The sequence below is a fragment of the Equus quagga genome, chromosome 7, assembly GCF_021613505.1.
Source record: "Equus quagga isolate Etosha38 chromosome 7, UCLA_HA_Equagga_1.0, whole genome shotgun sequence".
Lineage (NCBI taxonomy): Eukaryota > Metazoa > Chordata > Mammalia > Perissodactyla > Equidae > Equus > Equus quagga.
In genome coordinates, this window is record NC_060273.1 from 82,127,794 (window position 1) to 82,199,659 (window position 71,866).

The 71,866-nt window shown below is 47.7% G+C and overlaps 2 long non-coding RNA genes across 2 annotated transcripts; both read right to left on the bottom strand.

The window, feature by feature from the left end:
* Positions 1-22,114: 22,114 nt before the first annotated feature.
* LOC124242796 (uncharacterized) lies at positions 22,115-23,378 on the bottom strand. Its single transcript, XR_006889504.1, has 3 exons — positions 23,160-23,378; positions 22,400-22,503; positions 22,115-22,231 (listed from the first exon to the last, which is right to left on the bottom strand). It is a non-coding gene; the product is annotated as an uncharacterized LOC124242796 (long non-coding RNA).
* Positions 23,379-38,643: 15,265 nt separating this feature from the next.
* On the bottom strand, positions 38,644-46,873 carry LOC124241749 (uncharacterized). The gene is made up of 4 exons (XR_006889314.1): positions 46,778-46,873; positions 40,801-40,857; positions 40,469-40,554; positions 38,644-38,777 (listed from the first exon to the last, which is right to left on the bottom strand). It is a non-coding gene; the product is annotated as an uncharacterized LOC124241749 (long non-coding RNA).
* Between the last annotated feature and the right edge of the window lie 24,993 nt (positions 46,874-71,866).

A 71,866-nucleotide genomic window follows, 5' to 3' on the forward strand; every position in this document is an offset into this window, starting at 1 on the left:
CCGCATTCTAGCAATTGCACCTCTGCTACTTCTTTCAGGCCTGACCCTGTCTCCGTCCCAGGTCAGCCCTCACCTCCTCTCATCTGCCCTGCTGCACTGGCATCCTTGGAGCCTCCAGGCCCTTGTCAGTCCAATGGGGTCTCCGGGATGCCACCTCTTCCCTCCCTGAATGGCTAGTCAGATCCTTACTCTCTTCAGTGACTCCCACTCAGCAGTGTGTGACATTGAACCATTGTTGACCATTTTGTGCTTCTTTGGCTTCCCTGTAAAATGAAGATAATAACAGGGCCTTCCGATCTCCTAGGCTTGGGGTGGGGATTGAACGATTTACTGCAGGTAGAGCGTTTGGAAGTGCGCCTGATGTAGGAGGTGTTCAAAGAGTCCTAACGACCACTAGCGTTATTACCTTCGCCCAGGTGCTTTTTGAAGCCAGGACACCTAAGCCAAAGTGTGCAGGGAAGATGATACCCTAACCTCATTGGTGTTGGCCATGGAGGCCTGAGATGGCGGGTGGACCTGCCAGTCTGTGGACAAGCTGAAGGGATTGCAGGAAGGCACAAGAAGATGGGCCTCCGCTGTGGGAAATGGTGGAGGGAGACGTCTGCCTCCCTGCTCCTTCCCTGCCAGTGCATCCCTATTCTGAGGCCCAGGATTGGGCCTGGAGGAATGTTGGAACAGTAAAGGCCTCATCAGCTTCTATTCTTTGCAGTGATCCTCGAGGGAGGCTTGGCGCATTCCTGCGGTCCGGGGTTTCCGCGCTCAGATCCCCAGTCCTCCTGATTACTTGCTCTGCCCACGGGCCTCACTGCAGCTCCTGCAGCTCTTCTGTGAATATGTGCCTCTGCACTCAGCCACACCTAACCTAACTGGCTCCAGGTGGATGGCCAGAGCCCAGTGCCTTCAGGGAAGGGGCGCCCCAGGGAAATGATTCCAGCTTAACAAGCTTCACAAAGGAAAACCGTGCTTAATAAGCCTCACCATCACGCCTGTTGGAGCCTTCATGGCCACTTCCTCTCTCTTGGTCCTGGGGAGGTGGGGCTGTGGGGGAGAGCAGCAGGTGTTCCCATCTCTGGGAACAGCTCCTGGCATGGTTTTCCACTGCTGGCCACCGGGGCTCTGAGGAGGGGGGTGCCCCGTGGACAGAGGCCTGCAGCAGCTTACCAGGATGGAGACTCTGGTGGGCTGTGCAGAATGCCACGGAGGTCTCTCCACCCCCAGAGCAGGAAGGTCATTGCACACAGGGCCTCGTTGTAGAATTCGCTATCAGACTCCATAGCTATGACGGAGGGGACCACACAAATCTCTCTGATCAAAAAGCCTGCAGTCACTTGGAGATGGGAGGTTAGAAGCCTAGTGATGGAATTTCAGTTCTGACGCTTATAAACTAAACTAGAGCAAGTCTTGACCCATTTGAGCCTTAGTTTCCTCATGTGCAGAGTGGAAGTAATGTCTGCTGTCCTGTCTCCCTCAGGGGTCTCTCCATTGATGGGTTTGTTTGGGTGTTAATTAACCTATGGTCAAATGCCAGGCCTGAGCCGAAACCCGCTGGGCCCTGGTGCCCCCAGGAACTCAGTCTAGCTGCTCTGGTAACCACATAAATTCCTCTTTGTGAAAAAGCCTTGTAAAAGCCTGAAATGCCAAACCATTGCCATCATTAACATGAACTGTCTCGCACTAAAAGTAATTATCTGCTGAAAACAGCATAATGTCTATTAGGTGAGTGCCTCTCAGATTACTTATGCTTTAGAATCACCTGGGGATCTTGTTAAATTGATGCTGATTTGTTAGGTCTGGGGTGGGCCTGAGCTTCTGCATTTCTGACAAGCTCTCAGGGGCTGCTGCTGCTGCTGGTCTGCGGGCCACATCTTGAATAGCAAGATATTAGGTTAATGCTGAGTGATTACTATTCATTAAACATAAAATATCACTCGGTTTATCAGATCAGCTAATCGCAGGATTTGGTGGGAGGGAAGCATAGGATGGATACATTTTGCTGGGGGTGCCTGAGACTGGGCAGGTTCTAGAATATGGGACCTCCCCGAATGGTGGCCACTGAGGATGGTGTATGCATCTCCAGGGCAGAATGAGACACGGGCATTTGAGGGAGGTGGGATCTGGAGAAGGAGACAGGTGAACACACTTCACGTGCTCCTCAGTGTTGTGCAGAATGCTTTGTAGAAAGGCAGGTCGCCCCGGATGCAAGGAGTCAGCGTGGTGTGAACACAGAGCTTGGGCAGCTCTTCCGGGGTACCCTCTTCTCCCTACAAGTGTTCAAGGGGAGGAAGCTCGTCTTTGGGTGGGTCTCACTTGAGACTGTTTGGATTCAATCTGACTTAAGCCAGAAAGTATGCTCAGGACACAGCATCAACTGGCTGAGCCTGCAGCAGGGGAGCGCAGCCAGACCTCAGGAGGAGTGGGATGGAGGATGGCCTCTGCAAAGGCCCTCTCTTTCTTCTCTTGCCTTTGTTCCTCTCCTTGTGTTTCCCAAAGTGTCTCCTGTCAGGCTGCAGAAGGGGCCCAAGGAAGTCAATAGAAAGGGGGTGAATAAGTACTGGGGTCATAAATTTGCCCTTGGAACAAGTAGCCCACTCAGACATACTCTTTCCAGTAAGAGTGGAGTTGGGGCACCTGGAAAATTCTGTTCTTTCCTTAAACTCTTTGCTCCAAAAATAAAGCCCATAAACTTGTTCAACAGCTGGAATTTTCCCTCTGAAGAGAGTACCTCGTCTGGCAGTTGACTTAAGCAGTTATTTGCAGCCTATAATTTTCACAAAAACAGTAGGGTGTGCCTGGCGGGAGATGTTTTCTACAATCCCATGGAAAGAAAACAATGAGAAAACTTTGGAACAAAGGACGCTCTGATTCCATCAGAAAATCATCGACAATTCGGGGTCAAGGCCAACAAAGACGTGGAAAGTTTTCCAGCAGACTTGTGAGGAGTCGGGAGCGCTATGCTTCAGAGGGATTGTAAAGAACTCAGCCTGCAGGATCCCCGGGTGGGAGGGGGATGCTGGAGGCAGGGGCCAGTGAGGAAGTGGCTGCAGCAAACCAGGAGAGGAAGCTCGACCCCCAGAGGTAGCAGCCAGGAAAGTTGGGCAGAGGGCCCCAGGTGGAGGCTGCATAGGGAGAGGCAACAGGGCTTGGCCCTGAATACACTGGAAAGGAGTGGGGTCCCGGAGACGACGGCAGTCTTCAGGTACCAAACTCCAAGTAACTGAAGACTATGGTCCAGGCTCTGAGGAGGGGGCACACAGGAATGGATGGATTTTAAAGAACTTGGAAGAGTCTTGTGGGTTCAGGAGCAATTTGAAAGCAGAATTCTGTTTTTCAAGTTTAAGCAGGTCCTGTATGGTCCCCAGGCCTACAGCAAGGGAGACAGTGAAAATGAACGAAGAGGACTGGTGAGAGAAAGAAGATGGTGGGGACTCTGCTTCTTAGGGACACTTTTGCAAGTGACCCTTAGCTCCGAAGCTCTCCTTCCCTCCAAATAACATGAAAATTGGAGATCACAAGGCGCTCCTGAGGCCCCACGAGCATAGTTAGTTCACGCCCACATGTAAAGCCAAAAGTAACCTGGGAGGCAGACCCTGGAGAGGTTTACAATTCTCCCACAGGCTCGGGACACTAATTAATGCACAAAGAGCTGAAGATCATCAACTTTGTGTGAGCCTCTTGTCTGCCACCTTAGTTCCCTTGGAGTGAAGAGTGGGAGGGCCACAGGACAATGGACTGAACCTTGCTCTTTATTCGAAACTAGCTTATGTGCCTGATGTGGCTTGGGAGAAACATTAACTGGACTCAAATAAATTTCTGGACATTGACACATAGAGCTGTCGATGTGCAAAGCACACGGCAAGCCATCTGCAATGTAGAACTTGCATCTTTCAAGGTGGCATTGTTTTGGAATCCACTAGTTTTCTCTGTCCAGGTCTTCTTACTGCTGCTCTATGTCTGGGACAATGGCAGTAACAGGGGAGCTCGTCTTGCACCTCAGTTTAACTGCTCTGGAATATAACTGACCATGTCTTTGAATGGTTCCCAGGCTTATACGTTTCGCTTATACAAGTATATATCAGTCAGGGTTGGCTGATGCTAGTTGCTGTAATGACCTATCTCAAATCTCAATGGCTTAGCACAGAAAAGATTTATTTTTCACTCACCAAAAGTTCACAGTGGAGATTCCTGGTCGGGCAGCTCTCCTGGATAGCTCTCCTTGAGTGGGAGCTCAGGCATTCAGGGTCCTTCCATTGGCGGGCTCTGCCATCTTTGAGCCTTTCATGTTTTATTGCCAGGTCTCTAAGTGGCATGTAACCATTTAACTTATATTTTAAATCAAAGCATCCCAAATATATCCTCCCAACTCGGCCACAAAAAAATCTATACAGCATCTTTCACACGATGGGTTTATAGGAAAAAATTTAATATTTCTTTGTGTAGAAAAGATCACTTTGAGAAGGAAATGAAACATTTGAAACTTGCCAGTATGAAAACTTTCTACCCTTCTCCTACACAAGTGAGGCTGGATTCTCAGTGAGCTTCTAATCTCCTGGAAAAGGGGTAGCCTCAGAAAAGATGCTTGGACAGCACCTTCCTCCTGAGAAGAGTCCTAATTTAGCTCCCATTCGCGGAGCCACTTTTCTTTGCCAGGCCCTATACCAGGCACACAGCCTATGTGGCATCTACTTCTCACAACACTCTGCAATGCATTCATGAATACACCCACTTTACAGAGGAGCAAACTGAGCAGCAGAGAGGTTGGCTAACTTGCCTGAGGTCTCACAATTGTTACATGGCAGTACTGGGATTGGATCGCAGACAGTCTGGCTCCAAGACCCACACTTGTTTCATGATAAGCCTGTCTTTCTCAGTGATCAAACCAAAACAAACCAGAACCAGCAAAGGAGACAGCAGTGCCTTCAGAGGCCTCATACCCTTTCATGTGGTCCATGGCAAATGGTAAATATTAGCGTGTTGGAGCCATCTCTGCTCTTTGATAATCATTTCTGCTCTGGATTCCCAATGACAGTAATTTGAGGCTACACTTCTCATTTCCTGCGTTAGCTATGAGTACAAACAGAGAGCAAAACTGCAAAAACCAGCTGCCCCTTGCAGCAGGAGGTACCAATTACATCAGCCCCTGCTCGCAGCCCTTTGCATTTACCAGCTCCAGCTGAGGCAACAACAATACACCCGGATCTCACAGTGAGGAGGGACCTATTGGTGATGCGCTGGAGCCAGCTCGTCCCAGCACATCCTAACCAGCTGTGCACATCTCTTTCCAAGTCCACGTTCAACGTCATCACGTTAGGAGCTTTAAGTTGGCCATAGTGGGAATATTTACACCATAGGAATTGGTAAATCCTTCAAATTAGGGCTTTTTCCCTCCAAAAAGATCCAGTTGATAATGTTTTGGGGAAAAGTGTGTTGAGGGAGGGAGCAGAGGTGCAGTTGAGGAGCGGTGGGAAATAATAGTCACGATAGCAGTCAGCGTGAACTCAGCTCTGATAATGTGCCTCGCGTTGTGCTGAGCTCTGAAGGCAGGATCTTATAGAACCCATAGGAACCGTATGATGTAGATACAGTTATTATCTCCACTTCAGAAGGAGAAAACTAAAGTGCAGACAGGTTAAGTTACATAGTCAGTAAGCCAAGATTCAAACTCAGGATTTCCAACCCCAACAACCCTACCCTTGAACCACCACCCTGTACCTGTCAGCATAGTGGTGCCCCTGGAATGTGGTCCAGGGCCCCCTGCTTCAAGAGCACCTGTGCTGGCTTATTAAAATGCAGATTCCAGGACCCTGTCTCTTCTGTAGGAGTCACAACCTCTGGGGCGGCCCCGGGACTCTGGATTTGTATCCAGCTCTCTGGCAATTCCTTTGCTCACTAAAGATTGCCACTGAGAACCTATGGGTTAAGAACTGGCCTCCAGCTGGGGTCTTCCCATAGCTTCCCACAAATTTCAGTGGGAAACCTGGCCAGAGTGTTGGTCTTGGACTTGGGCGGGGCCAAGAGCCCATGGCTGGGGAGTCCAGACTCAAATTCCAGCTCCTTCCCCAGAAGAAGGCGAGTTCTCAGGCTCCACAGGCTCAGCGGGCAGCAGGGCAAGGGCAGTGCTGGCAGCCAGTGTGGGCCTGGGGACTGGGGCACCCGAGGAAGTGACAAGGATCTTTATTTTACTGTAATGAAAAGAGTTGTTGGTTGCGATCCCAACTTTGTGGAGCAAAATCTGCTTTGTATTATGTTCTTCTCCAAAACGGAGTTTTCTACGTTTTATAGTAGCAAGATCACCTTGGCAGGACAGTCATGCAACCTAAATGAAAACACTAACCAATGAAATAGCATTTTACCAACTTTAAGCAAAGCAAATGTCAAATTCTAGAAGGAAAGGGAAAGCAGGTTGGTGCGTGGGCCCATCTGGGCCTGGCTGTTACTGAGGCCAGCCCAGATCTCAAATGCAACGCCTGCGCACCCCACCAGGCTGGGATTCACAGCTTGCTTCCTCTCTTATTCTCTCTCTCACTCATTCATTCATTCATTCTCTCTTCTCTCTCTGAAATGCGTTTTTCCACCAGAAGTCATAAAGAATGATTTTGGAGACACTTGGGTTCTCCCCAGCCCCAGTTCAGGTCTGGACTGGCTCACAGCAAACACCCCTTCCGGTGCCCTTAGCCCACTCCCTGCAGGTGACTGACCTGAGAGGATGGAAGCAGCAGTGTTACAGCCTCTAAAACCAGCCGTGGTCTGGGGTTGCCCTGGGATGACTTGGTCATCTCTGCCTGGCTGGGGGCGGGGGTGGGGAGCTGACACCCCACTATTAAAATATGGAATTTGGATGAAAGCACCAGCCGCATGACCACGCAAATCTCAGTCATTTATACCTTCATGCGAACACGTTTGGCAGATCCCTTCCTGAGAGCTAGTCTGACTGGGGAGCAGACAGCGCTGAGGACTCGGAATGCTTGGAGGAGGGAGAGAAGGAGGACGCTTGCCAGGAAGTATTTCTAAGCTCTCTACACAAACCCAGGGCCCATGAATTTGCTTTAGAGTAACCCTTAGGAGTGGGGTGGGGGTAGGATAGACGAAACAAGATTGGCCAGGAGTTGTTTTGAAGCTGAGTAATGAGTACACAGTATGGATTATCCTATTCTTCCTATCTTTGCAGATGTTTGAAAGTTTCTAAAACAAAAAGTTAAAAAACAAAAAAGATGCCCAAACAAAAACAATAAAGGAGTATAGAATCTGTACACCTACCCCCAGTCCTTGCCCCTGGGAAGCTGGAGGGTCCACGTCCCAGCAGCATGGAACCAACAGGGAAAGGATGTCCCAGCTAAGTCCCAACTGGTGAGAAGTGACACCAGAGAGAGAGGGGAGTCCCATCCTCACCCCTTTCCCCATGCTCAGCCCCAACCACTGAGGCCCCAACAGCCTGCACCATCCATCCATCACTCAACACATATTGACTGTCCTCCTACTATGAAGCCGGCTCTGTGCCAGGCACGGCAGTCTGGCGATCAACAAGAGGGACATGGTCCCTGCCCTCATGAGCTTGCAGGCTAGCTGGGGGAAACAGACAAGAACCATGTGAACAAATACGTGAGATCCTTTCAGACTGATCAGGGCTATAAGATAATAAAACAGGATGATGGGAAAGAGAGGCTGCTTTAGCTAAGGGAGTCATGGGAGGCCTCTTGGAAGAAGTGACATTGGAGCAGGGACCTGAGTGAAGGGAAGCAGTGAACCCTGAGGGTATCACAGGGAAGTGTTCCAGGCAGAGGGAAGAGCAAGTGCAAAGGCCCTGAGGCAGGAGAGTGCTTGGGAGTATGTGAGAAATAACAAGGAGGCCAAAGTGGCTAAAGTGCAATGAGCAGGAGAGAGGAATGGGAAGCGAGATCCAGGAGGTTAGCCAGGCGGGAAAATCACGCAGGTCCCTGCAGGCCTCCTAGGGTGCTTGGATTTTACTCTACATGGAGAGAGAGGAATGTCACAAACACTCCAGTTTTCAGGGAGGAGAAGAGATATTAGGGAACAAGAGTGGTGGCTGGGGATCAGATTGCAGACCACTGTAGTTTCTGAGGCAAGAGGTGAGGACAGCTTGAGAGAGAGAGAGAGGTGGTCAGACTCAGGATGCTTTTGGAGGCAGAGGACGTACTGATGCATTGGATGGAGGGGGAAGGGGAAGAGGAGAATCATGAAGAATGCCTGGGTTGAGGTCTGAGCAACTGGGTGAAGAGAGATGCTAAGTGCCCAGAAGGAAAAACGCAGGCAAGGAGCCATGGAGGAAAAGCAGTGGCTTGGTGATTGGAGAGGTCAGCAGAAGCCAAGCTCCACCCCTCCACACCCCCCTCCCCCCACCTCCCAGGCCTCCTCTCTGGGCTGCAGAGCTGGCCAATCAGATGCGGTCAGGCCCCAGGGACCTCCCCTCCTCCATAGTCCCTGGGCTGTGGGTTCAGAGTCTCCAAACACAGCACTGTGCCATGAATAAAGGATCCCAGGAGATTCCCAGCCAGATTCCCACCCCACTGCTCCAAGGGCCTCTGGGGCCCCTGCCTCCCAACCCTCAGCCCTGGCCCTTCACGTCCCACCGGAAGGACCCCAGCCCAGAGCCCGCTCACCATACACTCCGACTCACCCCTCCAGCATTCTCCACATTTTCTTTGTGCTTTCCTCTACTCGGTCTACATGTTCAAAAGCAACTAAAGTAGAATCCATCACACATTTCACTTCTCCCATGAAGTTTTTCTTGATCCTTGGAGCCAAAAAGGGCTGCTGCCCTCGCCCACCACTGCCCTGCAGTGTCCCCTCAGCTCTTTCATGGCCCTTGTCACGGCCTACCTGTTGTCTACGGGAGATGACACTCGGCCGCGCATCAGCAGCTTGAGGGAAGGGACTGAGCCCCTTACCCCTCATCCTCCTGGGAGCTCCTCCTCCTTCAAGCCTCATGCCAGGTGGCACCTTCTGGATGTCCAGGCGGTCCTAGGGCCCCTTCTCCAGCGTTCCCACTGCGTCCAGCACTTGCTTGCCCTAGAGCGCTGGTCCCACCACCCCGGGATTGTCCCTGCTTGTCCATCTCCTTACAAGCCAGGAGAAGAGCCCAGAAGAGCAACACACTGATGATGGCTGATAAACTTCGAGTGTTCACTATGTACTGGGCCCTGTGCTGCGTGCATGTGATGCCCCCATCCATCCTCTGAGGTGGGTAGTACTGTTATCCCAGCTCACAGATGGGGAACTGAGGCTGGGAGAACGCAAGTGTCCTGTCCAACCTCACACACTAGGGTAGCTGTTCCAGGACTTGAATCGAGGTTTGTCTGACTACAGAGATCCTGTTCTTTCCCTGTTGTCCTGCCATCCTCAACCCCAGGGAGAGAAGGTCTCAAACCCCAGTGCTCAGCACAGGTCACCAGGGGCCCAGGAGGCCCATGACGCATGTCTCCCTCCTGGCTGCCCAGCCCAGAGCCAGGCCCTGTCCTGGGCAAGCAACCAGCAGAAAGCCATATTTACCCAGGTGCCAGGTGCAACGGACAGGGAGATCCGGCCCAGAGGCCGGGCACTCTCTCACAGACAGGAGGCTCTCTTTGAAAAGAAAGGGCTGGACTGGTGGCCGATGAGCAGCTGGGAAGAGACAGCTGAGTTCAAAGACAGCGGCTACAGGGTGGATGACTCCTGAGAACAAAGGTGGGGCAGGAGCTGCACAAACCCATCTGTGCTCCAGCCGGGCCAGCTCATCCTTGAGAACAGCCTCTGTCATCTTGTCCATTCAGCTGGGATGTGAGACTGCCGTGAGGACCAGTCACCCGTCAGGAGCTGCTGACATCTCTGTGCCCTGGGAAGCTCCATCTCCAGGGAATGCAGGTCCAGTCCTCGTGGTGCAGAAGAACTTTCTTCTGAATGGATGGGCTCAGAGAGGCTAAGTAACTACCTCAAACTCACACAGTTTGTAGGAGACAGAGGCCAGATACAAACTGTAAGGATGACCAAGCCCACTTCACATCCAGGCAGTTTTGTCTTGTTGTCTGTTCTTCCAAGCACTAAATGATGTTCGTGCATGGTCTGGCATGGATTGGGATCTGCTGCGTACACACCCCATGCCTTGTCATGGTTGCCATCATCATCGCCATCACATCATTTTCAAAGCTAATAGGTGTGGAATAATTTCTGTGTGTTAATTGCCTTGCATATATTACCTCACTGACTCCTCACAATGACTCATAAGATAAATGTTAATATTCTCACTTTATGGATGAAGAAATTGAAAAGCTGCAGAACATGCCCAAGGTCCCCGCTGCCAGGTGGTGGAATCAGCCTTCTCGGTGAGCAACAGCAGCAGCAACGTTGGGACTGGCACAAAGGCAGCCTCTGGCCCTGCAGGGGCTGCTGCTCTCTGAGTTAGATCTAGAAAATACAGGCCCCAAACTGGATGCAGGAGCTCTGAATCAAGGGGGCAAGGCCCGAGGGCCTGAGCGCAGGCCTGCAGGGAGGACCATGCTCATGTCAACAGGAAGGAATTCCAGAGCCTAACCAGGGGCAGACAGGGCCCAAGAGACAATGGCCAATTCTTCCCAGGTCCAGGTCATCTTTGCTAGGCCAAAAGTGCTCCTGGCAGCCCCTAGCTCCCCGTTAGCCATCCCAGCCATGTCCATGGGCATCCCAGTCATGCCCACCCATATCAGAGGGCACCCTCAGCAGTCGTCCCAGCCCGCAGCACCTGATGGCAGTCAGGGACACTGTGAGTTTGCGTCGTCAACCCAGACCACAAACTGCAGTCTGCCTAACACCAGGGAACTGTCTAGATGTTGGAAAGCTGCCGAGAGACTCAGGTAAGAGCATGGCTTTGCCATCAGTCAGAACTGGGTTTGAATCCTGCCTCTCCCATTTATCAGCCATGTTATACTGGTCAAGTTATTTCACCTCTCTGCTCCCCGGTTTTCTTGTCTACAAAATTGGGACAATAACAATACCTGAAAGGATTAGCAGGGAGATTAAATGAGATAACGCACATAAAGCTCCTAACGTACTTCCCAGAACACAGTAAATACTAAACAAACAAAGAAACCAAAAACTAGTTAATTTTGATCCAACTTGACCCTTACGTGTGTCCCCTAAAGTAAATGGCCAAATAACACTGGCATGGACGTCAGAAGTCCTGAGTTTGTGAATTTAGCCAAATGATCACACATCTCTGAGCCTCAGTTTTCTTTAAAATCAAGATGTTGCCACTGTCCTTCTTAATATCTGACAAATGTTGCCAGTACGTGAGGATCTTTGGACTCGTTATAGGTTGCCTTGTCCTTTAGACAGCTAATCCAGAATCTTCCTGCTCGGGTTAGAGGCAAGCCTGGGGTTGGGGATCTGATGTAACTGAGAAGCTGAGCTGGTTAAGAAAACAGCCTTGTTTTTCACCTGATTTGCCACCAACACACTCATTCAGAGAATGTGCTCCCCAGCAAGGAGACCTCCCACTGGACCTCCGCATCTACAGCAGAGGCTGCTCTCCTCCCCTGAGCCTCCTCAGCCCGGAGCGGTGCACAGACCCATACCTGAACCCTTGGCCTTCTTCAGGATGTCAAGCCAGGTCCAAAATGGATGTGACAGCTGGAACACTAAATGAACAGTGCAAACTGACACAGACGTTTGCCGCATCTCAGGATGGAAATCTGCAAGAGTGTCAGGCTGCTGTCCACTGATTGCAGCCCTGTGTAACCATCACCAGAAGGGCACTTGCTCGTGGTGCTGGTGACTCTGCAGCCATTTCCCTCCAGAGCTGGGTGCCTGGTACATAGAGAAAGGATGCTGACTGGTGTAGCAGTGGAGATAGAGGGAGCTCCCAGAGAAGAGGGCAGGCAGTCATTCACCAGCTATGTCCTGGGTACTCTCTTGGGCCAGACCCTGTGCTGGGTGCTGGGGACACAGCAGTGACTATTACCATTCCATCCTCATGGAGCCCACGGTCTTTCAGAGACAGTCACGGAGCATGTCATCCGTGTGGTGCCAGAGCCCCAAAGGAGGTTGTTTAAGGTGCTTGGGGAGACTAAAGTAGGGAGACTCCGTAGGCCGGAGAGTCATGGACTGCTTCCTGGAGGAAGCTACTTTTCTGCCGAGAAGTTAGCCAGGCAGGAATGGGTGGTGGGGAAGACTATGGGCAGCAGGATGTCAGGTGTATTACTTGACCTTGCTTTAAAAATGCCCGCCCGTTTAGAACACAGTGGGGTCTGGGGCGGAAACAGCTCCTTGCAGATTAAGCCAGTGTGTGGCTCCTCCATCCCTTGGCCTTGGCATCTGCAGCCCCGGACGGTGAGAAACTGCTGCTCCTCGCCCTGTGTCTGCTGGGCGGCCCTGTGCACTTATCTCCGAGACATTCTTGGCTCAGAGATGGAGGCACGCTGAAGCATCCCTGAGCCATGATTGAAGTTTTCAGGTTTGCCTTTGGGGAAATTCCTCTGCAGAAGCGAGTGCATAGTTCCCACAGAGCTGCTCCAGATCTCAGACTTCTTGTCTTTTCACACTTTCGACGCAGCAACACAAGCCTGCGCATCTGCCTCTGCTGTTTTTGCCTGTGGGTCCCTGTCTGGTATGAAATATTACCATCTTGTTCACTGCTCACTGTGAATGGCATTTTCATAGCTGTTCCTATAATAATTAAATTTCTCAAAGTCTTTTTTTTTTTCAGAGTGCTGATAAGAGGGGCCAGGGGCTGTCAGAAGTGATGAAAAACTCAAGCAAGCAGGTTCGATCCAGAAGAAGGTGTTTTCCTGAAGAGGGCCCTGCATGTGGCTTTGTTTATAGCCCTGAGGTACCTAGGAAGGTGGCCTGTTTGGCATTTCACAGTGTTTCTCAAAGTGTGCTCCTTGGAGCCCCAGCTTTGCAACATGCTAAAAAGTGTTCTGTGAGAAAGGGGTCCCGAGGTCAAGTTTGTTTGGGAAATGCTTGATTAAATAGTGTTGAACAGGTTTCCTGGTTTGGGGACTTCTCAGAGCCGTTCGCACGCAGACATACGTTGAAAATCTCCAGGAGGAGAATACGGCACCCAGCGTGGCCCAGACTCGCCCCGCAGTAAGAATAAGTGGTGTGTTGGTTTCCTAGGGCTGCGCAACAAAATGCCATAGACCGGGTGGCTTAAAGCAACAGAAATTTGTTCCCTCACGGTTCTGGAGGCTAGAAGTCCCAAATCAAGGTGTTGGCAGGGCTGTGCTCCCTCTAGAGATTCTAGGGGAATAAGCCAGTCTTGCCTCTTCCCAGCTTCTTGTGGCTGCCAGCAGTCCTCGGCATTCCTGGGTTTCTAGACACATCACTCTGATTTCTGCCTCCGTCATCATATGGTGTTCTCCTGCATGTCTCTGTGTCTTCATATGACCTTCTTAAGAGGACCCCAGTCATTGGATTTAGGGCCCACCCTAATTCAGTTTGACATCATCTTAACTCGGTCCCAACTACAAGGACCCTATTTCCAAATAAGGTCACATTCACAGATGCCCAGGTTTAAGATTCGGGTATATCTTTTGGGGGAGATGCTAATTAACCCACTTCAGATGCCTTAGAAGGAAAACAATTGAAAAAGCAGGAAGCACTGCATGGGGTGGCTCAGTGCACAGACTTTGTGGCCAGATCTGGAACCAGGTTCCAATCCCCTCAGTTGCTGACTGTGAGCCGCGGGCAGGTCAGTAAGCGTGGTGCCTCCAGGCTCACCTTCCTCATCTGTGTGCACAAGTCCTGACGCCCATCTCACAGCACTGTGGTGAGGATTAAAGAGTTAAACACATAAAGCGTGGTGCCTGCTACACAACGAGGGCTTTAAGCAGGAGAGGGACACAGTCAGATTAGTTTTTTGGAAGAAAACAAACACCTGGTTTCTGTGTGGAGGACGAGCCGGCAGGCGCCAGACTTCTGTCTTGATTGTGCCGAGCCTCGTCATGGGCGCATCTGGGGAGACACCCCATACAGCCCATCTGGCCACAGTAAGAAATGTGTGTGAGGAATGGCTGGATCTGGACCGTGTGAGGCTCTGCTCAGGGAACATGGAGTCAGAGCCGTCTGTCTGTCCTGCTGTCTGTCAGCTCAGACACCACCACATGGGCCAACCTACCAAAAGTTTGGGGGCCTGTTTCCTCTTCTAAACAGTGAGAGTGAGAGGTCCTTGCTGTGTCCCTTACAGGATGACATGGGGATTGAATGACAAAATGCACAGCCAAGAGCTCTGTAATATGCCAGTTAGTGCTCAAGATGTGCGTGTGGTAGTGGTGGTGATAGGGTTCACGCCCCTCAAAATACTGCTCCCAGCAGGTCATCAAGTACCCCCTCAGGCAGTCTGGCTTGCTGTGGTCCCAAGGTTCATGAGAACAGGGTGGAGGCAATTATCAGGAAAAAATCCCCTAAGATGTGAAGGTGTTGAACATCAGCGTGCGACCCCAGATGAGGCCATCCTCAGCCATGTCACTGAGGCTGTTGATTGCTAGTGACCAGAGACAGTGCAGGGAAAGCAGGGTGATGCACAGCCTGGGCCGAGTGGACTAGGGCAAGCAGCAGGGGATCAGTCACTGGGGCATCTTGACAGGGGGCTCCATGGCCCAAACTCCCAGGCAGATGGTCATGACTCTGCCCACCACTGCTGGGGCTGGTGGCTGGGAATGTGCTGGGAAAAGGGAGAGCTGTGCGCCTCCAGGTGACTCTGTGCACACGACAGAGAAGAATGAAGAGAGAGAAGGATGCCCATCCCCAGATCTGCAGGCAGGCCAGGGCCCAGTAGAGCTGCCTGTTGATTCCAAGGCAGGAAAGCAAGCTCCCTAAGGCCCAGGCCCCCTCTGATTTATGGGGCCATGATGTCTCAACCTGCACCAAACCTGTCTTTAGAAACTGGAAGCAGGGGCAGGCCTGGCCCCAAGGTCTCAGTGCACGTGCACAAGCGGCATCCACTGTGAAGCTTCTGACAGGAGCATCCCCCAGAGCCCCTGAGATGGGGAGGCCACGCAGAGGCCCAGGTGTGCACCTGGAGCCCGAGGGGCCTTCAGAACTCTCCCTCTGACAAGGAGCCTGTGCTTTGACCTGCTTCTGGAAGCAGCACCTGGTTCCATAAAGGGTACCTGCCACCTTTATGAAGATACAAGGGCACCTACACCATCAAGGGAAGCATTTCCAACCACGGCCCCCTCTGGAACCAGGTGGAGCCTTGGGAGGCAAAGAAAATAAAACCTAAGGCTGGACCTAGAGACCGTCAGTGGGAAGCGCTGGAGTAGCAAACACCCAGGGAGCCCAGGTCTCCAGGCGGCGGGCTCCGAGGGGGCGCCCCTCTGTTCACTGCTTCTCCTCAGCCCCAGCAGGGAGCCCGAGGTTCAGCACGCATTCGCTCGACATCTGACAATGCCTGGAACTTACCTTTTCAGTCCAATGCTATTTTCTAAGTGCCTACAACGCTATGTGATAAATGCTATTGGGGACCCAAACAACACGGGAACCAGAGAGATAATTAGAATAGATAAGACCTCAGGCCACAAAATTTAGGTTCTATCTCCACCAATTAATGGCTCTGCAGCCACTCAGATAAAAAGGGTGGCCGTGATGGGTCCCACCCCTCTGCGTGGCTGTGAGCATCGTTGAGACCATCGATAGGCAGTCTGTCACCACGCTGCACAGAGTCCGTGTTCAATACACGCTGGCTCTTGATATTGTTTTTTTAATTGAGACATAAAATATATAAAATTTTATATAAAATAGAATACACAGATCTTAAGTGTTCCACTTGATGAGTTTTGGCAGCTATATATACCTGTGTAACCATCATCTGAGACGAGACATAGAGAAGCTATAAACATTTCCCATCACTGGGAAAGTTCCCTTCTACCCCTTTCCCATCAATCTCTGCCTCACTGCTCCCAGAGGCAACCATTGTCTGATTCCCATCACCATAGTTGAGCTTTGCCCATTTGAGAACTTAAAATAAATGGAATCATAAAGTATATTCCCTGGCCTCATTCTTCTATGTCTGGCTTTTTTTGCTCAGTGTAATGTTTTTGAGGCTCATCCATGTTGTTGCAGGTGTTAGTAGTTTGTTATTTTTCATTGGTACGTAGTATTCCACAGTATGACTATATCACCTTTTAAAACATCTATTCTGCTGTTGATGAATATTTGGTTTGTTTCCAGGTTGGGGCTCTTATTAAAAAGTCCCTTCTAAACATTCCTGTACAAATCTCTGTATGAACATATGTTTTCATTTCTCTTGGGTAAATAATTAAGAATAGAATCACTGGGTCATAGAATAGATACATGTTTATAAGAAACTGCTAAACCGTTTTCCAAAATGGTTGAACCATTTTACATTCTCAGCAGGAATGGGTGAGAGGCCCAGTTGCTCCATATCCTCACTAGCACTTTTTATTTTTTTATTTTAGCCATTCTATTGGGTGAGAAGTAATATCTCACTGTGGTTTTAATTTACATTTGCCTGATAACTAATGACGTTGAGCATTTTCTCATGTATTTATTGGCCAGTCATGTATGTTACTATGTAAGATCTCTGTTCTCATATTTTAAATTGGCTTGTCTTTTTGTTTTGTAGAATTTCCTTATATATTCTAAATATAATTCCTTTATCAGATATATGTATTTCACATCTTTTCCCTTCTATGGCTTATCCATTCATTTTCTTCATAGTGTCTTTTAATGAGGAAAAGCAGAAGTGTTTACTTTTGGCAAACAATTCATTATTCTCTTCTTTTATGGTTAGTGCTTTTTATATACTGTCTAAGAAATTTTTGCTTACCCCAAGGCTGTGAAGATATTCTTCTATGTTTTTTTCTAGAAGATTTTGATTTTAGATTTTACATTTAGGTTTTTGATCCATCTCGAATTATTATTTTTTTAAATTGCAGTAGTTGATTAGAGCCATAAACACGAAGGAAACACTCAGGTTCTTTAGAAGATCAGACTTTACTTAAGCCTCAGGCTGAAGAGATAACATCAGTTCTAAGAAAGGGCCTCTGTTGGAGTCATGGCTGACTGACACACAGAGTCACCACTGACTGACCACAGGCCACAAACAGCTGGCTTAAGAACCACCAGCCAGAGAAAAAGCTACTTTGACTCTCCCTTGTCTAGCCAGGGGGCACTGGGCTTCTGGTACTAACTCAGACAAGCACAGTAGGAGCTTACAGCAGCCCTGGGAGCCACAGCAGGTCCCAGCCCAGGGACTCAGGATGACTACCAGGAGACGGCACTAAGGAGGCCTGCCCCCTTTGAGGCCATTTGGTTCTCAGGGGCCTCCCTCCACTGACTCCTTGGAGGATGTCATGATTTAAGCAGCTCCTCGTGGCTGGATGCAGACCGTCTCAAAGGTTGCAAGGCCTGCTGGCAGCAGACGTCAGAGCCTTCCACATGGCCCAGTGACAGCCTGGACAGTTGGGGCGGCAGGTCCAGGGCATAGTGATATGGGAGCCTGGGTCAGAGGTAGTGGGAGGTCGTGAGGGGATGGGCTCCTCATGCAGCAGGGAGGAGAGGCCCTCCAAGGTTGTGACCTTAGGAGCAAATGCCTGTAGCCCAGCCTTTTGGAGCTGCCCCTGGAAGCTCCCCTGGCAGCTTGGGCTGTGAGGTGTGTTCTTATCGCTCTGGGGATACACCAGGAGTGGCCATCTCTGAGGCCCTAGGAGAAGGTTACTGAGGGGTTCTGTCTCTCCTGGAGACTCTTACCACAACCTCAGTGCCCTGCTGCCTCTGCTGACACACCCATCGTACATCTTGTCTACCCTCCTGTTATGTTGGACTGGCGCTCTTCTCACGGTGCTGGCACACAGGACGAGAATGTGCAGCCAGGACTCATGGAAGAGTAGGGTCCAGCCTCTGGCGAAGGGGGCTTTCCAGTTGCCCACACTCCACTGGTCCAACCTCTCCAGAGACAGGAAGAGATGTGCCAAGGTCGCACAGCTGGTGAGTGATGGCAAAGGGCTTTGAGTCTGCGCATTCTGACTCCCAGTCATGTCATATCCTGAGGAAACCAGCAGACCAGCAGTTTCTGATTGCTCCTTGGTCTCCTGAGTGGCCTGGGGCAGAGCAGCTGCCTCAGCAGAACATAGCCAGTAGGGCTCTTGTTGACCACTGTTTGTGGGGACCCCTACCCACCAAGCCTGGCAAGGCTGGCAAGCCTGGACCTTGGAGGTCAATCTGAGCCAGCACTGCTGAGAGGGCAGCCTCTGTGTCACCTCCTTGCTGAGGAAGGAAGCATTACCTGAGGTGACCTGTGACACTCTGGGTTAATCCAGAAGTTAGAGTTTTTAAAAAGCGAACTTCTTTTCCTCTGCATCTCTTAAAAGAGACTCATTCCAGCATCATTTCTAACTCAAATAATTTTGGATGCCAATTGTATGTCTTTAATGGGTCCAGAAATTTTCATAATTATCCTTTCTTTTTCCAAAGCCATAATTATAGGCTTGAGTATATGCTACAGACAAGAAATTTAAACAGCGCTTTTTACATGCTTAGGCATTCTGGTTCTTTCTCCTTTCAAAAAAAATTTAAAGGACGCTTCCAATTATCCTTCTGTTACCTTTCTCTTCTCATTGAGGTAAACACTAGGAGATGAGAATGTGTCCAGTGCCGTGTCCCCAGGTGGCACATCCCAGCCCCATCTCCCTGCTCCTCCAGGGCATCGTTGCTGCTCCCGCACTGGCTCAGAGGGCAGGTCGACTATGAACAGGGACCAGCTCCCCATCACTCAGCACAATGACTGGCAGGAGGCAGGAAGGGTTGGCTAGAGCTGCTGGCCAGTATGGAATGCCCAGGATAGCCCTGAGCAAACCTGGAGACCTCCTACAGGTGTGCGGGGAGCTGCAGCCCCAATAGGTATGGGGACAGTCTAGCAGAATTCCCCAGATCAGTCTCCTTCTGTGTAAAAACCGGCTCCCAGTGGTACTCCAGGGCCTGCCCTAGTTCCACGGCATGGGTTTGACCTTGCGTGAAAGTGGTGGGGTCCAGCGGTGATAGGAGAGGGAGCTGGAGAGACTATGATTCTCGGTTCAATCAATCATTCATTTATTCGTCATTCATTGAGTGCTCCTGTCCTCCTGGAATTCACTGCCAAGCACTTCTCTCTCTTCACTCACACCTACTATATGCCTGGCACAGAATTCGTGACAGGGGGATGCAGGAACAGTGAGACTCTGATCCTTCTCACTCAGAGCTCCTGTACTTGCTGTCAGCACCACCACGTCTGGCATCACTCATGGCCCCACCTTGTCCTTGGCTGGGAACAAGAAGAAGGCTCTGTTGCACCCCTCTTTGGCTCATCCCCTGTCAGCCAAGCCAATCTGGCTCCTACCTAGTGGCCTTTCTGCTCTACATTTCCCTACTCCTCCCGGGCCTTCCCAGGTTTTTCTGTGCTGAGTTCATGCCGGGCACTTCCCATGCATGTGTTACATTCTTCCCTCTTCAAAATGGCCCTGCATCGATGTTACTGTTACATCCATTTTCTAATGAAGAAACTGAGGCTCAGAGAGTTCCCCCTTGCAGCAGGCCTCAGGGCTCTCACCCACGCTTCTCTTCCCTGGATTTGCTTCATGTCATGGCAGGTCAGAGAGCAAAGACTTGTGTCCTCTTGGGTTAGGATAGGCTGCCTTGGCTGGGAACGGACAGAGATCCTGCTCCTGGTGAGACTTCAGCATTTTCTCTCTTTCCAAATGTCTAACGCCAGACATCCTTGCATCTCAGAGCTGCTCAGAATTTGTTTACTTCTGAACCCAAGAGTCTGTGTCCTGGGGAGAAGCTTGGGGCAGGAGCAAAAACATGTGGCCAGCATCAGAGGAGAGACTCCTGGGAGCGTCTGTCCTGCGGCTGGGGTCCAAGAGGAAACACAGCCGCCTCTAGCACAGGCGGTGGGAGGAAGGTGCCAGCACAGCTGCCCCGAGCTGGGAGGCCTGCCAGAGAGAGGCCCCTGTGGGTGGAAGGCAGCTCTTTGTCAGCATCCAGCAGAGGATGAAGGGAAAGAAGTCACCCAGGCACACTGGCTTCAGGAGAGTCAGGCTGCTTCCATTCCGGCTCACCATCCTGCAAAGCCAGCTGGGAAAATCCAGGACAAAAATGATCCTCTGGCCTTAGGAGACCATTCATTGTCAAATATTGATTGAGAACATGCTTGGTGCTGAGTGCCGGTCTTACTCTCATTGATCTTATATTTTCGTAGGGAGAAACTGATAAGAAGAAAGGAAAAAAGTAAATAAACATGATAATTTCAGAGAGTGATGAGAGCTGTGAAGAAGACAGAACAGGATGATGTGCTTGAGTGACTTTGTGGGAAGGGAATGGTGCTACTTTGGACTGCGTGATCAGGGAAATCCTTTCTGTGGAGGGGACAATTGATTTGCCCCATAAGTGACAAGAAGCGGCCGGCCTTAAAAGTGTGGGGGAAGAGAGGTCCAGGCAGAGGGACCAACTATTGTAAATGCCCTGAGGCCCAGACGGGCCTGGTGCTTTTGAGAAGCAGGAAGACGCAATGCAAAAGCTGCAAGGCTGAGAGGAGAGTGGGGGTCGGGGCGTGGTGGGGGACGGGGGAGGTGGCAAGGAGACATCGCCTTCCGGCTGCCAGGTGGATAATGTGTTTCTGGAGAGCAAAAGTCAAAGCAAGGAGATAGGAGCTGACACAGTTCTAATTTTATTATAACTTTTCAGCCATTTCCTGGAGCCATTTCACATTCCTGAATACCTAAGTAGTGTCCTCCTAATACGGGCACTGGTTTCATCTTCATATACCTCAAGGTGAAGGCTGTTCAGATTGTTTTACCCTCTGCAGCCCTCCCGCCGTGAGGCCGGCGCCCAGGACTGGGCCTCTGGAACCCTGTGTGGGCGGGACACATCTGTGTGGCTGGTGCTTCAATAGAGTGAATGGAGCACACCGGCCACCCGTGGGACCGGCGTGTTTCATCCAGGGGCCAAGAGTCTCCTTCAAAGTCTCTGCCTGCCTCCGAGCTGACCCGCCATGGTCCTGCCCACTGTTGTGGCTGCCTGGCTTCCTGTGGGATGCTCTGCCCAGGAACGGATACCCTGGTAGGGCTGCCAAGATGAGCGGGTGGCCTGGAGCTCGTCAGCCACACCCTCTTCATGGCTTTTCAAGTGTGTCTCCTAAAGCATTTGGTGAGGAGATGCTCTTCCTCCAGAATGTCCCATCCCACCAACCCCAGAAGCCTGCAGGACAAAAGGTCCAGGAGGCTTCTCTGGGAGTAAGGAGGCCTGTCTCCCCACATGCAGCCCACAGGCTGTCATTTGGAGCAAGGCACGGGGAGAGGGGGAGGGCATTGGCGGCTTCATTCGGGCTGTGGCTGGAGTTGCACGCTGACAGTCTTCCCTTTTTTCCTTTTCTCTCAGACGCTTACTGTCTCACACGGCAGGCTCTCAGGGAGGATGCCGCACAGCCGGCTTGGTGGCTATGTTTCACTGAGTCTCCACTCCAATCAACTGGCAGTGGCTGCTTTGAGAACAGGGCTTCAGATCATGTCGTAGTTTAAGAGGAAAGACTGAAGTGATAGATGAGTGATGTCTGCCGCCCAGCACAGGAGAAGATGGTGGAGGCATATGTGCCTTTCATTTGTCAACTCTATCACAGGCTGGCAAGTGTGGGAATATTGGAAAGAGACCTAGCATGCAACTACATCTCCCTCATTGTGGCTGAGTGCCTCACTCGGCAGAACCAGTCCCAAGATTCCAATCAGCTCACTCAGTGTGGGGCTCACAGGACAGTCCCCACCAAGGAAAGATGCCCAGCACTACTCAGGCCTGGGCCATTCCTTCCCTTTCCTTGATTCTAAATTCCCTAATTATATAGCAACTAAAACAGATTTCAAACCCAGAATCCTCATGGGCAGGCATTCTCCAGAGTAGACCATGCAGATGTCTGCTAATATACCAAGCTAAATGGTAGGAGTTTTATTTAAATATAAATGTAAAGAAAGTTTAATATTAAAAACAGCTACGAAAATTTCAAATTCTTAAAATTCTGTTCATAAGACAAACGATAAAAAGTATGTTGAATGAAGGAACCAAGGAAAAACACGTGCCAAAGACAAACACTTGAAATTTAAGATGCCTTATTCAGTTTGAGCTTTTAATTTGATCTTAGCTGGTATTAAGGTCCATTTTCAAGAGAAGAAAATTTACAGGTGTTTAGAGGCACTTTCCTCCTTGGGCCTTATGTTCTACTCCAAATCTTCTGTCTTTAACCCCTGCCGCAGGCAGCCTGGATCTAATCCAGCTCCATCTGAAAACAAATACGCATGTCTTAGTTCAGTGGCAGATTTAATTAGCAGTCACATTTCATTTTAATTGCTAGATTATTAGCAAGGACAGCATCTCTGGGGATGAGTGCATTGCATGTAAATTTGGACTGAGATACTCTGCTATGTAACTTTTCCCAAAGAAATTATACCATGTACACGGGACTGGCTCCTCTCAGCTCTCAGAGGTGGTGGTGGCGGTCACTCCTTCCCCATAGCTTCTCCTCTGGGGCACATTTTAATGGCAAATAACCATCTGAAAGGACAAAGCAGGATAGAATTCTCAAACACTAAAAAGCCTCCTTAACGAATCCATCCAAGATTGTCTATGTCTCCACCTACATGACACAGACTATTCACAGTAGGGTCAATCAGAAAACCATAAAACCATTCTCAGGGCAGCTCGTCTGACTCTCTGTGGAGCACCAGCCCTCTTTGCTGGCTGCTCTGAATTGGGGCTCACTTTCAGACAAAGAACTAATATAAGCTGCTGTCCACCTCTTTTCTGAAGATAAGGTAGGTTGAATAACAGGATTTGAATAGCTCTTGGATAGGACTCAGGATTTCTCTGAGCCCTCCAGGCTGCTACCAACTGAAATGGAAGAGCCCCCTGAAGCAGCCACAGTGAGCAAGGGGGCAGATGATAGGGGGGCACCACAGCCGGGAGGCAACCTTGTCCAGGCCCCTGAGCCCTGCTCGGCACTCACCTGCCTGCTCTCAGCCAATCCTCACACCATCCCAGGTGGTGGGAATAGAGTGATTCCCAGTATACAGCTCTGGAGGTGGAGGCATGAAGTCTATCTCCAACACCTTGGGTGTTATAATTTTGTAAAATGGTTGGGCAGGAAAGAAGGACTCTTGCAAAAAGATCAGGGTCATTTCTAGGGTGACCAATTTGGTTAGCAAGTTTACCTGGGGTTTTCTAGTTGTAGCGCTGACCAAAGTCCTGCATCCCAGGAGCGCCCCTCGGTCCTGGGCAAACCGGGACGGTTGGTGAGCATATTTCTAAAGGGCCAAGGAGCACACACAAGATGCCTTGAGCAGCGCCCTCCACCTCCAAGGAAGCAACTGGAACAACACCGAGCTTCCCTGGAGACCCCAACTGGCTCCCACCTGCCCCTGCTGCGGCAGCAGGACAGCGCACAGGAAGGCCTCCTGGCAGGCAGGCATCCACGCCCTTCATCGCCCCGCCCTGAGCGAGGAGCCCTCCTGCCCGCACTCTGCTCTGCTTGAGCCACGGCCTCTGAAGAACAGGAATATTTGTGAGTAAAATTTACAATTTGTGTTTCCACTGGAGTCAACCTTTTAACCCTGAGAGTGCTTAATTGCCTCTTCCAGGCTTTGCTTTCATAACCAGCTTGACTCTTGCCAATTTTGACTGAATTGAGAAACACTGAACGTGTGACTGGAAACGGAAAGCTCATTACTTCATACTTGACACAGCTTGTGCCAAATCCTTAACTCATGAAATTCACTCATTGTGGCATCTTTTCCTAAATGATAGTCAGAAATTTCCTTCATATGTAAAAATTTCCCAACTCAGTGGGTATCCTCAAAGCTGAATTTTTATAAAAATGCCTTCCCCGAAGACACACTTAAGGGAACTCCTGACCATAAATTACAGGATGGCTTTGGAATTCCTGGTCTCTTGGTCTCTCCCAGAGGACCTCAGTCTTTCTATTGGGGCCTCCCGGGCCCCTCACTCCACCTTCCAAAGTAAGCACGGAGTAAGGTGTGGACATCTGGTTCCTGTTTCTGGATTCAAAATTGATCTGCTGGGTGATTCTTGGCAAGTCACTTAACCTCTCTGAGCTTAAGTTTCCCTAATCCTGGCTCACCAGACACCTCTCATGGGGAGGGGCGGGTGGCCAGTTAATGAGCAGGTGTTTTAAGGAGGGGGGGACTCAGCCTATGGCACAGCAGAAGCAAATCCCAAGGAAAAGAGTGGACAGGTGGGGGGCAGGGGATCGAGGGGGTTGAGAATCATAGCAGAGCAGTAGCTAAGTCCTGCAGAACACAAATGGCCTGAAGCAAAGAAGAAGTTATGTCTAGAATCACTCATATTTTATTCCAAGACAATCAAATCTCCTTGCGCAATTTCAGACCAAGTCTCCCTGGTTCTCTAAGGTCCCTCTGGAGCACACTTGCCTCCATATAGTCTTCCCCAATTCACTTTGGCTCATGCTGGCTTTGTCCTTTTCTGAATGTTCCATAGCTCCATGTGATTCTTGTCCTTCCTTGATGTCTTAAAGTATTCACGTACTGATGCTCCCACGTGCCACATGCTTTACGAATCTTATCACATTCAGTTCTCTCTGGCTTCAACTTTGAGAGTTTGGTGTTGTCTCCATTTTACAGATGAGGAAACTAAGGCACAAGGAGGTTTCGCAGCTTTTAGGGTGACCAATTTGTCCTGGTTTGTCCAGGTCTTTCCTGGCTTTAGCACTGAATGTCCCTTGTCTTGAGAAACCCCTCGGTCCCAGGCAAACAGAGACAGCTTGTCACCGTCATTTGAATGTAAACGCCTGGCTGGCCCAAATGAGAGCTCTCTCCGCGGTGGTCCTTGCTCCTCTCCCTCCCCCACCCTCAGCCCCAAGTCCCCAGGCAGACAGAAACTCCCTAAGGACAGTGGCCAGGTCCTAGACCTTCGTAGTCTAAGAGAACCCAGAATACAGCGGGACTCAGTTAATATTTACCAGTTTGAGTGAAATCACGCCCTCGCGTCCGTGCAGGAAGCTCGGTTTCCCTTCACTGCCACAGCTGGACTGTGCTTACGGGCTCTTGAGGAAAAGGCCTGCGCTCTTCAGCACTACAGAGAGCAGGCCCTTTGGAGCACATCTCTCCTCTGTTCTACCTGCAGGGAGAAGAGTCAGCACGGTGGAGTCTTACTAAGAGCCACCTGCCCTCCTGGGTCTGTGTAGATCCAAACGTGCTAATGCACACAGTGATCTCTGAGAAGGCACCTCTGTTGCCATGGGACTCTGGGATATAGAGTGTAAGCTCACACACTGAGGTCTCAAGGCCCTTTCTTTTAGTTTAGACACTTGTTCAACAATGTCGGTACATTGTCACTAGGTGCTAGTACTGCCTCACTTGGGACAATCCATATGAGCACAAACCTTGGTTGAACATTTCTCGGATTCCCTCCCATAACCGTGAGCAGCAGAGGAGCGTCTATCATATGGGGAGACACATGGCTGCCCTAGGTCTCAGGGGTTACAGGTAAGAAGGTGCCTGTAGATTCTCTCCCGACACTTGAGTTGGGCAAGAGGGGGCTGATGACAGATCTAGCAGGCTCTGGAGTATCCAGCTTCTTGCTGCCAGAGGCCAAAGGACTACCACTTGGCTTATCCCATCAGCTTAATGCAGACCACTGATCAGAGCCAGCAAAGCCTGGTGGGTTAGGTGCACAGACTCTGAAGTTAGACAAAATTACTAGTGCGTGGCCTTGATCCCTCTGAGTCTGTTTCCTCATCTATAAGGTAGTAATAATAATAGACCTTAAAAGACTATTGTAAGGATGCATTGAGAAGCGTGTGCAAAGTATTGAAACATATTAAACATTCAAAAAGCGATAGCTATTGTTATTTCATCATATGAGTAGCCATGGTCCCTTTGGCTTCCATTGACATTGACCCCAATGAGGGCTCAGCCAGGCTCAGGTCGGGGTGGCTGGTGGTGAGAACATCCACCCACAGTCCCATCCACCACTCACCTCACTGCACCAGTGGCAGACTCCCATCCGCCCACAGGGAGAGCCTACTCTCCCAAAGAAGCCTGGGGCATGGGATGAGGGTTTGCTCTCCATGCAGAGAGCTAGCATTTCAGCTCTGTTTTCATTATGTTTACAATAAGCCTGAACGTTAGAATCAATATTCCTTGGATAACAATCTCCATGTTCCCTCATGGAATCAGTCCTTGAGCAATTTCTTTCCATTGCTTTTTTTTTTTTTTAAAGCTGCAACAGATTGTTCCATGACAGGCTTCTTTGGTGTTGCTCAGCCTCTTCACAGACATCCCCGCAGCCCTAAGTAAACACAAGAACACTTTGGTTCCCAGTCTCCTGTGAGAATGTCTGGACTACATGGAGACAAGACCCCAGGAAGGTCAACCTTTCCACTAGCTCCAGAAAGCTATGAAAAAGGCCTCAGAGAAGTAAGTGGGTATCAGGTGGCCCACGCACAACGTGAGACACACTCAGAACAAAGGGAGACACACAAATGGGTATGGAATAAAAAGGGAAAGGAGAAGAACTGCTAGTCAAAGCAGAACAGTTAGAGTAATGAAAACATCACTGAATCCAAGAACCCGGGAAAATGCTTATTTATAATGATAACCCTGAGTCTTCATGAAATCAGTAACTTGTGTCTAAGGTGCTCTGTTTACTAAGTAGGGAAGGGAATATATCTTCATAAAAACAGTGACATTAAAAAAAAATGACTTGTCCTAAATTGACTAGAAGGAAATTAGAAAAGAAAGATTTCAAAAATGCTTTGAAATAACAGTTGTGTTGGAAAAATAAAATGAGTATTTAAAGACCAAGCCTCGGTTATACATAAATCTCACTCACCTGGAGCACCGTGTTCCTCAAGTTGGCAGGAAATGAAGACTTTCCCTGTATAAGTACTATAGCTCTGAGTGCTACTGTAAAACCTTTGAGGATTAATCTTTTGGTAGGTAATGACTGGCTTTTATAGAAAAGCATACCTAATGATTTTCAAAATATGTAGGTAGTAAATTGCTCACCTTTTCACTCAATCTGTAAATAAGTTTTCAGAAGAGTAAATAAGATTCTTTAATGTCAGTCATCCTCCCTGGCTCCCTGAGGGCTCTCTACTGACAGAGCAAGGACACTGAGCCTCAAAATAGCACACAGCTTCACCCGCTTTGGGTATGGAGAGCCTGGGTAAGCCAAGCCAATCAGCCATGCTTTCTTAGTGGATTAAAAAAAGGTATCAAGGCCTGAGTTCTGCTGAAAAGAGGCTGTTCTTGTCAGGTTTCGACTGCTCTGTGGAAAATCCTTTCTCCTTCTTTGAAATTAGCAAGTTAGAGCCTTCAGAAATCAATGAAGCCCTTCCCAGAGCATCAGATGACACCCCAGGCAGCTCATCTATCCATTCACCTATCCATCCACCCATCCAGCTACCCATCATCCAGCCATCATCGATCATCCATCTATTCACCACCACCTACCCATCTACCCATGTACACACCCATCTACCCATCCCTCCACCCATCCACCCAACCATCCATCATCCATCCATCTACCCACCCACCCATCTACCCATCCATCCATCTATCCATCCTCCCATCCCTCCATTTTTCCATTCAACTGTCCATCTAACTGATCCAGCTGTCCTCCTGTAAACCTTTGCTGAGTGCCTGCTGGATATATATGGGCCCAGAAGTGAGATCCAGTGGCCCTGTCCTCATGGTGCTCTCAGTCTAATGAGGGAAGACAGGTGGACAGGAAATGAGAAGTATGAGAAGTGCTATAATCCAGCATGCCAGAGTTGAATATGGAAGGGGCAACTATATCGGGGAGCAGGGGAGCCAGAAAGGCTTCCCTAAAGAGGAGACTACTCTGAAACTTGCAGGATAAATTGGCATTAGCATGAGCCTGGCTATCCAGGAACTGAAAGACACTCAGTGTGACTGGAGTGCAAGCAGCAAGGAGAAACTGGGCAGAGGGGAGGCTGAAGGGGTAAAGAGAGGCAGCTTGTATGCCAAATCGAGTAGTTTAGACATTATCACATCTAATCCTCTCAGTGACCCATAGAGATACCTATTATTTTCTCTACTGTATAGGTGAGAAATTTTACCTTAAAGAAGCTAAATAGCAAGACGACGTGGTTAAGTGACAAAGGGAAGATTTGAACCCAGGTCTGTCCAACTCCAACGCCTATGAAAATAAATAGAGCACTCCATAAGAAGCTCCGCCCAAGTTCAACTCGCTCTGTCCTCATAGGGACCAAGTCACAGAACGTGTTACAGCTCCAGGGGCAGTCACCCAAGAGACAGAAAGATGTGAGACAGGTGGGACCACTATGCTGGGACTGAACAGGGACTGTGGAGGCCACAGAGAAGCTTAGGATCACAGTAAACCAAGCCCAGTTTGAAAATTCCCAGGGAAACTGCAGAACTTATTGTGTTGCCAAAGTAGGACACGCCCCGCTGAGGGCTGATGAGCTGGGACTGGCTTCATCCTCAGCATGAAGATTCAGTAGTGGATGGAAAAACATAGGTCATGCACAGGACCCAGAGATGCCACAGAACCTACTCCTTAAAAGGTCCCTAAATACAGAACAGTGTTTTGTGTCTGCCAAAGTTAGTTAAAGGGTGAATTTGTCTATTTACATTACAAAGGTCTAATTTTCATGGTATATAAAGAGTTTCTACAAATCAACAAGAAAATGGCCAACAACTAAAAATAAATCAAAGGCTATAATCAAAAAAGGATGCAAATTACTTTTAAACATGACAAAAAGATACTTAATCTCAGTCATAAAAATAGAAATGCAAACTGAAACTACCATGAGATACCATTTTTAATCTTTCCGATTAGGAAAAATAAAAAAGTGGAATAACATAGTGTTGGCAAGAGTCGGGGAAACAGACAAGCTCATACATTGTTGGTGGGAGTGTAAACACATGTAGCCTGACTGGATGGCACTAGATAGTATCGTCCAAAATTAAAAGTGCACATATTCTTGGACCCTGCAATTTGACTATAAGATATACTTGCAAGTGTGTGAAGAGACAAATCTACACTAAGGAATTGGATGTAATTGCAAAAGACTGCTAACAAACTAAATGTCCATCCAGAGGGAACCAAGTAACTTATGCTATCCTCACACAATGGAACGCTCTGCAGCCACTAAAAATTGAAGAAGGAAGTTATTCACGTACCGATGTGGAACAATCTTCAAGATCTACTGTAAAGTGAAAAAATGCATGTATAGAGCAATGTGCGTCATATGCTGCTGGAGTGGATGCTGTGCCAGCTCCATCCAGATCCCCTGGCTGCCGACAGTGTTGGAGTGTCCCCAAGTCCCTCTCCAGGGGCTGCCCAGGGCTGAAGAGAGCTGCCTCACCAAAGATTACGCCCACATACAATGATGGATCAGAGGCCTGCTCCCCTTAGCCCAAGTTGGGGCAACTCTGAAGGGCATCCCAGCTCCTGAGCTCCCCGTGGGGCTGGCTGAGGCCTCAGTTGTATTGCATCCCAGTTTAACTCCTCCCTCTGCGCAGTCCTGCTTCCCTCTCCCCCTCACAGATGTTGGCCCCAGCGCACTCCCCAGTTAACTTCCTGCCCTGAGATCTCCATCTCAGAGTCTGTTTCCGTAGAACCAGCCTGCTACCGCTACTGTTTTGGGCAGAGCAGGGAGGTAAACAAAAGGATTATCTATTTACATATTTGCTCAATTGTGCAAAAAACACCTCTAGAAGGACATGCAAGAATCTGAAATATCGGTTAACTCTGGGAAGGAGAACTGGGGGAGAGGGGGTCAGGAGAAGAAGGAAGAATTCCCGTGGTTTTCCCTTTCGGTGTTTTTGAAATTTGTATCATGAGCATATGTTACCTATTGGCAAAATAAATAAAGTAACAATGCCCTTAAAAAGTGAAAGCAGAGGATGTTTAATAAAACCTAACCGGTCTCTTCCAGCCATTAGAGAATCACCAGCATTCAGCACGAAGCCTCTGCCAGGCTGACGTCCTAGGTCACAGCACTAAAACTGGAGCATTCAAGGTCACCCTCTGGCTTGTTGACATTGCAGGAAGGGTGTTACTTCTTGTTCGTTTCAAACCCACTGAGACATCCTGGACCCAAGCCGGGCCGTGAAAGAGAAGTGATTCTTGCAGGGCACCCCTACTTGTGCACTCCACTTTGTTCCAAAGTGCAGAAGTCACTGCAGAACCTCGGGCCTCCGTGCTCACCCCATTCAGTGTGGAGGACCGCAAAGTGCAGGGTGGTATCTGCCCTCTGGTCAGGAGGAGTTTGATGAGGACGGAGCTGACCTTCCCGCCAGGCCGTTTCTGGGAAGACATCGGAAAGCCTGGCCTCGCCCTGCCTTGGCGCTGCCGACCACCCAGCGATTCAACACATACTTGAGGGGGTGCTTTTCCAGATGCTCCCTCCAAACAGAACTTCTGCCTCCACAACGAGCCAAGCCCTTGCTTTTAGAAGTTTCTTCCTCATCCCGTTTATGAATATCGAACTTAAACATTCCAAGTGAGAGCAGAGGTGACTTTCTGAAGAACTGCTAAGTCAGCAAGAATGCAGTTGGCAAAAGGGGAGATTGGGAGTGGAGGCACTTCCCAGTTCTTGCAGATCCTGGGGGACCAGTAAACACGTGATGCCAACGATTCTGGTCCTAGCCACACCATAAAATGCCTTTATGAGGCTTGACTCTTCTCCATCTACTAGATCTCTCCCCATTCCCAGACCTTTCTGCACCCCTGCCCTCCTCCCACCCCATTCCTTGGATGATACTGATTAAACACACAGTATTTTCTCCATTATCATTCTGCTGGCAGCCATGTGCGTTATCTGGAGGCGCAGTCTGGGCAGCGGAGGGTTGAGGTGGATGCTGTGAGTGGAAGTAGTGTTAACAGTGAAAAGTCATCTGGTCAACACTTCAGAGGCTTCCTCAGTGGGACTTCCAGTCTTAGAAACAGCCACAGCCCTCCAGTGACATGAATCCCTTCTACCCTCTCCCATTTAGCCATAGAATGACGTCCAAGAAGCAGAACTGGTAAATGATGACTAGTAATAATCATAACAACAACCCAGATATATTGTACCTCCACAGTGAAATCCTGGTAGTGTAACATTTTTTAAACTATAAAAAAACTGCACGAGTGCAAGGTATTGTTTTGACTTCCTAGACTGGATTATTACCTGCTACTCATTTTTAGGAAGAGACATTTTCCCGGCCATTTGGGGAATTTGGGTCTATTTGCAATTGGTCCCACCTCTTGTCTCTCAAGGATTGATAGCTGGAAGCCCATCTCAGCAGACTTTCCTCCTCTTGTTTTTGTTACTCCCAAGAAATGTGATTGGTGGACATCCCACAGGAATGCCCTGCACACAGCCAAAACATTGTATGGATTATCTGATTCTCTAGTCCTTCAAGTAAAGACGCATATCTATATGCACATGTCTGTAGACATACACATGTATAAAGTGTGCAAGCTGCACACTTTAAATATATGTAATTTATTGTATATCAATTCTACCTCAATAAAGATATAAATAATAATAAATAACTTTCACACGAACTATGAAAACCAAGGCGAGGTTAGGTGTCCAATCCCCGAACACCTGGCCGGGCTCTGGGGGCCCGACCTCGCTGTCCTGTGCACCGCCACTGCACCTTGGCCATGGCTGGTCTTACGGGTTAGCAGCTGGAGCCACAGCCTTGACACCCGAGAACGTGACACCCGAGACAGACCACAGGTTTAGGCAGCAGCAGTCACAGTCCCACACTCTGATGGGGAGACTCTTCCTGCCATTTAACCTGCTCGGTGATGAACTAATAGTAAGAAATAAATACAAGGAAAGGCTGGTGGGGTGTCTCAGGTGCCGATGACAGCTGCACAGAAACCTGCTGTGGTTATGAGAAGTTCAACATGGTCAGCTCCTCGCTCGCTCATTTCAGGCCCAAAGCCCACACTACCTCCTTTTATAAGCTTTAATATCCCTCGGAAATGCTCTCCCTTTACATTCTCCATCTCTTCCCTGGAACCTCTCCAGAGGGGTCTGTGATTGGGTTGCATACAAGTTTCCGAGCTTGCAACTTCCTCTGGGTCATAAATCACCTCTTACACACTCACTTTTTCCTTCTTATTGTTCTTCGGTATTAATAGTCCCAAATCCCAGGAGCATTTGAGAACTGTTCCAATTTTGGTTTGAAAATCAATTTGGAAGCTAGTGGTTGGCTTTGCTCAGACTTCCAATCCTTCTGAGAAGGTCACTTCCTACAAATTGGCCAAACCAGGGATGGGGGGGCTGGCCTGGTGAACTTCCCCATTTTAAAGTTTCACTGTTTCATCTCGAAATGCTAGATACCTTAGTCTCAGTGATTTTCTTTTAACTGTGTCTCTAAAATTAAAATGTTAATTTGAGGGAGAAAAAAACCTAATGCCTTCTGTTGTGAGATCTGGCGGATAATTTTAAAAAATAGTTCATTTCAGAATAGGTCAAATCCTATTATGAAAGCAGAATCAATATGAAATCCAGTTGTGTTTGTTAAAAGCCTCTGATACTGTTCTCGATTTTTTGGAAACTTCTTTCTTCTAAATAAGTTCTGCTTCCTCCATAGGCTGCTGCCCTCCTGCAGGGAAAGTGAGAAAGCGTCAGATCTCATCAAATGCTGACGGGGCAGGGCTCCCCTTGACCTCCCGAGATGGGAGCAGGGGTCCTCTGTCACCTAACGGGTCTGCCCCCAACATCAGACAGCTGGAATATGCATTCAGGGATAAAAGAAAGAGAGTGTTGGTTGGATTTCCTTGGAAAAACAAAAGAGGAGCCACTCACACATAAAACACTGACTTAAGTGGTCTGCATCCCAAACCAGACAGGGAAATGGGACTCGATGCTGCTCAAGCCCAGAGGCTGACACCAAGCCAGGAGGGACTCAGCCAAGGTCACCAAGTTTGGCAAGCAGGACTTCTAGAGAGGGAAGGCGAGGGCGCAGTATCCACCAATTCCTCGGTGACCACCAGCCTCCCAACTCCAGAGCTGGCCTGCCTGGCATCCTCTGGCCTGACCCAAGGCCTGTCTGAACACACCTTTGAGTTGCAAGCTTGAGCCCCAGTTTGAAAGGCATGACTTTTCCTTTCTCTAGCTCCTTAAGCCCTATTCTACCCTCTGATATTCGAGTCAGGTTTTTCATCTCTCCTGGCACAGCTGGTTAGGGGCCAGCCCATGGGCACCCACAGCATGTGCCCCCTGACTGACCCCCAAGCCAGTCCACTGTGTCGTGGCCACAGGCTCCCACCTCCCAGCCTAGGGTGGGGCTCAGGTACGGCAGGATGAATGATTTATTTAGGAGTGGCTCCCTAACACTCTCTCTCTGAGACGTCACCAACATTTTAAGAAGCTGATAAAGTCTCCCGCATCTTTGGAGGAAGGCTATTAAACTATTCACTAGTGTGAGACAATGTCTCTTTTGAACCTGATATGTCTGATCGTGGAAGAGAACAAAGCCTGACAAACACAGAGACAAGCAAAGAGCATTTGCTGCCATGACGTCAGGACTTCTTCCAGGTGGCTCACAGAGCACCTGAGCGCTCCCTCCTGCCTCCAGCGAGTGGGATCCCTGTCAGGACAAAGTGTTATTAAGAAATAACATTTACCAAGTCCTTGCTTTTTACTGCACACCGTTCAAAGCATTGTGCGCGCACTATCTGACTTACTTCTCAAGAGACTCCGAAGAATTGAGTATTTTTATCCCCACCCTATGAATGGGGGAACTGAGGGTCAGAATGACTAAGTGATCTGCCTAGAGCAATACAGCCAGTAAACAGCAGAGCAGGACTCCATCCGGGCCCCTGGCTGCCAAGCCCAAGCTCCTTTCCACCACTCTGCATCCATCCCTGGAAAGGACTGCAATGCGGCGTCTGGGACCCAGCTCGGGAGGCCTCCTGGCAGCAGCTCTATTCACGAACTTTGGAAGAGCTCAAACAATGGGTCATTTGACCCATGTTCCCCAGAGAGTACGCTGGATGAGATGGGATACTGCAGGTTAGCCAGTCAATAAGAACCCAGAAAGACTGGCCTGGTTGACATTACCAAAGCTGATACTCAAATCCAGGTCCACTACCCTGAAATCCAGCACGGCCTGTAAAGCTCGTCTACAAAGGCTTCTACACTGGCTTACTAACAAACTCCCAGATCACTGATCTCCAAATTGCTGGAACATCATTCTGGTTATCAAAGGAAGGCTTGCAAAGTACCGATGCCCATTTACGGGTTGGAAGTTCCTCTCTGGCGCACTTGAACTCAGCCCAGTGGAGCCCAGAGACCTCTAATTCAGAAGAGGAGTTAGTGGTGTGGGTCTCCAGGCTCAAGCACAACACGCTGCCTCCCCAGTGTAGGTGAGGGCAGGACTTGCATTGCATCCTTCATCCCTGGGCCTCCAGGGGCCACAGCCAGAGACAGGCCCAGAGCTGTGCATGCACCTCCATGCATGAGGCTGTTCACTGAGAACACTGATGCTCCCTGCTGGGGCCCTTTTCTGCTGGGAGCCAGAGTACCTGAGAGTTCATGCCCCTAGAAGCTGCCCTCAATGAATGACAGGTGGTGGCATGGGGATAAATATCCCCACTTCTTCACCGCTCAGGGAAGAGAACTCTGAGGCATGGTCTGCATCATCTGAGTGCACCAGTAGGACTGACATCCAGTTGCCGACAGGATGAACTTCTCAATTATGTACCCTGACTGGTGTTCTTCCCTTCCCTTCTGTCTCACGTCCCTACTCCCTACCAGTGTTCCTAGGATCACCTCCCAACAAGCCACTTGTCCTCAAGTCCCCATCTCAGGGGCTGCTCCTGGGAGAACCCAATCCAGCCCCTATCCAGAGGTGTCCTCTGCCCCCTCCATCCCCAGAGGGTCTGCTCTATGCTCTCTCTTAGGATGCGTGACGGAGGTTGAGAGCCCAGGCTGTGGAGAAAGCAGACCTGGGTTTGGATCTCAGGAAGGTTCCATATAGGTTGTGAGATCCTGTCACAGCCTCAGCTTTCTCAAAGGTAAATTGACAATGACAAGTGCAAGGACATCAGAGAATGGGTGTGATATATGTGTATGATAAGAATTTACCACTGTGCCTGGCCCACAGCAAGTGGTCACCAAAGGGTAGCTGCCATTATTATTATTACTACTATATTGAATTGGAATTGAATTATTATTGAATTATATATATTTAATTATTATTATTGTATTAGACTAACCCAAGCACTTGCCGTCCCTCCATCCCCAAGCCGTGACTTCCTTGAGGTCACAGACCATGAGTATTTCACCTCCGCCTCCCCTCTCACAGAGCTGATGCTTGTTACCTACCTGTTGGATTAAATCGCTCTGTTTAATCTTCACATTACCTATTCCTGGGTGAAAGCAAGAGAGGCATGCCAATTGCCCTGTGTGTCAGGCTCAGGGAACAGAGCCCTGAAGCACTTCCTGCCTTGTTGACTTCTTCAGCCCTTGTTGCTGCTCTGTGAGCCTGTGCGGTGGACGCGGCAGCTGTTAGTGATCTCCTGGGTCGTGATTTCACTCTTTATACACGAGAAAATGTACTTGTACAGCAAGTGCCTCCAGGATGACATGTGTGTTTATCCATGTCCGCGTTCCTCTCTGCCAGGCCCATAGTAGGTGCTCAATAAATGATTGCCAAGTGACTGAAATAATCTTATACCAGGATGCCAAATAGCACCAGATGGCTGCTTAGGGACTCCCATCACTGACAGCTGCATATAGCCAGAGGCTAACTAGGCTGATTTTGGGGAGAAGATATTTCAGAAATTAGAAGGTGGCAGATTGTCACTACCTCGGTAACTTTGCCCTCTTAGAAATATTTCACAGATGTCAGGTTACATTGAACTTTTCTGGCTGTATAAATAGCTCATATTCAGTTTCCAAACCATAAGTCTTGAAGCTTCCCAGTTTATAGACTCCTGAGTTTGGATGATTTGGCCATTATGATAAAATCTCTGGCCCCTTGTTAACACCAACACTGATTAGCTGAGATTTTAAACACCTGATTAGGAATTACCCCCACCACCATCAGGACTGCTTGTGAGGTGTTAAGACATCTCGGAGTGTGGACGGGGCCATTTCTTGGCCCTGGGCCGCTCTACTGTTTGACTCTTCCACTGGCTGCTACAACCTGCAGAGAGGCCAGGACTGTGTCTTCACACCCCAGAGATTTAAAAATAGATTCTGTGCTTAGGAAAGAGTAGTCATAAAGCCCATGCACTTAATTCCACAGGTGAGACTAGGGCCATCCCCAAGGCTTGTCTGAATCTATGGATTTAGAATTGCCCATAAAACAGTTCTAAACTCTGGCTGCATGTCAGCATCAGCTAGGAGACTGGGACCGAGTCGGACTAATTAGTTCAGAATCTCTGAGCTTGGGAGGCAGGATGGGGATTAAATGGATTCCCGGGTGCCTATAATGTGCAGCCAGGCAGAGCTGAAACCCACTGCTATAAAGAAAGGATACAAGTTCAACCAATTTCCTAGAAATGAGTCGATTAGAAACAGCAGATTAGAAGAGGGGAGGAGAAATGGTAAGAAGTAGGTGGACCAGGTATATCAAGAAGTGACAGAAAAGACAGGATGATGGAAATCAGAGAGAATTTTAAAAATACCTTTGTCTTAGGTTATGAAGTGTAGGGGAGCCATGCTCTTCTCTAGTCTCCTTGGCATGGGGGACAGGCCTCAGCAGGGCACTTGCCACATTGAATTGTGTCCACTTTCTTTATCTTAATTTTAGATCGTGAGCTCCTGGAGGGGAGGGACCAGGTTTGACTTGTCTCTCTGCCTCTGGTGCCTGGCATCATGTTAGGACAAAGGAGGAGGTGATGAAATGTTTGTAGAGTGAGGGAAGCCAGGAACAGGACTTCCCCCTCCTGGATGGCCCTGAGGACATTACTGTTTCAAAAATGACAATGAATGTGCTTTGCCAACTGGACAGAACTTTAAAACGACAGGGCTTTTCACGGCCCTCCATTGTTCATTCTAAGATGTTTATTTGGCACTTACTGTGTGTGCTAGATGCCAAACAATGCTTTCGGGAGGATACAGAACTGACGACGCATAGGATGCCGACATGTGGAGACAAGGGCACTGAGGCTCTGAGATGAAAAGGCGTGGGCTAAGTTTCAGAACCCATGAGACCAGCTAAAGCTCAGGGTGCAGGTGATGGGCCATAAAGCTGAAAGACAGAAGAAGCAAAATGCTGTTCCACATACTCCCCTTAGGGAGTCAGACAAGGCACAATACCTATGAGAAAGATTTCCTTCCCAAATGACTACACTTTTTCAAAATCTGCTCACAGGGCTGATATTCTATACTCTGGGAAATCCACTCATGGTAAATCTTATTGCCATAATTCTGGATAAGTGAGACATTAGAGCTATACTTCCCGTCAAACTCCTTCCTCCCTTCACCCTTGTCACCACCCTCTGTACTCTCAGTGCTCTGAAATCAGCAAGGTGGGGAGAAGGGAACAGTTTCCTTTTCCTAACAAGCAGCATCTACCATCCCCGGATCCCTCACTACTCTCAGCTGGGCTCCTGAATGATGAAGGCACCTGACCCCAAACTCACTTTGATTTCCTGAACAACAGGCTTCTATTAGAAATCAAAGCTTTTCCTGAATCTTCCCCTAACCCCTTTGTCCCGGAGTAAGGGCCCCAGTTTTCGGCCGTGGCTGTAAGTTGGTCCCTGCTCCCAGAAGTCTCCCCAAATGACAGGAAGACATCTGAGGAGCAGAGGGATGTAGGCCAGGAATGCCTGGAATTGGATTTCAATCCTCACTTCCAACCTGCTGAGTTCTTCCTGAACATGAGCTCTTTATGTGAAAGATATCTGAAGACAGGCGATCACTGGGGTATTTTACTGAAAAACCACACCACTATTTCCTGGTCTAAAATGCACAAATTGCTGAAAATAGCCCTGTAATAAATGGGGAAGTTTTGCTCTCCATGGTTCAGTGCACTTAAATATAGAGTCTCGCCAGACCCCTGGAGCAGGGGCTGCTTCCCCCATTTTATAGATGGGACACTGAGATGGAGGAGTCATTAGAGCTGGCCAGGGTCCCAGTGAATCCCAATGAAATGATGACAGAGCAAGTCAAAGATTCCAGTATCCTGGATGTGCCATGGAAGGACCTCGTGTCACCTACAGTTCACCTCTGTTGCCAGTTCATGGTACGTGAGGAACGTTATGTCCTCATGGAGTCCTGTCACACAGCTGGAGTTTCACCGAACTATGGTGGCACCCAAGTGAGTTTAGAGCACTCTGTGTCTTCAAGGAGTATACACATTAGAGGGGGAGAGAAAAGTACCCAAATGACCATACTACAGAGCAGAGCCTTTTAAAGTTTCCATGAGACCTCAAAGTGGAGGCCCCTGAGGAGAGTGAGAGCCCACCTTCCAGCATATGGAGCAGAGAGGTCTAATGAAAGCTCAGAAGTCTTGGAGGCTGGACTGGAAGATGGATCTGATCCTTTTAAAAAAAAAAAGAATAACAAGCGTGTTTAAGAAAATTTGATTTCAAATAAAGTTATTCATAATCCTACTTCCCACTGCAGTGAAGTATCCATTGCAGATCGGCCCAAACTCACCACTGGGACTCAGACATGTTCAGGCATGTCTGGTGAGCTGTGGGCAGGCCACCAGGGGCCTTCTTGGAGAACATCACGCATGACACACTGGGTCAATAACAACACCAAGGTGGTCAGAATGATGAGTCTGTCGTGGCATCTGTCGTTTGGATTGAGTCCCAGCCCTGCCTTCCTTGGATACCTGTTTAAGCAACAAAGTGCAGTTTCATTAGAATCACGTTTCCACAGTTCTGCAGAGAACACAGAGACCATGGCACAGAGTTCCCACAGATGCAAGGCCACTTCGAGACCACAAGGATCAGTGTGCCTCGTGGAGGAGCTCGGTGCTTGGACCTGGTACCTCACGTATGGGCATCACTCAGCCTCACAGGCATCTGCGGCTGAGGGCAGATTCTATGGGAGGGCCAACTAGTCCGTCATGGGATCCTTTTGTGAAGCCACGAGAGACCATTTCTAGGACAAGAATCCTACAATAATGGGTGGAGGTGGGAGACAGCCAAATGCAGGTCGGTTCTGCAAAAAGTGCCACACTTTTAGCCCCACACAAGAGAACCCCAAAGAAACACAGCTTACATAACTATGCTCATCTTTGCATATTCTATTCCAGTCCTCACTCACTTGTGCATATAACAATCACAGTATATCCCTTTCTGTAATTTGTTTTTTCAAATTTATCACTAAATTACAAATTAGAGGTGGGGAGGTATGAGAGAGGGCTTTCCAGACAGATGAAACAATATGACTCTCCATCAGTGGTTCTCAACAGGGGCAATTTTGTCTCCCAGGGTGGACACCAGGCAGTGTCTGGAGACATTTTTGTCACAACTGGGGAGGTGATGCTACTGGGTAGAGCCAGCCAGGGAGGCTGGGGCTAAACATCCTACAATACACAGGACAGCCCCCCGACCACAGAGAATTATCTGTCTCAAAATGTCAATAGTTTCGAGGTTGAAAAACCCTGCTCAAGGTGCAGAGACCAGCAAGTACATAATTATTCGAGTAATTGTAAGTAGCCCAATTTGGCTTGACTGTAGGATACATGCAGGGAAATCAGTGAGGAAAATCAAGAAGTTCAGTTAGGAAATTTCCAAAGAACCCAGATTTTATTCAGTGGACAAACGGGAGTCATGGAAAGTTTCTAGCAACAGAAATGGAGGACCCAAGGGCTGACTCTTGAGGTCTTTGGCTCAAGTGACTAATCAACACCACTTACTAAGACATGGCACACAGGAGGAGAAGCTCTGGGGAGAAACACATTCAGGTGTGGACATCATGAAGGTTCCTAGGCGCAAAGCACCAGGTGGCATTCTGCAAAGGCAAGAGGATATGAGCTGGGACCCAAGCGAGAGCTCCTGCCTCTCCTGGGAGGCAGCACTGAAGCTGCTCCAGTGGGTGCTAGTGGGAGGAACGTGAATATGAACATCCAGACGAGTTCCCTCTGAGGGCAGAGGAGAAGAGTGCTCCCAGGGGCTGGCAGAGGTGCTGGCAAAAACAAAGACCGGGGTACAGAGAGGCCTAAGAACAGGGTGAGGCAGGTGGAAAGCTGCAAGACGGCAAAGAAGAGGAGGAGAGCTGAGGGAAGGTCACCGTGCCCTCCACAGGGAGAGTCAGGATTTGAACCAGGGCTCTTCCCATTGGCCCCATCACACTGGACCATGCGGATCCATGAATGGCCCTCCTGTTAGACGCAGGCGGGCTGGCTGGAGCTGCACCCTCCCAGACACAAAATGACGATTAACAGTTACCAGAACAGAAAGGGTCTCGTGTCATACGGAAGCTTCCTTCTTCCAACATGAGCTGCAGGCCCTCTGGGGGCTGCAGCAACTGCTTCTGCAGCAGAGTCTTTACATTATACAAATAAATACTGCTTACCTCCTCTGGCAGAGTTCTTGGTGGTGCCTCCTCAGTGGTGAGCTGAGCTGGTAGCCAGGGGGCCACTAGGAACCCCATTTCATGAGCTGCAGATGGCAAACAAACATCAGGAGGGCTGCTCAGCCTTTCTAGCAATCAGAGCAGTGCAACTTAAAACCAGCAGGAGGCATTGTCTCTCCCCCAGCAGATCAACAAAAATGAACAGCTTGATGATAACCCGCAATAGTAGGCATGTGTCCAGTGGACACATACGCACTCTAAGTGGAAGGCAGCTAGCAGAGGGTACGATCTTTTGGGAGGGCACGACACACCAAGACTGTAAATGCACTTACCCTTTGCTCTGGCAATTCCACCTTCAGGTATCTGTCCTAGAGAGTGTTCACTGCAACCTGTAAGGTTAAAAATTCAGAGATCAACCAAGTGTCGGTTAGTAGAGCACAGTTTACTGTGCTCTGGTGTATCCCTGCTGTTGGATGTAGCTGGTACGGAGAATGAGGCAGGCCTCCATGTGGATATGAAACAAAGGGCCAGGATTTATGAAGTGGAAAGAGCTAGTGAAGTTGTCAGACAATGTGTATGATATGACTCATTATTGGTTCTACAACAATATATATTTGTGTGCCCATAGAAACAGTACTGAGAAGAAACCCGCCAATCGGTTGATAGTGGTTACTCCTTGAGAGGAGCATGAAGGAAGGGAAGGAAAGGAGGGTGACACTTTAACTTTTTGTACTTATGTGCTGTTGGCATTTTTACAACCAGTGGGACTTAATGTCTGGAAGATGGCATTCTGAGTTTCCTTGGACAGAAAAATTCCAGCCTGCTCACCTTGCCCTAGGCTGCCAGCTCAGGACTGGAAACCACGGCCACCTGAGGCCTGGAGACTCCATGAGGGCACACTGTAGGGCTATCAGGGCACAGCTATCATCCCCATTATTATCCCTGACGTGTTAAGGGCAAGTCAACCTTTGGCAGTTGAGAGCTTCTCACAGCCACCTGGGCACGGTGGTCTTGCTTCTGTCACCCCCCTTCTGCCTGCCCAGGGGAAGAAGGGAGGCAGACTGCAGGAGCTGCATTTCTGGAGGCAGGAGAAGCTAGTGAGGGAACCAAGTGACTCCTGGGGTGTGCCTCTTCCTATAGGAAACAGGATGGGGACAGGGAGTTGGGGCCAGGGGCACATCCACACTCCCTCACCCATTTCCGTTAAGGCTGACCATCAGCCTCATTCTCGGGGTCCAGTCTGGCCCTGGGACTGGCAAAGCTAGGGGCATTCCAGGCTCTGAACTTTGATGCTCAGGCTCACTGCTCCAGATTCTATCCGACATAGCTCAGACTCACGCTGGAACAGCATGGCCCACGATTCTTGAGTGCTTTTTCTGTATCGGGCACTCTTCTGAGTCCTTGCTACAAACTGTGGGCTGTGGACCAGCAGCATCAGCACCACCTGGGAGCTTGTTAGAGATTCAGCCTCTCAGGCCCCACCAGCTGAATCAGAAGCTGCATTTTAACAGGACCCAAGTGATTCATGTGACATTAAAGCTTGAGAAGCACAGTTAATCCCTCAACAACTCTCTGAGTCCCATTATTATCATCCCCATTTTGTGTATGGAGGTTAAGTAACTCGTCTTAGGTCACGTGGCTAGTAACTCCTCCAGGTGGGGCTCTGGCTGTAGAAGCAGCACTATGAGCCCCCACAGCACGATGCTGACTGTGTGAAGAGTGGGGAGAATAGCTTCTTCAACTTTATATCTGTCCAAATGGCAGAGGGCTTAGGATGCTAGTGAGGAATAAACACAACTTTGCCAAGATTGGCCTGATCAAAACCATGTCTTTCAAAATTGTAGAACTGGAAAACAGAGTAGTGGTTGCCAGGGGCTAGGGAGGGAGCTGGGTCGGGGTGGGGTCATTGTGGTGATGGAACTGCTCCATATCTCGAATGTATCATCATCAATATCCTGGTTGTGATAATTCTCTGTGGTTTTGCAAGATGTTGTCATTGCGGGAAACTGAGTTAACCAGGCAGAGGATCTCTCTGTATTATTTCTTACAACTGCATGTGAATCTCAAAAGGCTTTTAATTTAAAAAAAAAAAGCTTTCTGCACAGCTAAAATTACCAAGCTTAGGTAAATGAGCCAAACTTGCTAAACGAGCCAAAGTTAAATTTTATGCATATGGACCAGAAGTGTGTTCTGATTAAAGTATGCACAATTAAAGGCCTGGGGAGTAAGGGGAGGTGACCAATACCAAGTGCAGCTACATAACAAAACCATTTGTGCCTCAATATTTAATTCTCCTTAGTTCCAGAAGGCCAGCTTATAACACACACACACACACACACACACACACACGTGCCTTCCACAAACACAGCCTGTCTCTGGGTCATTTAGAAGGAAGTAATCTCATAAGGCAGTATTGATGAAAAAGAACAAAATATGAGGGCTCCAAAGTGGGAAACCATTCCTGGCTTGCAGCATCCTCTTGGCTAGAGTTGACTTTGAAGAACAAAGAGCCAAAGCAGAATCCTGCTCTTACGATTGTCTTAGGAAGGGAATCATGCGGTTCTGAGATCAGTGCAGATATAGTAATGTCAATCAACAGTCTGCAAAAACACACGGCCAATGGTGAACCCCCAAAGCTCGTGTGTGTGTGATATTTGTGTTGTGTATCGCATACTTCTGATTGAAGCCAACGGTTGGTTCAGGTCACTTGAATTAGGTATTTTTGTGAAAGGCTGGAAGGTCCTAAAGTGAAGAGAGGGCTTCCCTGGAAGTTGGTTCACCAGGCTAACACATCCCTCCAGCTGGCCGTTGCCCATGGCAACCTGCTTGTGGCCACAGCCAGCTGGCAGATGTTGCCAACACTCCTCCCTAGGAAGCTCAGACCAGACACACAGCAGCTCTTCATTCAGAGCATAGTAGGGCCTGCTGGGCTGAGCGAGCTCTGTAAAATGAGAATTGAGAGTCCACTTAGGGACTCCCTCCTCCCAGTCACTCTGCACGCCAGTCTGTGATGGATGCTTCTCATGCTGACCATTACCAGAAGCCAGCACCTGAATTGTCACAGACACCCCAACACATACACCAGCATGTGAGGCCCCAGGAAGCCACCATGTGGCTCTCATGGCAGCTGGCAACTGAGAAGACAAGTCTTTGTGTGGGTGGTTATTCCCCAGGCACCCAGGATGAGGCCCTGCTCAGCCACACCTGGGGACTGTGGTCTCTGTGCAACGGCGGCCAGGAAGTCGCTATCAGCCTTTCTTTCCACCTCTTCTCTTTCTGTTTATTTGTCTCCTTTTTCTTCAGATCTCATGGGAAGATGCTGTTTAGCTGAAGATTTTATTAATTCCATCCCCCTCACCAGAAGCATCCAGAAATTGGGATGACCTCCTGATGAGATCTGCCACAGCCACCCTCTAGTCTTCACAGGGGTCTTAAACTCCACTCCAATGGCCCGACACCAGTCCTCCATGAAAACACACCCCCAGCACAAGGCACTGCACAGCCTCTGTCCTGATCACTGGTCTTGTCCCAGAGTGCCCGATGTCCCAATTCATTTCTAATTCTTCCAGCATAGGACCTCCCACCGTGCCTTCCTGCTCATTCTCTTGTTGCGATCCACTTGAACGTAAACGTGGGAGGGCAGGAATTTCAATCTGGTTTGTTCGTCACTCTTCTCAGCACATGGCCCCTGGTCCATAGCATCTACTCAATAAACAGTTCTTATAAGACTAACAGCCTAAGACTGAACCTCAGAGCTGAGGCTTGGCCCTGCTTCTCCGGCTTATAGCTTCTTTGACCATAACTTATGTGAGCCATTGGCCATTCTGGAGAAATTCCTCCAGAGCCCTAGGACCTTGTCTCTTCTCAGCCTATGCCTTCCCTATGTTCACCCCAGTTCAGAGCAGGAACAGCCCAGGGCTAAGTCCTTACAAGCTGAAGCCCATAAGAAAGCCATCTGTCTCAAAGGCCTGGGTGAGAACCAAGGCCTTTGATCAAGTTGCTAAAGACCAGGAGGGGCAGTCAGACATGGAGCCTGAATGCTGAGGGTGGTTGAGAGATCGTGAGTGAGAAATGCAAGGCTGAGACTTTTTGGAACAAGCACCAAGGAGAGAAAGACTAGAACTCAGAGCTACACCCTCAGTACCCACAGAGCCCAAGGCTAGCTGAAACAATATCCCAACACTGTTCTCTGGATATACAAAGGACAGGAGCTGACAGGTGGCTTTCTTTATCCCACAACTCATGCTCCGATTATGGCTGCCATGTGCCATACAGATATGAAAGAGTTTGCATTTCACAACCATTTGACTTTCACAAGTCCGTCATTTCCCACAGAGAGCCCTGCTCCATCAGCATTCCGAGAAATATCTTTGATCAAACCTGGGTCTCAGCTTGGTCTCCACAGTGGAGGAGTAAACTGAAAGGAAAATTCATGCATTTGCGTGTTAGCTCCAAACTTTAACTAGCCCTGGACACTGGCTCATACGATGTAAATTTGCTTAGACCTGAATAGTGACAGAACTAAATAACAGGACTGGTCCATGGAAGGAAAGTGGCTAGTCTCAGCATCACCTTTGCAACGCTCACGCTCTGAAACGGGCATCCACCACCAAATGAGTCCAAATGCCCACCGCAGAGGGGTTATCCCGGACCCTCCCGGAGGGTGGATGTGGACATGTGTTTGAAGGACAGCAAAGTTGCTGCCCTGAAGTGGAGGGCATATTACTTTCCTAGGGCTGCTGAAACAAAGTGCCACAGACTGGGTGGCTTAAAACAACGGAAATGTATTGTCTCACGGTCCTGGAGGCCAGAAGTCTGAAATCAAGGTGTCGGCAGGACCAAGCTCCTTCCGATGCCTGCAGGGAGGTCCTGCCTTGCCTCTTCCTGGCTGCTGGTGGTTGCTGGCAATGGTGATCTCTGGCCTTCCTCGGCTAGCAGCTGCATAACTCCAGCCTCTGCCTTTGTCGTCACATGACTTTCTCCCCGTGTGTCTCCACGTCTCTTCTTGTCTTCATATGAGGACATCAGGATTAGGGGCCCACCCTATTTCAGTATAATTTCAGCTTAATTTAACTAATGACATCTGCAATGACCCTATTTCCAAATAAGGTCACATTCTGAGGGACTGGCTTTCAATGTATCTATTTTGGAGGGGACGCAACACAACCTATAACAGAGAGGGGAGAGTCCTCACGACTAGAAGAAAATGGTGGCCCAGGGGCTCCATAACTGGTGAGGTCCAGTGTCCTGGGAGGATGGCAGGGAGACAGTGGACCTCCGAGAGAAACAGCTATGTGGGGAGGCAGGACCCGGGACCCAGTGGTCTCAGCATTAACAAATATCTGATGCCCAAGAAGGACACAGAGTAGCAACACTGCCCAACCCGGACCTCGTGGTCTTGGACAAGGAGCCCAATACAGCTGTGGACCAGCGCACAGGGTCGGGGGCAGTCAAGGCAGGAGCCCCAGTGTGACCAAGATCAAATCCCACAACACCAGGCGCTGACCTTGAAGTCACAACTATTTTGATTTAGAAGAAAATTAACGTAAACATACTTCTTAAACCCAATTAATGTGGTTGCAAATTTATGGTAAATTTGCAAATTTATAGACTATAAACATATTCCTTCACCTATATTCACACTTATTTCCATGCACTGCACAAAGAGCAGCCCTCAGGATACAGAAGACATGAGTCAACGTGGCTAACGGGGTGAAAAATGACAGAAAGAGGCCAAACGTGGATGTTAGAGGGGAGGAACGATGGACCTGGAAACCCGTGTTGGTCCAGATCACCCCCCCCCAAATCCTTGCAGAAAAGAATATTAATAAAATAAAACTCCAAAATCCAATCCCGGAGCAATAGTGGAACACCCGTGCCAAACTTCACAGCCGTGGGAAGGATGTATGGAGCTGAGCAATCTGTGGACGGCATTTCTCGCCTGAAATTCTTGAAAGGTTGTAGAGCTCAAGCCAAATGCTCTGGAAACCAAGTCCTGTGAAAATGCAAACTTTATGAATCGCACATGTGGCCACAAAGCCAGCTCTGCCGTCTGAATGTAAAGACGCACAGAAATGTGTCCCGGCACTGGAGACCACCAGGGCTGATGGAGAACGCAGCGTGGGTCCCAGAGGGGCAGGAAACTTACGCAGCCTTGTGGGATTTTCTTGGCAAACTTGGGAAGATACTAGTGAAGATCTGGGCTGGAATTAGATAAGATAGACAAAGGGGCCACTTCCCTTTGCCTGAGGGGATGGCCTGGAGAAGGAGCACCCAGGGGATGAAATGAATCCTTTCCCAGCTACTTACCCTCTTTGTTCCTTCCTCTTCCCATCTGTGAGACGAGATCACAATAGCACTGATCTCACGGGGTGGCTGAGGGTGATCAGCTATGGAAAGCTCTCAGAACAGCCAACGTGATCCTCACCTGCAGCAAGCACGCCAGCAAAGCTGAGCATCAGAATCTCTCCCCTAAGCTGCATCTCTTCCAGCACTCCTCCTAAATTTTCATTTTTACTTTATAGATCTCAGATTCCTTTCCCACTTTGTCTCCCAACAACCTATTCTTAAGCTGGAGAGTTTCCCGCTCACTGTCATAGGATCTAAGGGCAGGAAGGGCCCTCCTCAGTCCCTCAGCTTCCGCCCCTGCCCCAAGGCAGAGCTCTGTTCACACCAACTCCGACAGATGGTTGTCGTTTCCAGACAGGAAATATTTATCGAACATTCACTCTGGGCCAAGCCCTGTGCTCAACACTGCTAGGAATATATGCAGGAGTGGGGCAGGCTGAGTTCCCGCAGTCTGTTGGGAAAACTGGAAACTCAGACAGGATTGGATGCTGCAGTCTTGAGGCAGAATTTCTTCCTCTCTGGGAAACCTCAGTTTTGCTTTTATGGACTTCAACTGATTGGACGAGGCCCACCCACATTATCACGGGTAATCCTTTACTTAAAGTCAACTGATTGCAGATGTTAACCACATCTAGATTAGTGACTGATTAAATAACCGGCTACTGTAGCATAGCCAAGTTGACATATAAAATTAACCATCACAGGCAGGTTCAATTGTCCTTGTTCTCCCTACTTCATGTCCAGTTTTTCTTCCTGACTGCCAGTTCTGTGACCTATGGCAACTTCAGGCCCACCATGAGATGCAGAGAAAATAACTTTCCATTGACTTCTTCACCAGCTCCCAAAGTGCATTAGCTCTTCGTCCCTATAGTAAATCTTTCATCCCATTTCATTCATAATGGTTCTGTTTCCCTGACTGAACCCCAACTGATACATACCATATGCCCTAGAATTCTCTGGCCTTATGGAATATTGGAACGGCTTGCTGAACCCTCAGTTATAGCCTGTTGAGAGCACGCCCCGCAGGTTAGGAGCTCTCCAATAGGATGTGGTTTAGGTTTTAAACCACAACCAATACATGATGCTGTTTTTCCCATAGCCATAACATATGGGTCCAGAAATCAAGGGGTGTAGTGACTCCCTGCGTTAGCACACCTAATACCCATCCTCACCACTGTGGGCTCTCCTTGTCCCCGGAGGGTTCGTCTCAGGAGGGTTGTCCATGCTTATCCTCTCTGCTGAGAATGCCACAGTCAGGTCCCATCAGTGGCCATGCCCTAGCAGGCTTTGGCTCTTTGGCTGCCACTGCCACTAAGAAACTAAGGCTCTGTGTGGCAGATCCCAGCTAAGCACTGCCCCCACCACCAGCCCAGGCACCACCAGCCTCCTAGCTCCAGAGAGAAGAAAGTTCCCTCTGAGAGTCTCGAGCACACACTTGCCCTACAGCCACATATGGCTACAGAACTCCTGGAAAAACCCAGTCCTGGAGCCGGGGACCCTCTAAGAAAATACCCCTTGGTGATGAGACATTCCTCCTTTGGCCACCCACCAGGGACAGCTTGCCTACTGATTTGGTCCTTACTGCCTTTAGCTCCTTTATCTTCCAAGGAAAGCTGTGGAGAGTGGAAGCTGGTCAGTCTCACGGGACAACTCTTGTCCCTCCCTCTGGCTCTTTAAACTTTACCCACCCCGCAGTCTCCAACGTCTCTAGGAAGCCTCCCCTAAGGACCTCTGCCCACACTGATCCTCTCCTTCTGCAGGATTTTTACAGCTATCATTGTCCACATCATTCATTTGGCATTTAACCAGATACTGCTTTGTCATTTTATTTAGCTTTACTTTTTCCCGTCAACCAGGCAAGAGATGGTGTGAACTGAGAGTCCTCCCTGGAGGAAACACTCCTTCCCTCGTGCAGCTTCCTGTCCACTTCCCATTGGGACCTTATCCTCCATCCAACGCATTCAGTTTATTGAATAGCATTCACTGAGTACCTACTATGTACCTGCCAGTCACTATCCTAGACTCTGGGGATACAGCAATGGGGATACAGGACAGACAAGGCCCTAGTTTTCATGGCACATATGTTCCAGTTGGAGGAGATAGATGAAAAGCACATAAACAAATAGAAAAATTTCAAATCATAAGTCTATGGGAAAGAATAGGGTAATGGATACTGACTGATGGTGAGGTGTGCTGCTTAAATTGAGTGGTGAGGGAAGATCTCTCTGGATGACCTGGACAGCCAAAAGGAGCCAGCTGTGCAAAGGAAGAGTACTCCTAGCACAGAAAACAGCAAGTGCAAAGGCCCTAAGGCAGGAATAAGCTTGGTCTGTTGAAGGAAGGGAAAGAAAACTAATGTGGATGGATTATGGTGAGTGAGGAGGGTGTTGTGAATCAGTCAGTGTCCAAGCAGATGGAAACCACATGGAAAGTTGAACAGAGAAAGTTTAACAGAAAGAATTATTAACTGGGGTTTGGAGTAACAGGGAGTTATATTGAGTTAAAGAGAACTCTAGAGAATACAGAAACAGCAGATATAGAGAGCAGCCACTACTCCTAGGACTGAGACAGAGGGCCCTGCCACCAAAGGCTGGGATTCTGACCTCAGAGAAGATGCAGCCATGACTCAGTGAATGGCAGAAAACCACTGAGCTGCCTCATGGGTGGCACTTGCCAGGAATCTGCCCCCTGGGATGTCAGGAGAAGACGTCCACAGGGAGGCGCTGCAGCTCACAACTCACTGTAGTCACCCAAGGGAGTGTGGGGGAGGCCATCCACAAGGAGGTGCCTTGCTGGTGGCATTCCGCTGGGAAACTGCCAGAGAAGCTGCTTGGGGAAGCTGCAGGAGCTCAAGAAGCCACCTCTGCAGAAGCCACACACTGGAGAAGCGCACCTCCTGCAGGAGACTAGCATAGCAGAAACCACATACCCTCAGGACCTGGACACTGGAGAAAGCCTACGCAGGCTCTCCAAGAGCCTGGTCAACGAGGCTCAGGAACCAGGAGGAGAAAACCCCTTCCTTCTCCAGTGTCCCTCCAACGTCCTCTATTGAGAAGGCTTAGCATCATGCCAGCTGGCAAAGGAGAAATATTTACAAAGCTCACCTCCATTATCCCAGAGCAGGCAAATAAGGGTGGATGTGGAGCTGAATGGCAATAAATTGATAACTGGCAATGGGAGGGTGTTAGGAGATGGGGTTAGAGGGGAAGGCAAGGAGCAGACCGACACACGACAGTCCATTATTCTACGAAAAAACTGAGACGATGTAGCTCTTCATCAGGAAACAGGGCTAGAGTAATCAGGGAAGGCTGCCTGTGGGAGGCAGAACTTGAGCTGCCCCCACCTCCCATAAGATGATAAGCTCAACCCAAGGGTAGTGGCGAGGTGTTCTCAGCTCTGTTCACCTTTAAGCAAACCACACTTACAAAGCAACTTCTGTGGGTCTGCCCCTGAACTGAGCACCTTCTCTCATTTCCCCAGAACCTGGCCAGGGCAGGCTAACAGTAGGTGCTTAATAACAATGAGTTTATTTAAAAGAAAGAGTCTTTCAGCTCCACTCCACCAGCATGTGACTGCGATTTACCCCCAGGGTCATCCTTTGCCCTGGGTTCTCCTTCTCATGGCAGCACCGTCCTCATGATCCCGGCTGGTCCCTGAGAACTCACTGTGTGTCTGGAGGCTCCTTGCACCCTACGTGAAGGAAGCATCATCCTCAGTCACTCTCACCGCAGCTCTGACCTCTTGGATGCTGGCAAAGTCCCTCCATCCTGATGACTAAGTGAGCTTGGAGAACTGGTGACAGAAAAGGGCGGGAGCAGTCCTCGACATATCTTGGTGCGGGTTCACAGTTTTGGTCTCTCTGACCTTTGCCCTTTGTAAGCCAGTCTTTTAGAAAGAGAAATGGGACTTTTAGACAGAGATCTCTGGGACTTTGGGCGAAGGAAAACATCGGTCTCATCCCGTCACTGCACTCTCAATCTCCCAATATCTCCAAGTTGGGGCCTTGATTTCACAATCATCTCAGTGCAGGACTCACGAAGTGAAAAATGTCTTGGACAGACAATGTGCCAGGAGACCCACAGGTTTCTCCAAGGTCCCTGAGACCCTGGACGAACTGCTCATGAATGCTCCTGCTCTTCCCCCTTGCTTCTCTGTTTGGGTCGCCCCTCACCTCCTCCAAATAAGGCCAATCAAACATGTGCTGAGTCTCTGCCTACATAGCCATTATTCTTCACAGCTTGGCTTCAAGGGCGCATTCTCAGGCTCCGCCCCTGGGAGCTCACTGTCCCATCTCGGAGAGCAGAGTCCCACCCCTGGAAGAGTCAGAGTAACTGGGGCAGCTGCTGATAAAGGTCTATGGCCCTGCTTCTCAAACTCTAATGAGCATAGAAATCACCTTGGGATCTTCTTAAAATGGAGATTCTGATTCAGAAGGTTTAGGGAAGGCCCAGAGAATCACGTCTAATATTTCCAAGGGATGCTAAAGTTGCCAAACCATGGACCCCCACTTTGAGTAGCAAAGGGCTACAGTGTGTGGCTTAGACAACCAAGTAGACACAGGAACTCACAAGGCCAGAGGACATGGGCCTCAGCAAGGTCTATGAAGCTGGACAAAGCATCACAGAGTTGCTGGCACTGGAGCTGGGTCTCAAAGACCAGAAGGTTCTGGAGGGTGGGAGATATCCGTGCAGGAGTGCTCCCAAGAGTCTGCAGAGGAGAGTAGCATCTCATTCGCTTCTGCCACAACCACGCTCTCTCAGGCCTGCCTTCCAGCCCATCAGCATCACCTACTTCCAGGAGTTGGACCAAGTACATGCTGTGACTCATGGTTCAGCTCCTCTTCCCACTCTGCTTCCTTCTCTGACTCCTACGGGCAGAAGGACACTTCAGGAGGAACTCCTGCCCACTCTCTCCTCAAGCAATTATGAGCCAGCTGGAACAATGGGACTACAGGAAATATAAACAAGCATATTTGGGAAAAATATGAGTAATCTCAAGAAAGGAACAAAAGATGAGAATGGCCTCTGACAATGACTGGCAGGGGAAGTGGGTGGAGGTGGGAAAGCCTCCCTGAACTCACTCTGTCTTTGAATGAGTCCCCGGGGAGCTGTGATTTTCAGCTTCTTTGTCAAGAGTCTGACATTTAGCTGCACGGATGTTGTGCTTAGTCCAGTGGGCAAGGGTGGTCCAGTCCTAGGTTGCTGATGGGCACACACAAACAATCCTCTTTTCATCCTGCCCACGCAATCATCCTACTCCAAAGCCACCCCCTACTCAGGGTGCACAGCCAAGCAAACCCTGCTCATGCATCTTCAATGCCTAAACTCCCCACTCAGCCCAGGCCTTTCTGGCTTTAGAGCCTTGGCCCAAGCTGTTCTGCAGGGGCCTCCCTCCCCCAACCCTCAGTGCAATGGCTCTGCCTAACTCTTGGAGTCTCAGAGTAAAGTCACCTCTGCACAGAGGTCTTCCCAGACCACCATATCTGAGTCAGCTCTCCATTATTAACAGGGCCTCCTGTTTGCCACTTGTCACCACTTCCTCATGTGTGGTTCACCTGTTTATGTTCTTTCTCTCCTACCAGGCTCCAGCCACCATCAAGTCAGGCACCAGCACTGTACCTGGTACATACTCAACCCTCAACAGACACATGATGAAGGCAAGAACGAAGCCCTAGAAACTTATCTCATCTTCATGAGGGGTTCCCCAGCCAACTGACACCAGGTTGATCATTTAGAACAATTTATGTTCACCACAGAACTCCTTCTCCATCCCTGTTTTTTTTTTTTTTGAGGAAGATTAGCCTTGAGCTAACTACTGCCAATCCTCCTCTTTTTGCTGAGGAAGACTGGCCCTGAGCTAACATCCATGCCCATCTTCCTCTGCTTTATATATGGGATGCCTACCACAGCATGGCTTTTTGCCAAGCGGTGCCATGTCCACACCCAGGATCTGAACCAGCGAACCCCAGGCCACCAAGAAGCGGAACGTGCGAATTTAACCACTGTGCCACCAGGCCAGTCCAATCTTCTTCTTCTTCTTCTTATCGCAGAAACCTGAAGGCCCCCGCGCAGTGGCTCCTGGGGATGCCATGGTTGCCAGCCACTCCAGAGTGAGGGCCAGTCGCAGGCCAGAGTTTGGCCCCCATTGCCTCTGCTCCATTTTCCCATGAATTGTTTAGCTGTGGACCTGGGTAGTAACCCAGGCATTTGGTTGCAACCAGAATTCAAAGCTGGCAACAGGGAGCCCACACGGTTCTCCCTGAAGGGAGCTGCGAGGTCAGGGCTGCAGGCTTCAAGCCCTTGTCCTGGGAGAAAAATGAGCTGTGACCACAACAGGCAGAGAAGGAGGGTCCAGGCTGCCGGTTTGCGCCCGCTCTGGGCAGCCAAGGAGAAGGCCCCCAGGCCCCCAGTGAAACAGTCTGGAAGGCCAGCCTTTTCTCGCCTCCCTGTGTTTTTTCACTGCCATCTTCATCCACAGGCACCAGCAGAAAGGGCCTTTCTAAGGACTGTTTACATTCTTGCCATTTTTGCCAGAGTTTAGACTTACTAAAAAACACATCTTAAACATTTACAAGCAATCATAGGCCCTCCTGGATTTCAAATAAACTTTTCGATAAACCAGTCAACTTCAGAGTCGCCATCCCCCCAAGAGTCATAAACCCTCAGAGCTGGTAGGCCCTTAAAGATCCCAATGTCCTTATCCTATAGGCAGAGAAACTGAGGCCCCGGGTGGGGCAGGGCCTGTCCAAGCTCACGGAGCACATAGTGGCACAGCCGGGACTGGAGGAGGACTCCTGTCTCCACAGCGATGTGTTTCATTTCATGTGTGAAAAATCTGAGCCCACCAGCAAGCTGCCTCCATGGCCATGTGGTGCTAGTTTTTAAGAGAACAAACTGATTTGAGGTTTCAAAATATTAATGCGCTTAGGGTTTGGAGAAGGAATGTGTGTTAAGTGCACATTCTTGGTCTTCAGCCATCCCCCAGCGCCAGGCAGGCTGGCTGCCTGATGTGAGGGCCCTGGGACTCCAAGTCGAGCGTCTGCTGCGCAATTTTAAAGCACAGGCCCCAAACCACTCAGACTGAAGCGTGGCCCCATGTATAAGTGCCAGGCCTGAGAGGCAGGCCCCAGAGCAGCTCCTGAAAGAGGATGACAAGAACATGTCCTCTCCAGCCAGACCAAGGGCTGAGGGTCTTCAAGTCAAACTCTCCATTAAGGTCTGCAATAATGGGGGGTGGGGACTACCTGCCCTTCATAAGCACCTCAGTGGTCCCAGGAATGGAGAACCCTGCTGAGGCTCCTCATCTCAGGCCACTAACCAGTTCTCAGACCTTCAGAAAGCTCCACAAGGCCTGAAACCAGAGAGCAAGGGTCTAGCGTGAGGCCGGAAGAAGCCATGCAGGCCCTAAGCCCTCTGGGCCACCACCTCCCTCTCTCCTCCACCACAGGCCTTGACAGGAAATTGAGCAAAGCTTTCTAAACCTCTACAGTGGGATTTCCAAGCAGGGCTCCAAGGGCTGAGGCCTATGCTCCAAGGAGTCAGGTTTCAACAAAAGCTGTGGGCCAGGGTTCTACAGAGTATGCTGGACCCTGTGCTGACTTGGGATGCGAGGGAGAGCCAAGGCTGGCTTGGGAGCCTCAGGAAGCCAGAAGGTGACCCCTTCCCAGCCACAGGCTTAATGCAGACTTCGTGGCACCTACCCCTGCCCTGTGCCCCAAAGGCCAGGAGGCCCCCTCTGCACATGTCCTAGGCTCCATCCAACACAAGGCTGGGAGGCTTAGGGTTGGTGGAGCTCCAAGGACTGCCACCCTGGGCCCTAATGGTCCCCCTAAAGCACAGAGATTTTAGGCAAGATGTTTGTAGAGCAAAGTCATTGATTGCATAACCAAACTCTGATTGTGCCTGGCCCTGTGCATGACTGTGCTGTGTTTGAGACAAGAGAGGACTCTGCCGTTCATCTCAGGGGTCTACAGGCCAACATGAGAAGTCTAACAAAAATAAGTCTAAATGCAATGTATGGCCCTGGATTGGATCGTGGAACAGAAAAAAGGACACTGGTAGAAAAGGCAGTAAAATCCAAATAAAATCTTGAGTTTAGTTCATATTAATGTATCAAAGTTGGTTTCTTAGTCTTGACAAACCACCATAGTTACGTAAGATGTTAACGTTAGAGGAAACTGGGTGAGGGGTCTATGGGAACCTTCTGTACTATCTTTGCAACCTCTCCGTAAATCTAAGATGATTCCAAAATAAAATGTTTATATAAAAAAGTAACCACTGATGATGCAATCACTATGTGTCAGTCACAGGACTGAGGACTCTCCATGTATTATCTCCTTTCATCCTCCCCAAAACTTTATGTAGGCTGCAATTATAATCTCCATTTTACAGCCAAGGAGACTGAGGCCAGAGGTGCAGACATCCTGAGTGGAGGCAGGCCCCAGGTGGCGGCTCACCCGCAGTCGGAGGGGCAGAGACCAGGCGGCCACCTGTACATCCCGTGTGTAGAAGCACTGTTGGAGTAACTCACTAAAATGGAAATGCGAGTCCAAGTACACGTGAGTGATTTGCTATAAAGCCCCTGAAACCCTTACTGGGTCTTCTGAAGCCCCTCCGGAGCCCGCCTGAGGGGGCCATCCCCCCTGTGCAGGGTCAGCAGTGAGAGCTGCCCACCCGCCCCGCATGCAAATCCTTCCAGAGGGAAATTAAATTCCTTCCTATTCCCTCCTCAAGGGCTTGGAACATAGTCCTCAGAAGGTTACCAAGGGAAAATTCTTTCTTCCTCTTATTTATAAGATTTTTTTTTTCAAGACTCAGAACAATTCCCAGGGCTCTTTTGCACACAGACAGAAAACTTGCAACTATTCCCCAGTCTCTGGTAAAGCGTGAGGCCTGCCGTCTAGCCTGTGGCCTGGCCATACCCACCAGCACGCTCGGCGGCCCTTGCCCTTCTCGGCCTCTTTGCACCTCCCTTGGTCCTGTACTTTACTGCCGGGAATGGCTGTTCAAGTTGGAAGATGAAGAGGAAAGAGAAGTTCTAGCTCCACTCCCCAACCAGCCTGTTAGCCGACACAGGCAGAAGGCAGGCCATAGTCTCAGGATTTTCTCTCTTTTAATATCTATGCTCTACTAGGTGCCAGAAATATGAATTCTTAGCAGCTACTGGTCAAAGAGGAGCTACTGAAGAACAGACGAACCCATGGTAGGATGAAGGGTTCTCAGTGGTCTCTGCTGTGCCCTCAATTTCAGTCATAAACGAGGGAGACCAGGCCAGCCTGTCTTTCCTGAAAACACTTCTCTAAGAAGAGGTACGATCACAGACAGACCTGGCAGAACTCAGGGAATATGGGACAACCATGTCATGGCAACTGGGGGTGAATTGGAACTCAACATGCATGTCAGGCTTTGCTCTTAGTGGCTGAAGTCAACCTCTTTAGGAAAAGTCCCCCTTTTCGTCCTCAAGGTTTTAACCACTTCCTCATGGTAGACTCCAGCAAGCAAGGCCACAGCTGAGATGCTGATGGTCGCTTGGGGGTATTTCAGGCTCAGTGAATAATTATGTGAACAAAATAACACAAAGTGGTTGCCAACAGCTATTAGACCTGTGAAAAATAACAATGGAAAACTCAGTTGACTGGCTATCAAAGGGACCTTGGAAAGGAGGAAACCAGCTGTGGCTTAACATCTGTAAACTCAAAACACAATGCAAAAGAAGCGAACAACCAAAGGAAAAGCTGTCCACAAGTCTTTACCTGCGGAATTCTATCAAGGCTCCCGTCCGCCATTTAATTGGCCCAGAGTTGGTCCCACTCCAAACTGTTGTGCACCTGAGCAGTGCAGAGGCGGCCTTGCGGAGGCTGTGGCTGTTGCAGAAGGATGATAGACGGAGCAGGAGACAGGAAGCTCACCCCCGCTGCCTCCAAATACAAGTTATTCTTCAGAGACTGCGCTCTGGTGAGCAAGTGCCTCCCTCTGTGTGTATTTCCAGCCCTTTCTGTCTTCGGTGATGGCAACGGAAGACTCTGGTGGAAGGTACCTCCCTGCAGGTGAAGTCAGTGCTAGGTGACAGCCTCATCGTCAACTCACACCTGGGAAGGTGGCCTCCCAGGAGTGAGGATGAACAGGAAAATGGTCATTTCACCTTCTGATCTACTGGGAAATGGCCCATGTGTTGTGCAAAGAGCACAGCTTTGGAATTACGCAGACCTGGGTCTGACTTGTAGCTCCATCATGCATTAGCTAGGTGGCCTTGAGGAGATGACTTAACCTCTCTGAGCTTCAGTTTCCTCATCTGCTTTGCAGGGCCGTGGTAAAGTCTAGAAATAATGAATATAAAGTCTCCAGCATGGTAGCAGCTATGGAGACACGCAGAACAAATGCTGACTTTTTCATGAATGTTAGCAGCTGGCACTGCCCCAGGGAGGCCAGCCACCTATGCACCTGGAGTTCATCAGATATGTCCATCAACCCCAAATCTGCACCTGAATCAGATACAGCACTGCCCAAAATCCTCATGGCTCTCACCATCTGCTTCATAAAGTCAGACCTCTAGAATCTTAGCTGTCCATGTCATCTTCCACCACCTTCTCTCACAAAGGCCAGGTTCCAGCCACATCAGACTTCTTCTCCTGATCACGCCATGCTTAGCCTTGACACTGTGCCACCTTTGCTAAGGCTGGTCCTCTGCTTGGGAATTTTTCTCCCCATCTACACTTGTTGAAATTCCATTTGTCTTCCCAAATCTGTCTCATGCGTGGTCTCTGAAGAGCCTTCCTTAATCTCTGTACCAGAGCAGCCACCTTGGCCCTCCATGGCACAGTTTTATGTGTACTATCAACTGCTTATCACAAGAGCTAGATTAGAACATCTCTTTTCTCGGTCCTCTGGCTCTGGTAAAGAGTGTGGATTCTTCCATTGACTGGTGGGTGGCCTTAGGCAAGTTACCTAATTCTCTAAGCCTCAGTTTCCCCGTCTGTAAAACAGGGTGATAATCATAGTGCCAAACACATAGAACTGTTGGGAGGCTTAAATGTGACTATGCAGGAGACGGTGCCTGGCACATGTTAGTCCAGCAAATGTTGGTGGCTGCTCTGAGAACTCATGTGAGTAAATGGGGTTACTGGCTCACTAGCCTGGAAGCTTCCCAAGGCCAAGAACTGGATGGCGCCCACAGAAAGAACATGGTTTCTGGCAGGGGCAGATGCTCCATAAATGTTGGTCGAATAGGACTGGACTTTTCCTTTGGGAGAGTTAACCCTTTGAAGGCTGAGACCATGTCTGTCCTGACGTCTCTGAACAGTGCTGAGTGGGGACAGAGGGCAAGTCAGCTCTTGATCAGCACTGCAGGAGAGAGGCCCATAGGAGACAGGTGATGATGGGAGGCCACCTCCTCTGCAGTAACAGGGCCACCTTGGCCCCCCTCGGCCCCCCCTCGGCCCTGAAGGGTCTCTCCAGTTTCACTCTCTGCCTTCCATAGCCAGGAAGACTCCATTCTCGTCCTGGCCCCACCCCCAGCTTGCAGGTTTTTCATGTAGGAGTAGCTGAATGATATTCTTAGGTGGTCACCAAAGAAGGGACTAGAAACTCAGCTTGGTCACCTCTTCAAGGGCCTCTGTGTTTAGCCCCTCAGTGGGCAGGGCCACAAATGCACAAGGAACTGGGCTTCATTCTCATGGAGGCTGCAGCTGTTCTCGGCTTTTCCCCACTGCCCGTCGGGAAACAATGCAGAAACATAATTGAGCAGCTGTGGCTGTAAAAAGAACCTGCTTCAGAACAATAAGTCGTGTCCAGCAAGTATGTGCTGCAGGCCGGGTGACAGGACAGCATTCACATGACGGGAGATGAGTCTGCTCAGCGCACCCCCAGACTGTTGTCTGTCTGCTGCCCTGCCTGTGTGTTGTGGGTTCAGGACTTGCTGTGCTGTCCCCTCTAGCTTCCTCTGATCTGGGTCCCCTCCCTTGGAGCCTGTATCTAAGACAGTCTCTCAGTGCCATTGCAGAGGTCGTGATGTGCTTCATTCCGTGGGTGCCATCTGGGCCCCCTACTCTTTTCTCTCTACTCTTGAGAAAGTGCCCATCGGATGCCACATTTGAAACTTCAGGATCTGCCAACAGAGTTTTCATCCCATCCTCAGTCCCCCTCTGTCCAGATCCACTCGCTATGGGTTTCTATGAGACTGTAGCCAGGTTTGGCCAAACTACTCTTGCACATGTGTTGTTTTGAAAGATTAGCACAGAATCCAACACAATATTTCTCTTGGGTTCGTCTTCCAAGCCAACAGAGAAAGAGCTGTTTCCAAAAAAATAACACATTATTAACCAATGAATAAGAGCCAAGAAAACATAGTAGCCAGCATATTTATTCCAAACAGCTTGTTTAGAATGCATATTGCAAATATATCTAACTCTACCAGGTTCTTTGGAGAACCATTATAAAGACCTCTTACAGCTAGTGGAGCCGAGTGGCTGGTCAGGGGCTGCCTAACACTGGGCACTCCTGCGTTATCCCAGATCAGGAGAACTTGCTCCATGCCAAAGAGCTCATTCCCAGAGCCCCGCTACCTCTCACACCTCCCACTTAAAAGCAACACTCCTTCATCCCATGCCTTTGTTTTGAGAGTGGCCATCTGGCCATACTCAGCAGCACCATCCAAGAAGCTTCCCTCTAAACAAAGGCAACTTCTCCATAAGAACAAAAAACAAAAGCCACTGTAACAGCCTCCATTAATGGATGTCAGGACGGGCCCCCAAGTATGTGAAGGTCCAAATCAATTTGATTTATGAAAACTAAGCAAACTTTCCAGTAAATTTGGCACATCCACAGCTCTGGAGAAAGGCCTTAATTATACTGCCTCTGCTCATTAAGTAGATAAGATCTTAGAGAGGCAAGCTATGTTTTGTCTTCAGAAAAAAAATGTAAATCCATCTGGCTCCATATTCCACAGTTGTCAATAGCCCAAGGCCATATGAAATGCCCAAAGTTTTCATCTTCCCAGATCTGGGGTGAAACAGAAGCAAGCCATCAACGCAAGAGCTCCGAGGCTGGCAGCGCGATGATGCGTTGCAGTATTCCTGTCTCTACAGAGCCAAGCACTGCACGTGGACTAAATGAGACGCCAAAGCACAAAAACCCAAAGGAAGAAACAGCCCTATTATTTATCGCAGAAATGCCTCCTCTTGGGCAATCAATGTAAAGAAGATTCATACTTTTAATGGTTCAACTGACCCCTCTCCCAGGCCAGAAAGGACTGATGCACTCTGGCCACAAGCCTCTGAGTGACCCTGGGCTTGTCAACGAGGTCATCACAAATACCAACTAGAAAGTCAGTTAGTACTAATAAAAACCTACTGTGTGGGCAACAGAGTTTCCTCACCAATGGGGAGCCTATCATTGTTCAAATGAGAGTCCCTGGGAGGAAGTACTATTTTCTTTGAATGTCCACCCGAGGCAGAAGCCTCTCACCTCAAAATCAGGATTCAAAGGAGGGGCAACTGTGCCCAACTTAGAAGAGGTTCTTTAGGAAAGTACCCTAAGTCCTTGGATCTCTTTTCTTCCCCCTTTACCCTTATTTCTTAGGGATTTCATTCATCCAGATGTTTTAAATATCTTATAAAACCTATTTCTACATTTATATCTCCATGACAGGCCTCTTCCTTGAACCCTAGATTTTAAATTCAAATGCCAACTTGGCATCTCAAACTTAACCTGTCCCCAACCAAGCTTCTGATCAATCGATTTTGTGTTGACCTTGTACCCTCTGATGTTGCTAGATTCATTTATTAATTCTAGTATTTTTTTCCATAGGTTCTTCAGGATTTTCTACATACAAGATCTTGTTGCCTGCAAATAATGATAGTTCATTTCTTTCTTTCTAATTTATATGCCTTTAATTTCTTTTTCTTGCTTTATCTCACTGGCTTCGAGTACAATGTTAAATGGCAGTGGTGAAAATGGACATTCTTGTCTTGTTGCTGATCTTAGAGGAAAAGTATTCAGTCTTTAACGATCATATATGATGTAGCTGTAGTTTTTTCACAGATGCCCTGTATCAGGTTGAGAAAGTTCCCTTCTATTCCTAGTTTCCCAAGAATTTTGATTAAAAATGCATGTTGAATTTTTGTCAAATGCTTTTGCCACATTTATGGAAATGATAATTTGTTTTTTCTCCTTTGTTCTTTTAATATAATGAATTATAATGATTAATTTCTAAATGTTAAACTAAGCTTGTATTCCTGAAATAAATCTCCATTGGTCATAATGTACAATACTTTTTATAAATTTCTGCTTTCAATATCGTTATATTTTGTTGAGAATTTTTCCCGTTTGTCTATTTTCAGAGGGATATTGGTCTTCAGTTTCCTCTTTTATAATATTTTTGTCAGATTTTAGTATCAAAGTTATGTTGGTCTCATAAAACACATTGGGAATGTTTCTTCCTCCATTTTCTGAAAGAGTTAGTGTTAGGTTAGTATCATTTCTTTGTTGAATGTTTCATGGAATTCACCTGTGAAGCTATCTGGGCCTGGAGTTGTCTTAGTAGAAAGGTTTTTTTTATTATGAATTTAATTTCTTTAATAGATAAAAACTATTCAGATTTTCCACTTCTTTTTTCTTGTTTTTTTAAAACTTTTTATTAAGATTATGATAGTTTACAACCTTGTGAAATTTCAGTTGTACATTATTGTTAGTCATGTTGTAGGTACACCACTTCACCCTTTGTGCCCTCCCCCCAGCCCCCTTTCCCCTGGTAACCACCGATCAGTTCTTTTTGTCCATATGTTAACTTCCACCTGTGAGTGGAGTCATACAGAGTTCGTCTTTCTCTGTCTGGCTTATTTCACTCAACGTAATACCTTCAAGGTCCATCCATGTTGTTGTGAATGGGACGATTTTGTCTTTTTTTATGGCTGAGTAGTGTTCCATTGTGTATATATATATACCATATCTTCTTTATCCAGTCATCAGTTGATGGGCATTTAGGTTGCTTCCACGTCTTGGCTATTGTAAATAATGCTGCAATGAACATAGGGGTGCATGGGACTTTTGGAATTGCTGATTTTAAGTTCTTTGGATAGATACCCAGTAGTGGGATGGCTGGGTCATAAGGTATTTCTATTTTTAATTGTTTGAGAAAGGTCCATACTGTTTTTCATAGTGGCTGCACCAGTTTGCATTCCCACCAACAGTGTATGAGGGTTTCTTTTTCTCCACAACCTCTCCAACATTTGTCACTTTTTGTTTTGGTTATTTTTGCCATTCTAACAGGTGTAAGGTGATATCTTAGTGTAGTTTTGATTTGCATTTCCCTGATGATTAGTGATGGTGAGTATCTTTTCATGTGTCTATTGGCCATCCACATATCTTCTTTGGAGAAATGTCTGTTCATGTCCTTCCATTTCTTTTGAGTCCATTTTGGTAAGCTGTGTTTTCCAAGGAATTAGTACATTACATCCAAGTTGCCAAATTTCATTGGCATAAAGTTCATCATGTTCCCCGTCATCCTTTTAATAGATACAGGACACACAGTGGCGTGTCCTCTTTCATTCCTGATGGTGGTAATTTGTGTCTTCTCTTTTTTTCTTGTTCAATCTCGCTAGAAGTTTATCATACTTAAAAATCTTTTTATAATGCCAACTTTTGGCTTTGTTGATTTTCTGTTGTTATGCAAATGTTTTCTGTTTCATTGATTTCTACTCTTGACTTTGATATTTCTTTCCTTTTATTTACTTTGTGTTTAAATTGCTCATCTTTTCCCACCTTCTTGAGACGGAAATTTAAATCATTGATTTTAAACTTTTCTTTTCTAATATAAACATTTAAAGCTATAATTTCTTCTCTACTGCATTAACTGAATCCCAACAAATTTTAATACATTATGTTTTCATTATCATCTACTTTGAAATATTTCTAATTTTCCATGAGATTTCAATTTTGAACCATGGGTTCAAAACAGTGTTTTAGAACATACTTCTGAAAGTGTATTGTTTGGGGTTTCCTAGATATTTTATTACTATGGATTTCTACTTTGATGTTTCTATAGTCAGAGAACATACCGTAAAAATTTCAGTCCTTTGAATTTCAATATTTTCAAATTATTGGATAATCTACAAATGGTCTAACCTTGTAAACGTTCCATGTGCACTTGCAAAGAATGTGTATTCTGCAACTAGAGTGTATTTCTCTATAAGTGTCCATTAGGTTAAGTTGATTGAGAGTGTCGTTCAAGTCTGCCATATCCTACTGATTGTGGATTCGTCTATTTTTTCTTTTTAGTTCTGTCAGTTTTGCCTCAAATATTTTAAAATTTGATTACAAGAGGCATGTATACTTAGGATTGTTATGTATGTCCCTTGTGAATTATATTTCTATCGTTTTGAAACGTCCCTGTCATCTCTGGTAATACTCCTTACCAGGAAGTCTATTTTGTCTGAAATTGATAGAGCTGCGTCAGCTTGCTTATGCTTCTGGTTTGCATGGTGTCTTTTTCCATGTTCAATTTTTTATGTTCAATTTATCTGTGCTTTTATATTTAAAATGCATCTCTTATACCTAGCATATAGTTTCATCTTGCCCTTATATCCAATCTGATATCTCTGTCTTTTAGTCCACTTCTATTTAGTCCACTTCTATTTAGTCCACTTCTATTTAGTCCACTTCTATTTAGTGCGATTATTTATATGCTTAGGTTCAAGTCTAATATTTTGCTATTTGTTTTCACTCTGTCCCAACTGTCACCATTGTTTTATTGTGCCTCGGTTCCTCCTTTTCTGCCTTCTTTTGGGTTAATCGAATATTTTTTAGCTTTCAATTTATTTCCTTCATTAGATTTTTAGCTATTTTTTGTTTTATATTTTAATGATTGCTTTACAGATTACAATATACATCTTATCTATATGAGATGATGGATGTTAACTAAACCCTACTATGATAATCATTTCATAATATATGTAGATCAAACCATCATGCTGTACACCTTAAACTTATACAGTGATGTATATCAATTATCTCTCAATAAAACTGGAAAAAATAATGCATCTTTACCCATCACAGTTTACTTAGAATTAATATTTTACCACTTTACAAAACATGTAAGAACCCCACAAAATATAATTTCACTTTTCTCCCCATCCTTCATGCTACTTTTGTCGTATATGTTACTTCAACATACATTATAAAACCCCACAAGGAATGTCACTATTTTTCCTTTAAATAATCGAGTATCATTTAAAGATTTTAAGAGAAAAAAAGGAAAGAAATCCTTTTATACTTATCCACATATCAACCTTTTTAGTGCTCTTTATTTCTTCCTGTGAAATCCAGGTTTTCATCTGACATATTCTTTCAGCCTAAAGAACTTTCTCTACCATTGCTTGTAGGGCAGGTTTTCTGGTAACAAATTCTCTCAGCTTTTGTTTATCTGGAAGTTTCTTTATTTAATCCTCATTTTTAAAGGATGTCTTTGCTGGATACTGGATACAGAATTCTGGCTTGAAACTGTTCCATTGTCTTCTGGATTCTATTCTTCCTGATAATAAGTCAGCTGTTATTTACATTATTGTTCCTCTGTTGTGTATTGTGGTTTTTCCACTAGGAAAAATCCTAAGATTTTTTTCTTATTCATTTGTTTTCAGCAATTTGACTATGATGTGCCTTGGTATGGGGTTTTTAAAAATGAGTCCTGCTTGGGGTTTGCTAAGTTTCGTGCATCTAAGGTTGATGTTTTCCAACAAATTTGGGAACTTTGTGGCCACTATTTCCTGAAGTATTTTTTTGTCCCATTCTTTATCTCTCATCCTTCTAGGCCCCCAATAATTACCCATGTGTTAAAATGCTTGCTATTACCCCATAGGTTAGTGAGTCTCCACTCAATTTTCATAATCTTTCTTCTCTCTGTTCTTCAGATTGAATCATTTCTATCGACTTCTCCTCCAGTTCATTGACACTTTCTTCTGAAGGCTCTAATCTCATATTAATCCAGTTCAGGAAATTTTTCATTTTAGGTATTATACTTTTCAGTTTAAAATTTCCATTTGATTTGTTTTATAGTTTTTATCTATTTTCTCATTCTGTCCATCTTTTTCTTTAAGTTCTTGGACATATTTGTAGTGACGATTTTAAAATCCTTGTCTGCTAATTACTACATCTGGGTCATCTTGCGGTCTTGATTTTTTTTCTTGACTAGCAGTCACATTTTACTGCTTCTTAGTACATCTAGCAACTTTTTATTATATTTCTGACACTGTCAATGGTACCACATAGGAGTCTGAACTATGTCATCTTCCTTTAAAGAATATTGCTATTTGTTCTAGAAGATAGTTAAATCATCTATTTTGATCCTGTTAAGTTTGGCTTCATTCTTTGTTAGGGCTAGTCTAGTTTTGTTTACCCTTAATCCCAGGGTATAATGCTTACTCTAGGGCATGGTCCTTATTCCTTAGACATGATCTTTCTAGGTTATTAACTGAATGGTTGAAGTGCTCATTGTGTTCTCTCATTTCTGACTTGACCGTAACTTTGACATCCCCCAGCTCTTGAAACCTCTGGTACTTCCATTCAGCTCTCAGATCCAGAGAAGCCACTCTCTGCTAGGTTTTGTAGAGTATCATAAACACCCCAGTCCTCAGTCAAGGATCCACTAGAATTCCCATTTAAATTTCTTCAGTGTCCTCTTCTCCAATACCCTTCCCCACAGCATCTCCAAACTCTGATTTTTGGCTCATCTATCAATTTTGATTTGCTATTTCTTATTCAGGTAAAAAAGAAAGCTGGTGATGGGTGTTTGTGTAATATAAAGCTTTCTGAACAACACATGAAAGCTGCGAGGCTGGAAATTCTCATTGTCCGGCATCTCCCTGACTGTACTGTAGCCCTTGCAACACAAAAGTGTAGCTATTAGGACCATTATAAAGACAAAGTTGGTAGTTAACAGCCCTGGCTTTTCCAAATAACTTTTACCTGAGGGAGCACATCAAATGGGCTTTTCACACCTGTTGGTATCTGAATATAATTCTTTGGTCCCATATTTTCCCTATTCTAGCTGGTTTGATCAGAAAGCTTGATTATGCCTAATGGATGCTACTTAAGATCCTTGACTTTCTGCCTATGCAGTTTAAAAGTTGCAGTATTTTATCCTTTTTGTTATAAGAAGAGGGTAGATTGAGAAGAGAGTGAGAACAGAAATTTGAAAGTAATTGAAGTTATTTACATTTAAGATTGCGTTTTATTCTTTTTAGAAGATGATACCATGTCATTGGCTCTCTTGACAACAGGCAGAGGAAGGGTCCACATAGTGCTTTGAGTTGAAACAAGGTGCTTCACGATTTATATGAGGATAATGATGTGTGCACATTACTGTATTTCACTAAATCTAAGACCATTTGATTGTAAGCCTTTTTATTTTGGGTACCTCAATTAAACTACAACATGATACCTCATCAATAGCCTTGTGAGACACGTGAAATCAGTCACATGGCTATGGCTCTAAAATTTCTTTCGTCCTATTCCTAGGGACTTGGTATTTATGCCGCCTGTAGTAGCATGACTTCACAAGTGATACACAATCTGTTGCACACAACTCAGTAACCAAATGAGCACAGCTTCAGGTTCCTGTGGCTAACTTCCCTTATTAGGTCTGGTAAAGCCTTGTTGCTTGGTGTGGTCTGGACCTGCAGCAATGACATCATCTGGGTACTAATTACAAATGAAGAGCCTCAGGCCCCACCCTAGACCTACCAAATAATTTTAGCAAGATTCTCAGGTGATTTGCTGGCGCATTAAAGTTGGAGAAGTATTTCCATAAAGCACTTGGTTGTTGTTTTGCAAGAAAAAATGGAATTTTGGCCATTTCTCCAATGACAAATATCTGCTTCACTAATGTCAGTTTTACATACCTCTGCTTCTTTTCTGTTTCAGTATCAAAGCACAGTGTAGTCTTTTTTAAAACATTCTCAATGTCAACGAAACCTAACATGTGTAGTATCAAAATGCATGAGTTCATAACTCATTGAAGTGAAAATACAAAGAGCTAAGACCAAGTTTTCACACGCACAGACCATGACGCGTCACGACTGCTTTTTGGCTAACAGTCACTGCACAATGTCACTAATTTCAGAAATGTTAAAATAGGGGAAACCTGCATTCTAAAATTGATGAAATAGAGTAAGAGATGAAAAATATGCTCATTCTTGATCTAAATTTGGGCTTTTTTTGCACTAGGAATCAAGGTACTTAGATACAAGAACGAATACAGTCCAAACACCCAGGGCAGCCCTGGCACTGTGACCGCCCTGTTCAGTAGAGCGTCTCCAACTGGTTTCCTTAAAATTGACAGGAGGCGGAGGATGCTGCCTTAACTAAGAACGGGGGTTCGAGCCCTCTAACCCACTCTGTAACCAGTCAAAGTTTCTGTTGCTTGCAAAAGAAGTTTGCTTTGCTGCATACCACAGTTTTCAGCACCCTCACATATCTTTCTTGATGGAGAAACAAGTGATGGAGAAAATGTGATGGAAAAACACATTTGCCAAAGAAGACTCCTCCTGGATTATGTAAAATTGTTCTGCTCCTCACCCTGATCTTTAACACGGAAAAACTAACAAGTTAGGGACCATGAATAAACAAACTCCTCAACAATTTTTCATCCCGTTTTCCCTGACTGGTTGCAGAGACTGGTGCTCCTTGACGCCAGTTACATCTTGCTCTTCTTCGTGATCTTGGAACATTCCTTTCCAAGAAGCGACAGGAGAGGGAGAGAAAAGAGAGAAGCAATGAATGTGGAAATCCAGGGAACCCTGCGGCATCCGCTCTCTACATGGCTTTCCTCCCCTGGTGCATCTGTAGCAGGAGGATATGCTTTCACATGGGCAGAATTAAGGCAAACCCTTGGCATGCTCTATTGGTTACTTTGCCATTTTCAAACCGGCACGTGACAGAAAGTTTACTTGTTGGTTATTTGTGTTGACCACATTGATGATAAATTACAGATTCTGAGTCAGAGCCTGTGTCAGAGAGGGGATCAGTTTAAGTCATACTGTAACAACTCCAAATCCAATAGCTATTAAACAGATGCCAGTCGACACGGAGGCCATGAGTAACTGTGTTGGTTAACAGGAGCTGGCTTTTAAAGGTCATCTTTTATACTTTTCACTCTAGTCTTAACGGATGCTGACTCTTCCTCCCTCTCCCTCTGCACTCAGGCAGTACAGAACTTGGAAAATTCTTCTGAGGCCCATGGGAAGTAGACTACACTTCGACAGAGATATACAACACATCTAAGGACTTTGGCTACTGTGCATGCAGTTGCTACAGAGGATGTTTCTTTTCTTCTTCTTGTTTTTTTTTTTTTTTTTTTTGCTGAGGAAGATTAGCCCTGAGCTAACATCTGTTGCCAATCTTCCTCTTTTTTTTGCTTGAGCAAGATTAGCCCTGAACTAACATCTGTGCCAATCTTCCTCTGTTTTGCATGTGGGTCACCACTACAGCATGACTGACAAGTGGTGTAGGTCCACACTCAGCTTCTGAACCCGTGAACCCAGGCTGCCAGAGCAGAGTGAGTGAACTTCACCACTACACCACAAAGCCAGCCCCAGAGGATGTTCCTAATTCAAGAACTATGGGCTTGTTTCACTCCACATGCTAAGCTACTGATAGATTAACAATGGTGTGGTTAAATCTCTTGTTTGTTCTGAAACATGGGCAGATTCCTGCAGAAATGTGTGTGACAGAAGCTACCCAGAGCTTCACAGGGAAAGCGCTCTCTGCTCTATGAAGTCAGCCATGCTAATTGGTCCCTTTCCATAGCATGGACCCCAGAAACAGAAAACCACAAACATTGCAGCTGTTTATATGTTTATATGTTTATATGTTTATATGTTTTATAAATGACTGTCATTGAGGCATAACATTCATGTCCTCTTCTTTGACAACGCAGTCAGAAGTGACCTTTCCACAACTGGACACTGCCAGAGCACATTCTCCACCCTCTCTCTCACAGAACAGAGCACTGGAGCATATTGACTGACGTGTCTCCCTCACTAAACAGTAAGCCCCTTAAGAGCTGAGACTGTGTCTCATTCATTTCCCCATAGTGCTCAGCAAAAGGCCTGCACCAAGCAGATTTTCTATTGTATTTGTTGAATGAAATTAATTAGAAACATAGTGTGCTAGATATGAGGTGACTTACAATAAATGGACAATCAAGAGGTCAGTAAAAGGTCATTATCTAACACCAGTAGGTAATAAAATTGCTCTTTTTTTAGACTCATTCTCCTCTAATCCTAACATCCCTCCTATTCCTTAAATATTTGTAGACATAGGAACCAGAAATGAGAATTGGGGAAAAAAGTACTGGTTAATATAAAAGAATGACAGATTCTGGTTTGATACAATTTTCTAACATTTGTTTGGGGACACACTTATTTTGGCCCTCAAAAGAGGATGAAATCTGACAGGCCCAAGATAGAAGAAAGAATGGGTGGAATGGGTCACACCAATAGGTAGTGAGTTTCCTGTCACTAGAGGTATTCCAGTATTCCGTTAAAGGTAGAGGCATGCAGGATCTGGCTCATACTTTTTCATGAGAGCCAGCTGTGAGTATTTCTTCCCAACTCTGTGTTCAAGGATGTTGTATTGATAGCTTGAAATTAGCCACGGTGGGAGTATTTATACCACGGAAACTTGCAAACTACAAATCAAGACTTTTTTATTTTCCCCAGAAAGCCAGTTGTTAAACATTTATCAGTACATCACTGATTAAAGGTTAAATGACTAGTATTGAGGAAATTTGTACATGGGATCTTGCACTGAAACACTGGTTGGCAAGATAACCTTTCAGGCCTCCTCCTGTGCCAAGTTATTAGAAGCATCTCTTGTCCCACTTGGAGAGAGAGGCTCCACACCTGTAGTTACTGTTGTTGATGTTGGCTCTACCCCTAAGTTCCCAGGCCTGGTTATCTTCCTCATTTAAACTCTTTTATGGACTTAGCTATAGGTCTGGCTCCCGAAAACCACCACCACCATTACCACCAGACCGCAGCTCAATACATGCAGCTTCAGCAGCTGGCAGGCAGTCCTGCTCGAAGCCCCGAGTTGGCAGACTTCTCAGGATTATCTCCTGCTCCGAGGCATGAGATGTGGAGCAGCCCTGGACTCCACAAGCTCATGCACCAGCAGAGGCCAGAGGGCAGTGTCACAGCCACTAGAGTTTTTCTGCAGATGGCGAGTGCCTTCTGAGGTCCACCCCAGGGATCCTATTCCCATGAGAAGCAGAGTCATATGGGCCGCAGGGCGGGAAGGACGGGTACTGGAGTCAGAGGAGACACAGACGGAGGCAATTAGCAGTTGTCACAAAACAAAGCTGCAACACAGCAGCACTCGCTGCCTGGGGGACCCTTCCCCCATTAATAAGGAACTCATCTGGCTCCAGCTCCCTTGGTCTTCAGAGCCCAGCAGGCCTAGAGAAATGAATCCCTCCCTGCAGCCATGGCCACTTGCTCTCTCCTTCCCATGGTGCACAGCCCAGCCTGGCATGCAGGAGGTACTTGAAAAGTCTTTGCTGAATGAACAAACTAGGCAGCCATTAGAGCCCTGTCTTGGGCCCCTCAGATTTCACCCCTCTTTGAGGACCCAAACAAGCCTACCTTCTCCAGCAGGCCTTTCCAAACCCAGGTAGTAAGCATGCCATCAACCCAAGCCATCACTGGACCCAAAGTCACTCCTTTCCCTTCTCAAAAATCCTCCAGTGGAAGTCAGCCCATAAGGACCCTCTACTTGGGCTTGTCTCAGCTCCCTATATGTGGGTTTTGTATCTTCAGGGAGATCCTGAGCTCCTTGAGAGAAGCACTGGGCTTCCTCTTTCTCTAGTGTTCTTCTAAGGTGTCTAGTTCAAGGTTAAGAGCCCCACAGTCCCATGACGGTTGGTCATTGGCCAGGTCCCAGGTCCTCCATTCACTGGATCACAGCTCAGTTCTAGACAATATTTTGCCCCTCTCTCCTGAATTGTTCTTCCCAAGTGATCTTGGAAGAGGTGCCTGTTCTTTGCCCCTGGCAGTGTACCCTGGGTTGCAGAAGGATCCCGTGCCAGCACTGTCTCCCCAGAAGGTAACAGAAATGGCAACCACATCCCTAATGAGGAAGCAGCACAGCCCATAGGCCAAGCACACACAGCACCCCCACTCATCACCCAGGCGACACAGAATTGGCCCTGTCTTCTTACCACGTTCTTGGAGAGAAAACTGGACTGTATGAAAGATAGAATCATGGGCAACATACCCCCAGAGAACAGCCACAAAAGTGCTATAAAGCACTTGGCCTTCCCCAGTTCTCACTTAGTCTCAGAAAACAGCTCAGACTCAGGGAGGAAGGGGTGCGCTCTCCCTTCACTGAGAAAATTCAGAAGTCATATGAGGAATATGTCAGCCATTTGCCAACTTCAGATTTAAATTAAGTTTTAAATTCCTTTTAGAGCTCATAATGTTTATGCAGATTCTAAAACTGAGTAAACAAGATATTTTCTACTTCATTGTATAAAAATCTGAATCCAGGGGAATTAGCTTTTATTGCTGATTCCAAACTTAGTTCCATGAGAGCTGATTTGTTTTGTTCAAATGAAAACTGTGTTTAGATCATCCTCTCATCTCCACGTCTGTCTCAGGCTGCTCGGGCTGCCATAACGGAACACCATAGACTGGGTGGCTTAAAAAACAGAAATTTCTTTTCTCACAATTCTCTAGGTTGGCGTCCAAGATCGGGGTGCCAGCACGGTGGGTTCTGGTGAGAGCCCTCTTCCTGCCTGGCAGACAGTCAGCTTCTTGCAGTGTGCTCACAGTGTCCATCCTCAGAGTGTCTGCAGGCAGAGAGAGAGAGAGAAAGATCTCTTCCTCTTCTTATAAGGCCACCAATCCTATCCGATTAGGACCCCAGCCTTATGGCCTTGTTTAACCTTAATTACCTCCGAAGAGCCCTATTTCCAAGTACAGTCACCTTGGGAGTTAGGGTTCAACATCGGAATTTGAGGGGCACACGACTCCGTCCACAGCAATGTCCGTGATGTGTTTCA